The sequence below is a fragment of the Arachis ipaensis genome, chromosome B7 (assembly GCF_059453495.1).
Source record: "Arachis ipaensis isolate K30076 ecotype BB chromosome B7, ASM5945349v1, whole genome shotgun sequence".
Taxonomy (NCBI): domain Eukaryota; kingdom Viridiplantae; phylum Streptophyta; class Magnoliopsida; order Fabales; family Fabaceae; genus Arachis; species Arachis ipaensis.
In genome coordinates, this window is record NC_142442.1 from 25,797,479 (window position 1) to 25,869,567 (window position 72,089).

General features: G+C 33.0%; 1 protein-coding gene and 1 pseudogene across 1 annotated transcript; both read right to left on the reverse strand.

Moving 5' to 3' along the window:
- Positions 1-25,300: 25,300 nt before the first annotated feature.
- LOC107607015 (amino acid transporter AVT1I-like) lies at positions 25,301-28,826 on the reverse strand. The gene is made up of 3 exons (XM_016309007.3): positions 28,634-28,826; positions 26,637-27,247; positions 25,301-25,938 (listed from the first exon to the last, which is right to left on the reverse strand). Exons 1-3 carry the CDS (start codon positions 28,734-28,736, stop codon positions 25,417-25,419), a joined length of 1,236 nt encoding a protein of 411 aa, XP_016164493.2. The 5' UTR covers positions 28,737-28,826; the 3' UTR covers positions 25,301-25,416.
- Positions 28,827-59,222: 30,396 nt separating this feature from the next.
- LOC148550623 (uncharacterized) lies at positions 59,223-60,466 on the reverse strand (annotated as a pseudogene).
- Between the last annotated feature and the right edge of the window lie 11,623 nt (positions 60,467-72,089).

The following is a 72,089-nucleotide window of genomic DNA, read 5'->3' on the forward strand; positions in this document are numbered from 1 at the left end:
GGTCTTTCTCTCCTCTTCAATTCTCTCTTCTGTCTCTTCTTGTGGAACTTCTCTGTTGTGTTCTTCTTGATTGATGGCTTCCTTCTCCCTAGTCTTCTCACTTCCCACTATGATTGCTTTGCACTCCTCCCACTTTGTAGCTTTTTCTTTGTCCCTTGGGTGATCTTGAGTGGCAATAGGGGATGCATTTGATTGCTTCTCACCCCATCTCTGTAATTCGTTTAGCCATTTGTTCCATATGCCTCTCAAGATTTTTGATTGAAGCTTCTTGTTTTTTGTTGTCATCTCTTGGTGCTTCATCATTTTCTCCATTAAGAGCTCCAAATTGGTGATCCTTTGAGAGTCTTGTGAGATTGGTTGGTTGTGGGATGTTGAGGGTTGATGGTAAGTGTTTTGGTTGGTGGGTTGATTATTGGATGGATGATGGTTAGGGTTGGGGTACGTGTTTTGTGGTTTTCTATATGTATTTTGGTTATTATTCTGCTGGTTATTGTGGTTTGTGTTTTTCCAACTATTTTGGGTTGAATTCTTTTGCCATGGCTGTTGAGTCTGAGTGTGATTGTCTCCCCATTTGAGATTTGGATGGTTCTTCTAGGATGGATTGTAGGTGTTACCATAAACTTCATTTTGGCCTGAGCCTTGGTTGTGAACATATTGAGGTTGTTCTTGCTGCTGATCTTCTTGGTTTTCTTCATTTTGCCCCCATGTGGTTGATGGTTGGCTTGTATTTACCGCTACAACTTGTAAGCTATCAATCTTTTTAGCCATCTGCTCAAGTTGTTGTTGAATCTGCTGCTGCATTATCTTGTTTTGAGCTAGGATGGTGTCCACTCCTTCCAATTCTAGCACTCCTTTCCTTTGTGATGGTTGGCGTTGTCTTTGATGAGCAAAGAAGTATTGATTGTTTTCCACCATATCAATGAGGTTTTGAGCCTCCTCTGCTGTCTTCATCAATTGTAAGGAGCCTCATGCTGAATGATCTAGTGCTTCCTGAGCTTTCATAGTCAAACCTTCATAAAAGTTTTGAAGGATGTCCCATTCATTAAACATTTCAGGGAGATATTTTCTAATCAGGGCCTTATACCTATCCCATGTCTCATAGAGAGATTTAGCATCCATTTGTGTGAAGGTTTGCACCTCAGTCTTGAGCTTGATGATCCTTTGAAAGGGGTAGAACTTAGCCAAAAATTTATTCACTAGATCCTCCCAACTAGTGATGCTTCCTTGTGGAAAGGTTTCAAGCCATTGAGCAGCTTTCTCCCTCAATGAGAATGGGAACAACAGTAATTTATATGTTTCTGGATGCACACCATTGGACTTTACTGTATTACAAATTCTCAAGAAGGTGGAGAGATGCTGGTTTGGATCTTCTATTGGACTTCCTCCGTATGAGCAATTGTTTTGCACCAATATGATAAGTTGGGGCTTCAATTCAAAGTTATTTGCATCGACATTTGGGGTAAGGATGCTACTCCCACAATGCCTTGGATTAGCAAATGTATATGAAGCCAATACTCTCCTTTATGGCTGACCATTGTCATTGGCCATTCCCACTTGTGGATTTGTTGGATTTTCCTCCATTTCTTGGTTCTCTTCTCAACCTCCAAAGTGTTTCAAGATCAAAAGGTGTGGATTCATCGCTTCTTCCTCCTGACATAAACACAGAACCAGGAACCAAAATTAAGCACTCTATTGCTAGAGTGAAGTTAGTGTTAGCTTAAGCAAAAATTCAAACAGTTAGTATGCTTAGTAAAAAGAAAAAGAAAAAGTGCTTAATCTAGACCACCACCTCACTTAATCATTGTTAACCTAATCAATCCCCGGCAACGGCGCCAAAAACTTTATGTGTGGAAAACGTTCCAACACAAAATTCACCGGCAAGTGTACCGGGTCGCATCAAGTAATAATAACTCACGTGAGTGAGGTCGATCCCACAGGGATTGAAGGATTGAGCAATTTTAGTTTAATGGTTGATTTAGTCAAGCAAGCAAGAGTTGATTTGAGTGATTTGTATTTGACAGAAGCTAAATTGCATGAATTGTAAAAGGAGAGGGGTAATTGACTGTAAATTAAAGGACAAAGAAAGTAAAGGAACTGAATCTTAAAGTGCAAGTAACATAAATTGCGGAAACTTAGATTGCAAGAAATATAAATGACTGAAACTTAAAGTGCAAGAAATGTAAATTGCTTGAATTATAAAAGAAATTGGGAACGGGAATTGCAAGAATTAAACAAAGGAAAGTAACTTGCGATAAGCAGAAGAGTAAAAGATGGATTGAATTGAAGTAGATCTCAAACGGAAACTGTAAATTGGCTTGAAGAAGCCTTAGCAGATGAACAGAAAGGAAATTTCATATCTCAGGGGTCAAGAGACAAGAAAACTAAATCTAGATCTCACTACCTTCCTTGATCCAATTCAGAAATCAATTGCAAGTGAATTCAAAATCAAACAGTAGAAGAAATAAATTCAAATCTCAATTCCTCAAATGGTGCAGTGAAACGAAAACAGAGAAAGATCCCAAGGTGAGATTGAGACAGAATTTCCTCAATTCTCAACACCCAAGACTCGAGTAAAGTTTTGCAGAAAATGAAAATAAGAAAACCCAGAGGGGAAGAGAATTCAATTCTCCTCCCAGATCCAAAATCAAAGTTACCGAAAGAAAATTTCTAAAAGAGGTAAAAAGTTCAAAGTGAAAATCCAGCTCCCATTCTAAATCAAACTAATTTCTATTTATACACTTTCTTCTAATGGTCTTGAAGCCTTGAATTTGGGCCTTGGCCTTGATGGAATTGGATTGAAGATAGCCTCAGTTGGTTGCTCTTGGACTTGAGAAGAAATCCGTTTGCAATTTGGACTTTGGAGCCTTTAAGTTTGAGTCAAAGTTTGAGGCAAACTTTAACTCAAACGTTGGAGTGTTAAAAATTATGCAGAACAGTGCTCTTTCTGTCACTCACGTTTGAGTTCACGTTTGAGGTCAAACGTGAGCTCAAACGTGCTCCCTCCAAGGCCATGTTGCAGCCAACATTTGACCTCAAGTTTGAGGCAAACGTTGGCGCAAACTTTAAGTCCCCCTGGTATAGTAATTGTGCCAACGTTTGACCTCAAGTTTGAGGCAAATGTTGGCGCAAACGTTTAAGCCTCCCCTGGTGTATTTGTGAGCCAACGTTTAACCTCAAGTTTGAGGCAAACGTTGGCGCAAACATTGCTTCCCCAGGGTTAGTTTTTGAGCCAACGTTTGACCTTAAGTTTGAGGCAAACGTTGGCGCAAACTTTGGCTTCTTCAGGGCTTATTGTTGCACCAACGTTTGACCTCAAGTTTGAGGCAAACGTTGGCGCAAACTTTGGCTTCTCCAGGATATAATCTTGAACCAATGTTTGATCTCAAGTTTGAGGCAAACGTTGGTGCAAACGTTGGCTTCTCCAGGGCTTGTTCTTAAGCCAACGTTTGACCTCAAGTTTGAGGCAAACGTTGGCACAAACTTGAGCTCTTCCCAGGGTGGTTTTGCTGCCTTCATTTCCATTGCTGCCATCCCCTTTCTTCAACTTTCCTCCAAGCCTTTTGGTCATCTGTCATCAATCAACAAATGCATCAAAGCTATGCTAAAATCATGAGACTTCTTATCATCCTTGACATATAAGCAATTATAGCACAAAATCTCATGAAAATGCATCAATTTACTCATGGTTGATTGAATCCAAATGCACATGAATTTCCACCCAAATGGCTTACTTGTAACCCAAGAAAGTGTATAAAACCTATTAAAAACAAAGGAAAAAGACTAGTAAAACTAGACTAAGATGCCTTGGCATCACGTGCAACAGCGACGGCGGCAAAGAGCAGCGGCGACGGATTCCCTTCCCCTTCTCTTCCTCACCTTCCCTTCCCCATCTTCTTCCTTGGAAAAACCCCTTCCTCCCAGCGTTCCCCCCCCCCCCTTTTTTTTAACCCGTTTTCTTTTTTTTTATTCTATATTTTTTTAATTAAGGATAATTTCGTAATAAAAATTAAAATTTTGGTAAAAAAGACAATTTTAAAAATAAATTAAACCTTAGAGATGATTTTGTAAGCAAAAAAAATTGAGGACGAAAAAAATTTTCAATCTCTACTTTAAGGACCAAAATTGTATTTAACCCTTTTTTTTTCTGACAATTTGACTTCATTTAAAATTGTTTATAGTGGTTGAAACTAACTTAACAAGTCATGATAATTATTTTCTAAAGAAATAAATTTAAAGAAAAAAATATTGGTTCACCTCAAACTTTTAGTTCTTTTAAAATAATAATTTTATTAAAATATCATTCACTTCGATTTTTTATTTCCACAAATTATTTTTATTGAAAATTTTTTATTTAATTTTAATTTTTTGGACTTTTTTCTTTGAATTATAAAAGTATTCTTTCTTTAAATTTAAAGAGGTTAGCAAATTTTTTAATATATATAGAAGTGCACATTGCTGTTTTATAATTCAAAGAGAAAAATTCAAAAGACTAAAATTTTAAAATAGCTACTAAATTGTTTGGCTGTTTTTTTTTTCTTTCAAACATAATTGTTCTTATTCTAAGTAGTAGTAGTATTCAATTAGTCATATTTATACTAGTGTTGCTACTATTATTAGAAGGATTTTTTTCTATAATAAAATAATATAATTTTTTTAAACATGATTTTTGAACTTTAATTCTCTAAATACGATTTTTTTGGGCATTTAAGTAAGTTTGTTGGATCCGGGCGAACTCCATTCAAGTTTTTTAAAACACGCACTTTTAATCCATATCATCATCTAGAAAATAGTATATTAATTTACAAACAGTAGATAGGGGTATACAAAAATACACGGACAACGTATGGCTTCTTCCAAGATTTTTTAATTATAAATTAAAAAAATAAGTCATATTTAACAATAGCAACCATTGTTATCGTTTCTAAAATACATAGGTACACCGGAGAGACGATAACCATGATTGCCATTGTTAAATATGACTTGTTTTTTTTAATTTATAATTAAAAAAATTCTTGAAGAAGCCATGCCTTGTTGTCCGTGTATTTTTTTGTGTATTCTTATATACTATTTGAAAAATGGATCCTCTCCAATTTTTTTGATACTTAAGAGAATAAAGTCTGATCTCTCACCTTTAATTCTACAAGTGGGACCAAAATTAAAGAGGAGAGAGAGCAATGAAATGTGAGATTAAACACTGGATACCATCCAATTTTTTTCACTGGAGAGGATCCACTCCCTTAGATCTATATACTATTTTTTAGACAATGATATGGATTAAAAATGCGGGTTTCAAAAAATTTGAGTAGAGTTCGCCGGGGTAAGGCGAATTTGCTAATTTTTATAGAGTTTGTCGGAGTCCGACGAACTTGTCCAAATACAAAAAAAAAAAAAAAAAAAATCTTATGTGAAGAATTAAAATCCAAAAATCATATTTAAAAAAAATAATTTTTTATTTTATTATTAAAAAAACCCATTATTAAAATTATAATTATTACTATTATTATTTTTATGTTTATTACTATTATTCTCATTCACATTTTTCTGATAATTATGATCATTATCGTTTTTTTTATTACGATTCTAACAATAGTACTAGGTATTATCATCACCATTCATATTGTTAGTATCCTCGGGAAGTCAGGTAACAATTGTTATTATTACGTAAAAAATAATTAAATTAAGACAAATAAATATATATCTCACCTATGATTTTTTCGACAGTGAGCCAGGTCGGCCTAGCTAAACGAATGTGTATACTAAATAATTCAATTCGGCGAATTCTTCCGTGCCTTTTATTTGCTGTTGAAATTGCCGAAAAGTAATAAATAGGTCCCAGTAGTTAATTTATTGGGTTAATGGGATAGCGTAATTAACACTGTAGCAGGTTATTATTATTTTTGAATTTAAAAATGGTAACTCCACCAAAGACTAGAATAGATGACAAATATAATATTTTATCATAGTTTTTGGATTATGAAATTAAAAAAAAATGTTATTAACAAAATTAATAAATTGAATTTTAATAAAGTTAATAATAAAATGTAGAGAAAATTATACTTTCTTGTTATGAGAAAAAGTAAAATGATACTTTTTTTTATTTTTAAAATATACACTTCTTTCTTTTATAATTTTTAAAATTTTTTTAATTTATTTTAAATTTTTTGTGTTTAAATTATTTTTTACAAAAATATCCTTTAACAAAAAATTTATTTTTTATGATTAAATTTTGTTTACTAAAATACCGTTTAATAAATTATTTTTTACTAATTAAATTGTATTTTTATCAAAATATTCTTTTAAAAATTTTTAATAATTAAATTATTTTTTAAGATAACTTTCAATAATTTTTAATTATTAAATTTTTAATTTTGTCAAAATTTTTGTTAACAATTATTTTTGTATTTTACTATTAATTTTTGATATCAATGTATATTATGTTAACATTAAATTAAAAAGATCTTACCACTATTAATATGTATAACAATTAATATTAATAAATAATTTATTTCATAGAACTATTAAAAATTATTAACAACTTTATCAATACTTAAAAACAAGTCGAGATGGATAAATTCAAAATTTTAAAAAATTAACATCTCATTCCTTCACATCTTTACAAAATAAGTTCCTTAATAATTAAAAAATTATTGAAGCGTATCTTAGAAAAAAAATAATTCAATCATTAATTTTTTTTTAAAAATATGTTAATAAAATACAATTTAATCAATAGAAAGACAATTTGTTAAAGAGTATTTTGGTAGACAAAATTTTATTACAAAAAATAAAATTTTTGTTAAAGAATATTTTTATAAAAAAAATATTTTTCTTAAAAAATGGATAAAATTAATGGTAGTTAACACAAAAAATGTTAAATGGATTAACGAGGAAGTTTTTTAAGAATTATAAGAAAAGAAAATGTATATTTTACAAATAGAGGGGAGGAGAATATCATTTTAATATCTCTTAGAGAAGGAGAATAAAATTTTTTCTAAAATGTATTATTAACAAGAACGACAATAATAATAAAATTTATTATAGTATTTTTTTAATTATTTTATAATAAAACTTATTGAAAGTTTGTTAAGGATAAAAATAAATTTTAAATATTTTTAAATATGTATTTGACGATTAGAAATTAATTAGTATTGTGAAGAAGGTGTTGTAAAAAAGTGGGACTTTAAAATAGCGTTTGAAAAAGAGACTGAAATTTAGAGACAGAAATTTAATTAAGTGTATGTATTGTGTTTGGTATAGGATGTACATGACTGAATTATATCTCAGTATTTTATTTGGTTCAAAATAAAAATAGAGATTGAAAATACATAAAATGATTAAGTTACCATAACTGTTTTAAATGAAAAAAAATAAAAAACAAAGAACCCTAACTTAAGGGTGAGAAACAAGGAAAAATTCGTTGGGTCGGTTCGCATAACTCGCCAAAAAAGTAGGCTGAGTTAAAAATTTGAGACCGTTATACTAAAAAAGGCCACCTAACCTACACCGCTTAATCAATGCGTTTTGGCGGGTTTTGGCCGGACGGGGTATGTTGACCTGGTGGACTTTTAGCTTTAAGGTGATACTTGAATTTAGGGTGTTATTTTTGTGCTTATATTTGAAATGTTTGTTCGTTTTACTTTAAGTTATAATTTGGACTATGTTTGATTGGTTAGAGATTTGGACAATGCGGCACGCACCTAAGCGAGTTGCTGACTGCTTCTGTTTAACAGAGCTAGTAAGAAAGAGGCGACAAAAGCAATAACACAGGAATTACGAGGTTGTGGTGGTCTTGCAGGCGGCAACAAAGCCGAGGTTTTCATTAGGTTTTTTAATGGGTGTACATATTCTTGTGTCTATACTTTTTAAAAGTACTAACAGAAATGAAATTTTGTGTCTTAAAATTAAAAATTTAATTCTAACTTTTGGCTACTAAATATAATACTAAATTTTAATTTCCTAAAGTCAGGTAACAACTTATAAGTAATTGATTAGTGTTTCAAACTCTAATTCCATGTCTCAATTATTCTTATACTTCAGTTAGCATGAAATTCTCATTCTTTGTACATATTTATCCAAATTTTTATCTTTAAAATTTATTTAATGATTATGAATAAGAATTTAGTATGATTGACAATTAAAAAAAAATTAAAAAAAAAATAAATGACGAACAATTTTTTAGAATAATTTTAATGTGGTTTTTTGGAATAATCTTTTGATATTAATCATAATAAAAATTGCATAATAATTATATAAATTATGTTAAGTAATTTATTTTATTTTGGAAATAACGTTTTCTATTTATAAAGCAAAAAAAAATATTTTTGAAATCAATTAATTATATAACAATATTAATCATAATAATGAAAAGTTTTGTCATTAATAACTTTGACATTATAAGTGTTACCTTACCTAAAATATAAGAGTAGCTTTTTCCCTCCAAATATATCCATTAAAATATCTCTTCTCTCCAAATACATCATCTGTCTTCATTGTTAGAACTTAGAAACAAAACCCAAGCCCTAGCATATTCAGTTAGAGTCAAAATGCGAATCCCAACCCCACGACTTTGGAGTTTCCCCAAATTTATGCTACTGGGATGAGCTCTCTGTTTGCGTTCCTCTTCGTTGTCCTTCTTCCCTTTTATTTGTTTGCTTCTTCTCCGCTTGCGTTCTTCTACACGTCTCGTCTCTGCTAGGATTGTGAAATAGTAACCCCTATCCCTAGGTGCCACTCTGCCTGTCGTGCAGTCACCGAAGCAGGGAAGAAGAGGACGAAGGAGAAGGCCACGATACAGACAAAAGTTATCTCCGCTGCTTCTTGCACTTCCAGCACGCTATTCTATGCCTTGCGCTACTTGAAGAAGAGGAAGGTTTTTTTCCACTGTTTAATTTAATAAATTAGTTTTAACAAATGTTTTGAGGATATAGTAGTTATTTGACTAAAATAGAACGAAAAATAACGTTTGTGATTTTGGGAATTTGCTTATTTATTTGTGGGTTTGAGAATACTAGTAATCTGATATGAATGGCTTTTCATGTTTACATTGATAATATAAAGAAGAAATCAAATTGATTTAGCCTGATTCATTTAGTTCTTAAGCATAGTGTACTCTATAACTCCGGAACGAACAAATTTTTGTAGAACTTGCTAGGACCATGGAAGGATTTGCTGCAGACTTTGGACTTTATGGCAATTCGACATCTAGTTTTGCTTCATCCCGATGGGATTGGTCATTTCTCTCCAACGCACACGTCAAGAACAGTGCTCCTTTAACTCGATTAGATCCAAAGTAAGTAAATCCATCTTTATCTGATTGCTGCGAACATGTGTATCCTTTGAACTATGATCCATGCCATACAATCTTCATCATGCAAAACACAGAGATAAAAGTAAGACCGTGGGATTGGAAGCTGAGTCAAAAGCAGTAGCTCAAGATTATGGGAAAGGTTGCAATAATTGCATGCCCATGCAAATCAAGATAGAAGGACTAAAGGAAGAAATGAAGCGACACAGTCAAAAGATGGATGAGATGGCTGTACTACTAAGACAACTTGTGTTGAAGGCTAATGCAGACCCATCCGTTGATATCAAAACTGTTGCATCAACAACCAAGTCAAGAAGACGATCAACTTCAAAACAAAAGGGCATGCGTAAGGATACACCTATTGATGTACTAGATTACAGCTCGGACCATTTGGCTTTTCGTCACTCAACGCGTAAAAGGAAGACCTCATCAACTGGGATACCTAAACAAATTATATCTGGGAAAAATGATAAGTTGACGGTATTTTACTTATATCCTTTATGAAGTTGGAGACTTGGTTTCATTTTGTCAATGTACATCCTTTTGGAACCGTAATTTCTTCTTAAAATGGTTGTGTCCCAACAGAGGACTTTGTTCTCAGACAAAGATGAGGCCAAAGACCAAAAAGAAAGGACACCACAAACTAACAAAATTGATCCATCAAGACCTGCAACACATAGTGGTGAAAGACCTTATGTCGATCTAACTGTGCAAGGATTTGACCCAAACCAAGTAGAAGTAGGTGACAAAATTCCAGAGGTACGTATGTTCATGGAACGATGGTACAACTATAACTTGGAGGAATTTTTGTTGTTTCAGATTATAATTAATCGTAGAAATCTCAAGTAATTTCAAATTGAGCATTATTTTAAATGAAGTAGTGATTTATGCCACAGAATACCATATTCACATTTTATCCTTGAAAAGAAAGCAGGCACCGACCTTGCAGTGGCTGCGTACATTTTTGGAATGGGAAAAGACAAAAGGTAAGCGCATAACTCAGATAATTTTGGATTACTGCCTTATGTAATATATTTGAGGTAAAATAATATGCAATAAATAGTTAATGCTGTTGAACGGTTATATGCTTTGCACAGGAAAATCTTGGTCTCGGACCTACATTGCTACAGTGATAGGGAAGCATTCCAAACTCTGGTCCCTGGCCGAAGAGTTGTAGACGACGTAAGTGTCTAATAAGGGTGGCATTTAACTTGTATGCATGATTGTTTCAATCAATTAACCTCTTTGGTAAATGAACTTGTACATTTAAGTGTCGCTGTGATATTGTAAATATTCGTATAACTCTTAATGGATTTGTCACCCGTTTCATGGCTAAATTCATCCTTTTTAGATTATAATCCTTGTTGCAACGATGCTTACCTACAATTCTAGTCACCTAATATGGTATTTGCCTCCAACGTTTGTGGTAAGAATTAATGCGTATTTTAAATCCTACTTGCATGCCTCTTATCTCAAAAAAATTACTGAATTCGGATAAATTTTAGCAACTTGCTTGTGGCCGTGGACATTTCCATGGTGGAACAGCCAAATGGATTAGGGATAAATACATGGCCAAGATAGATGAGATGTTGAAGATATATGTGCCTATTTGGCATGATAACCATTGGTTTTTACTGGTCATTGACGGACAGAAAATTGCCGATTAAGAATTTATAATGAGAACAGCGTTGCAAGTACAGTTCTTAATCGATGAAAATTCCGCTTATCAATTTAAAAAGAGTTGTCACAATTTAAGAATAAAATACTGGGAGTAGAATTCCCATGTCGTCTCCCAACGAGTTGACAAAAGAGTGCAATTTATTGGTCAGGAATTTTTTGAAAAATTTTAGAGTTGGAGAACAGAAAAATAAAATGATTATTAATTAAAGCAGTAAAAATTAACAAGAGATTTTATATATTTGAAATAGAAAGCCTTGACTAGGAGAAGATTAATCGGAATTTCTATCCTTGTTGAAATTCCTCAAGTATAATATTAAGAGGTTGTTATTCTACTTAGTTATTCTTTACTTAATAAAGGAAAGTCAAGTAACTAACCAACTCTGTTTCACAAGTCCTAATCCTCTCATAGGGAAGGATTAGAGTAAGTGACTAGAGAGTCAGCCAACAACTTCCAATTACAAATTAACACTTGAGTATTCCAACTCAAGGGTCTCCTATTAATCAACTCCCAAGTCAAGTTGGGAGTCTACTCCATTGACATGAGTGCCATTTTCATAAACATGTAAAGGGGGTAGATGGAAGACATGGTAATTCAAATAAAGTAATAAAAGAAAATTAATTAAAGGTAAAAATAACTCTTTGCATTAATAAATTCCAAAATCGAAGATATCCATATGTAACTCTGAACAAACTGAATGGAAAGTAAAAGAGTAAGGAAATAAGAAAGCAAACTGTAATGGCAAAGACTTCAAACGGAGGTAGTAACTCTTCTCAATATCCAATCCAAAAGCATAAAACTAGAAATCTATGAATGCGAAGAACCCTAGAGGAAGTAGTGTTTTTTTCTCTTTCTGATTCAAAAACTAAAAAACTAAAACTGTGTAAAAGTGAATGTATATTGAGTCTCTGCTTGTCCCCTGGCTCTAGTATATGTTTCTGAGCCGAAAACTAGGTCCAAAACCAGCCCAAAATTGCCCCCAGCGTCTTCTGCGATTTCTGCACGTAGCGCACGTCACGCGTATGCGTAAGTCACGTGTACGCGTCGATGGTCTTCTGCGCGTGTCACCCGTGCACATCAGTCACGTGCACGCGTCGCTGTGCAATTTCGCTTGTCACGCATACGCGTCGATGTGAAAAGCTCCATGTCACGCGCACGCGTGAGCCATGCGTGCGCGTCGATCCTCGCTGGTCATCTCCTTTGTTTCTTGTGTTCCTTCCATTTTTGCAAGCTTCCTCTCTATCCTTTAAGCTATTCCTGCCCTATACAGCCTGAAAATAGTTAACGCACAGATCACGACATCGAATGGTATAAAGGGGAATTAAAAATACACAATTTAAAGGCTTAGGAAGCAAGTTTTCAATCATAGAATAAAATTGGGAAGGATTTGTAAAACCATGCAAATTGTATGAATAAGTGTGCAAAGAATTGATAAAAAACCACTTAATTTAGCACAATATAAACCAATAAATAGTGGTTTATCAATCATTGGCATGTTGGCAAAGCAGCTCCTGTACTTGGACTCTGCACGTTCGGCTCAGCAAAGAGATTCACATGTCTTGCAGATTAAGAAAGTGGTAAATTACTTATTGTACTAGTGCATGGATAGAGATTACCGGTCAGACTTTCAGTCTTTTCTAAACTTGTATTATTTACAGGCCTTGTTCTTGGAAGAGATAGTCTTAGATGAGTCTTGGTATGCTTGTAAAAGGCATGAAAGGCTAACTATCTCTGAATTTAAGCTAGTGGAATCCGAGGTCAATCAGCAAGAAGTTGGAATGTAAGCTTTTTTTTTATCTTCTTAGTACAAAATAACAATCTTGTATAATACTAGATAGTGTTTGTCTTACTCTTACGTGTTGGAATTACTATTTACATTGACTAAACAGAAATGATTGTGGAGTGTGGGTCTGTCAATGGATGATTTTATCTCGATTGTGGGGGTCTCACAATGTAGAGGTATCTACTCCTTTATGGTCCTTGAAAAATGTTTTGTTTACCTCAATTATACAATATTTATTTGTGGCTCACTTTGATAAAAAGGTACATTGTCTTGTATAACTATGCAGAAGGTTACTGAGTACAGTAGAATGAAGTTGGCGATTGACTTGGTGCTAAAATCGCATAATGAAATCCGTCAAGACATTATCAATAAGGCAATGGAAAATTGGAGGAGACTCTCCCAAGTTTAGGTGCATTTGCTGTCGGAAGAACTCCTACCTTAGAGCCTTTAAATTTTGCACAGATCCATGTTGAAATGATGATAGCAACACATATTTTGTTGGGTATTTTTGTTATGCATAACTAAAACCTCAAGACTAATATAATTAGAACTTAAATTTCATTATATTTCGAATAAGGTGAAATACAATCAGAACTTGAAATTGACAGTTCACTCAAAAAACTTCTAGTATAAACAAGTACATTATCATCAGATTATTTCAATAAAATACTTATACTAAGAAGGAAATATGAAAATTCAACCTGTCATATAGCTCCACATTTCCAGTGGAAAATGACAATAAAGATAATAATAGTTATATAATAATTAATACATGTAATTACATGATTCTCTCAGGATATAAGATAGTAATTGATCGATAATATAATGTTTACATTACTAGCGATCCAAAATAACAATTTGCTCAATTCTTAATAGTGCAGCATATTAACAAGTGTATTCCATAAATTTGCAAAAGGCATCACTTAAGCCCTCACGGATTGTTCCTTGCATGTGCCATCATATCCTAATATAGAATGCACACATTAGCAAATAGAATAAAAACAGAACACATATCAGTAAATAACGGTAAAAAAACATGCAATTAAATCTTCTCAATTAGTTAAACAACCTGAAAATGCCATTGATGGCTAGGAACAAAGGAAACCACATCTGTTCCAGCATTAGAATACATGGCATTGGCAAATGGCATTACTTTAGCAATCGGAGATGTAGATGAAGATGGCATTGCATTCATAGCATGAACTTGGTTAATGTGTTGCTCTTCTAAAAAAATCTGTTTTGGGACAGTAATATAATTTGGAATAGAATTTTTACAGATATTCTTCAAAGAGTCTGATGCAACTTCATCACAACCTGCGCTATACAAACCAAACTTGCTTGAAAGTGATCCTTGCTTGGCCTAAAAAGAAAATACACAAAGAAAAAAAATTATGCAACTTAACGACATTAACCAAATTATAAGTAAAACAATATCTACTTCAATTGATCTAATGCAAAAGCATGTACTAACCGCGACATCATCATCATGACTATTATGTCGTCCTGTCTCAAACCTATTGCCATGCCCTTCGCCTTCATAGCCATTGTCTCCAGTTGAACATTGCTTCTCAGATTCTACATTATGACATGTTCTTCGGGTGTGACCAGTTTGCCCACAACGGGAGCAGTTCCTTGTCTTCAATCCCTTTCTTGTTGAGTTTTGGCGCACCCCTTGTCTTCACAATCTCAGGGTCCTGAATATCTTTGACTGGCCTACTCACGTTTTTGACTAAGCATAACATCTTCTCCAAATCCTTTATAATGCCATTAACACATCCAATTGTATGGCGATAAGTTGGTGCAGTTTTTGCGGCAAGAAAGTTCATCCAAATTAACCCCGACCACAAGGAACCGTACCAGAGAGCAAACGCTCTCTTCGGATCTTTTCCATCGTCAACTTCTTCATTTAAGTATGCCTTTGCATCTTTTCACCATCTCTTTAAGACCAAACATTTAGGCAATTCACAAATATCCTCATGTCTCATAACACAAAATATATGGCTGCATGGTATGCCACTTTGTTCCCAACAGTGACACTCACATTCAATCCTTTCTGAAGTCACATCATGAAGAACATGATAAAGTCTACCTGGTCGTCTAAATTTTGCAACACAATGAACAACATTACTGTCCATACCACTTTTGCCAACATGCTTTAGTGCAGCAACTTTTGCTAGTTGAACCTTCACCTCTGCAAATACTTCTACAGTGTAAACCCTTGTTGTAGCCTACTCAATGGAGTCCAACCCAGTAGTCAGCACTGGCTTACTATACATAGACTTGAATTGAGCAACAAGTTCATTGTTACGGTACTCTTTAACCACGTGCTCTAGATTTTCCACAAGCTCAAGCAAGGTTTCCCGCGACTTAATAAACCTTTTTAGGAAAGAGTTTATACCTTCACATCGAGATGTTGTTCTAACACCTGCACTAAACTTTCCGCGTAAGTATGCAGTGGCCCACATTTTCTTATTGGCATATTTGGTTAAAAGCCAGTGGTCCTCACCAATATCAAATTTCTGAATCATTTCTTCCCAGTAAGCTTCAAATTGGGGTACCGTCATATTAGCATACATCGATACCTTAAAAGCATCCAAAAAAGACCGATCCTTGATATGACTATTTGCATTTTTCTCAATGTGCCATGCACAATGCCTATGTGTCACGCTAGGGAAGACCTCCTTTATTGCTTGTCGCATTTGATTGTCGCCGTCAGTCACTACAACACTTGGTTCCTTGTTCATCATGACATCCAAAAATTCCTTCAACAACCATGTGTAGGTATCTCGACTTTCACTGGCAAGCACAGCAAACCCAAATATGCACGTCAAGCGATGATTATTTGATCCAAAGAAAATCACTACAGGTTTATTATATCTATTCTTCTTATAAGTGGAGTCAAAAGCTAACACATCTTCAAAGTATTGGTAGTCATTGATCATAAGTACATCAGCCCAGAAAAGATTGCCCAATTTGTTACCGTTGACTAGTGTATAACAAGCAACAGACATTGGGTCCACATCTGCCTTACCCTGAAGATAACTTATTGCTGCCGCAGCATCTCCATTCTCTATCTTTGCACGTCTATCCCGATCAATGAAGTTATAAACATCATTTTTCATGAAATTAAAGTTACCATAGCCACCAGCAAGCTTAGCCAAAACCCAACAATTTGAGAAGTTTGAAACCCAAATTCCTTCATGCAAACAATCCGGGCTTTGTCAGCCTCAGTCAACTTCCGATGGTTAGAAATTAAATGAACAAATTGTTCTGGGATCATTGGATAGTTGTGCTCCTCTTCTAGTGTCTTAACTCTCCATTTCGTAGACAACTTATCCAAATAAACAGAACAATGTGCCTTGCAACCAGTTCTTGTCTCTGGCTTATGATTCCTCTTTCTATCAACTAGACGATAGTGTTTTAGATCCATTGTTCCTTGGCGATTGCAAACATAGTACCTTCTATTCAAATTTCCATCCTCATCTATTGACAAGTCTCTTTTACGAACAGCAAAACCCATATCTCTCGCATACTTTACATATGCTTTATAAGCATGAACCTCCTCGTCAAACTCAGAACTCCATAGCATAGTTGCGGTAACCTTGTCATCATCTTTTTCTATGCTAGATTCAACATTATCAGTGTTCTCAACATCTTGATGAGAATCTTCATCCTCATAGGAAAAGCTATCGTCACTGCTGCTACTGGTCCACTCAGGAGCTTGATCACCACTGCTAAATTCATCCATTTTCAAGCCTCCAACTTAAAAGGCAGCACCTAAGAAAGAAAGAACACCCAAAAAAATTTTACAAATCACCCAGAAGCACAATTAAGATTCTTTGTCTTTATATATAGAAACACATCAAACTAAAATTTTCATGCTATTAAAAATAAGAACAAGGAAACATTTTCCTCTCTCAATACATGCATGGAATAAATTTGGTGATAGGGTTCTTATTCATTATTTTTTTAATAAAGCTTTTGGGTTGTTCATGATTGAAAACGTACAAACAGCAGAGCAAGAAAAAAATTTTTGAGGAAAAAAAGGTTGGAGAAAAACCCCTCAAAATTTCGGAGAAACAATATTGAATATAACAATAGCAACACAATAACAAAACTCAATAAAAAAAACACTAAGAACCAAAAAAAGTAAAAAATACAAAAAAAAATTAGAAAAAATCCCAAATCTTACCTCAAAAATAAATAGAATGAGGCGTATGGAAGAGGTGTGAGAGGAAGGCCACAATGTCACTCTCCACAACAGCAATGGAGGCATAGTGAGGGCAATCGTAACACCAACAGTGATAGAAGAAGATGCCACACATCGGTTCGTGGGTCTTCAATTTACTTTCAATGGAGGAGTGGAGAAAAGGTAATGACTCGTGAATGGAAGAAATGCAGCAACACAGATTAAAGTATTGTCAACAAACAAAGGAAGGAGAAGCAAATAAAAGTTTTGGGTAAACAGTGGCTGGGTTAAAGAGAATGATGAAATCAAGTTAACACCGTTGGTTAACTCTGCAAAACTTACTATTACCCCTGGCAATTTCATATCCACATCTTTTCGACAACATTTCGACAAAAATATTTAGGCATCGAAGAACGCACCAATTTATAAATAGTCCAGCTACATATAAAAAACATGGCCTCTAACATCATGGTCAGGTCACCAAGGTCTAATAAGGTCCAACAACCCTCTCACCAATTTCATTTGCAACCAAACCGTTCTCATTTTTCTAATTCCCTTAATCCGGTTTGTAATTACATAAAATTTGGAGCCAAACATAATAGAATTATTTTTAATCGTATAGTATCATTTTTAGCCACATATTTTGAATATTCTAATTAGGTGCTTCAAGGACCAGAACCAACTTTTTTCACAGAAGACAAATCCTTGTTTTTAAACTTAAACGAGTAAATAATTATATTATTCTTTTTCACTTGATATAGACTTATAGTCTTAGAGAGGTATATACTTTTTTTTTACAGTGTAAAAGGGTAGCTTTCATTCATGAATAGAAAACATTAGATCTAAAAAAAGCAAGATTATAAATATTTGTCGGGACATTTTTCATTCATACTTGATTCGGATTAGTAAGAGTCAATTGAGCTAATTCATGAGCTATTGTATTACCACTATGCCTAACATGAGAGAAGAAAATTGTTCTTAAAAAAGATGTTAAATTAATAGAATCTACTATAAATATTCCAACATAATTACTGTGGCATCTATTTGTCTTCAAATTTTCTACTACTTCTACGCTATCACATTCTAATAAGATATTAAAAAAACAATAATCATGAGCTTTTTAGAGGCTCAAAAGGCACGTTTGTGCTTTAGCTTCATGTGATTACAATATGTGGTCCCCTTTCAAAGTGGCTACCATTAGAATGTTTCACAAAGAATCACGAGCCACTAATCCTATTCCAACTACTCCCCCTTCAATGCATGAAGCATGCACATTAATTTTTACTAGGTGGGTTAGTGGCTTCTTCCATATGGCTGAGCTCGTCGAGCCTGGAGCGGGGAAGATTTCAAAAATCAACAATAAGCATTACTTTGAGGAATTCATCATGCTTCCTATTTGCAATTTCAACCATTTTTTCCGGTGTCCTCAATTTTTTCTTCAAAAATCAATTTATTTCTGGCTGTCTAAATGGTAAACAAACTTGTACAGAAAAGACTTTGCATATGTGAGTCAAGTTCACTCATTAATTTCTCAATCCAATTCACCACTTGCAAATCTAGGTTTGCTGTTGACTGAAGGGAAAGTGGGATTTGGAACTAGAAGCTCCTTACAAATTTACATTCTATGAAGAGGTGGGTCTCCATTTTTTCTTTACTCCAGCATCTCGGACACAGAGATGAACAAATTATTCCTCTTTTTTGCAGATTTTTCTTTCTCAACAGTGATCTTTTCAAGATTCTCCATGCGCAATTGATGGCCCTAGGGTGCACCTTTATTTTCCAAAGTATTTTCAAATTTGATTCATCTAAATCTGTTGATGGAGAGCTTCTATTTTGAAAATTTTTTTCTATGTATATGTGGTAAGCTTCTCTAACCTTGAATTCTCTATTTCTAGAAAATTGTAAAAAAAATTGATCTATTTGTTAGGTTGTGGGGAGTGAAATTTCTAAAATCTATCTTTCTTCAAACCCTAGAAAGTTATCTTTGATTATGTTAAGTTCCCAATTTCTCCCTTCATCATCCATGAGTTCTTGTAGTGTGGCTTCTTTTTCCAGGGATGTTACTGGACTCCAAAGTCTGTAGTTGTTTTAGTTTAGAATCCACAGTGAACCCCATATTTTGACTGACCTGCCATCTCCAATCCTCTAAAGACCCGCTAATTCAAGGATTTCTTTGACCCTAAGGATACTCCTTCCAAGTGTAGTTAAGAGTATAGCTCATTGGTGCTTCTAGGAAGTTTGTTTTTGGGTAGTATTTTGCTTTGATGATCCTTGCTACCAATGATTCAGGTTTTTTCATGAGTTTCCGGCCTATTTTGCAAGGAGAGCTAGATTAAATACTTTAAAATCCCTGAATTTGAGCCTTCCTTCTTTCTTGCTTGAGCACATCTTATCCCATTTTACCTAGTGTATTTTTCTTTTCCCGTTCTTGCTGCCTTAGTAGAAGCTTCTGATCATAGAGTCCAAATATTAACATAGGCCACTTGGAATTTGAAAACAACCCATAATGTAGGTTGGTATTGCTTGAGCAACTTCTTTAATCAACATTTCTTTTCTAATCCTTGACAAGTATTTCTCCTTCCATCTTTTGAACTTCTTCCAAACTCTCTCCTGTATAAAATTGAAAACCTCTTTCTTGGATATTTTCACCAACATAGGTAGTCTCAAGTACTTAGAGTGTTGACTCACTGCCTTTATTCCCATCCAGTCTTGGATCATAATTTGTCTGGAAGTTGGTACATTTTGGCTGAATGAGATCTCCGATTTTTCTAGATCGATTCTCTGTCCCGAAGTAGAGAATGAGAACTTTTTTTATCCCTTGTATGTCTTGATCTATCATTCTAGTAAAAAGAATGTTGTCATCCGCAAAGAAAAGGTGGTTTACTTACGGAGCTTGTGTAGCCATCTTGATTCGTTTGATGAGCTTACTGTTTTGTGCTTTGATTAGTAATCTTGATAGAACTTTTGCACATAGCACAAAAAGATAGAGCGAGAGGGGGTCTATTTGTCGGAGCCCCCTTGAAGGTTTGAAAATTCTTCTAGAAACTCCATTGAGAAGGATCGAAAATATTGTAAAGGATACATATTTTCAAATCAGATACCACCCACTCCATTCTATTCTGTCATACGCCTTAGTCATGTCCAGTTTCATCGCCACATACCCTTTTTGATCCATTGTTTTCTTTTTCATGAAGTAAAAAATTTCAAAAAGTATTAACCCATTATCAGTGATCAACCTATCATGAACAAAGGCACTCTGAAATTCTCCTACAATTTTTGGTAAAATCTGTTTAAGTCTATTTGCCAAAGTTTTTGTGATAAGTTTGAAAATGACATTACACAATGATATTGGCCTGAAATCTCTAGTGCGTCATGAAATTCTCACTTTAGGTATCATACAAATATAAGTATAATTCAATGGGAAAGGATCAGCATTATTATTTAAAATTTCTAAAATAATATGAGAAACTTCTTTACCTACCAATTTTCACATTTTTTGATAGAAAAGTGCCGGCATACCATTTGGGCCCGGAGCCTTTATTGGGTGCATTTGTTTTAGTGTTTGTAAGACTTCTTTTTCTATGAAAGTCTGATTGAGTATGTCTCTTTTTTTCTGATTCTGTCCTACACTGTTTTCGAGGCAAGATGGACATTTTCCACTTCATTCGTTGTGAAGAGGTTTTCAAAGTAGCCTACCATCACCTCCTCAAACTTTCCTTTATCTTCAAATACAATTCCAGCATTATTCTTGATGGATTTGACCATGTTTCTCTCTTTTCTTTGGGAAGCCTTTTGATGAAAAAATTTAGAGTTTTTATCTCCGTGCTTTAGCCAGTTAATCTGTGACCTCTGGCCTATCATATTTCTTCCTATCTAAATGCTTCATCTAATTCTAATTCTGTCTGTTTGATCTTTAAAATCGTGCCTCCTTTAATTTCAATGTGTTAAGGTGTTGTAACTGATTCTTCATTGCTCTAATTCTCTTAAGGATATGTCCGAATTTCTTTTTCCTTCATCTGTCCAATTCAAATTCGCAATGAGTTATGCGCTTCTGAATTTGATCTTCGCTGCCCTTCCAAGCCTCTTCAACAATTCTCTCACACTCATCGCTTGATAACCAAACCTCTTCAAATCAAAAACGGTACGTAGCCTTCTTTTTCTTTCTCTGTTCACCGGTTAGGTCAACTAAGATTGGGAAGTCGTCTGATTTGTATCTACAAAGATGTTGAATAATCATTTTTGAAAAAATTTCTTTCCATTCCATTATTGATATAGCTCGGTCGAGTCTTTCTTAAATGTTATTTTCTCCCGCTTGTCCGTTTGTCCAAATGAAATAGTGTCCCACAAACCCCAGGTCAAGAAGCTCGTTTGTTTGGATTGCATCTCTGAAGCCTTGAACTTGTGCATATGTAACTGGATTGCCCCCTTATTTTTCTGTTTGTCTCATGATCTGATTAAAGTCTCCAAACACCATCCACAGGCTATTTGAGTTTCTTCCCAGATTATTCAAAAGGTTCTAGCTTGATTGCTTGTTCTCTTGCTCTGGACAGCCATAAAACCCAGTCGCTCTCCACACTTGTCTTGATTCTTTCATCTCTACTTCCATATCAATATGATTGATGGATATAGATTTGATTGACACATCAATCATTTCATCCCACATCACAGCTAACCCCGTGATCTTTGCCTCCCTTCTCCTTCACAGTCCACTCCAGTGATGTTTGCTAACCCCCTTTTTATATCTTAATTGCACCATTTTTACTTCTTTTCTTCTTGTTTCCATAAGGAAGACAAGGTTGGGTCCTTGTTGTTTGATGAGCTTTGTCAAAGCTCGAACAACCCATGGGTTCCCAAGCCCATGACAATTCCAACTAATTATCTTCATGGGACTCGACAAGGCTGTATTGCAGCCTCTGCCATTGTGAAATCTGTTTCTGGGATTGTTCTCTTCACTTTGTATTCTGGTTCATCAATCTCTATTGTATCTTGCTCGTGTGCCCTTTCTTTTGTGGGTGCATACATCCTAATTCTCCTTTTGCTTTCTATTTGCACTTGCTTTCTCCTTTGCCATTTTTTTTCCATGTTTTTGTTACAACTTTTAGTGAGTTCTCCTTTATGTCTGTGGACTCAGTCAACATCTTGATCTCTTGTGTTTTCTCTTTTTTTTTTTCTCTATATTCCTCTTTATTTACTTCTAGATTTCATTATTCTTATTGGATTATGTTTCATACATTTTCTCTTCTCCCATCGTAGGGGCCTTTTTTCTTTGCTTCCTTCGAAGTAGTGCTTCTCCTTTATTCTCCGCTTTCTTTCCTCCCCTCTCCTTTTTCTTTCTTACTTTCCAATGATTCTATTTTTTGGATTTCTATTATGCTACCCTCCTGCATTTCATTCCTATCATCCCCCACATATTATTTTTCTTTGTTTTCTATTACTGTAAGGTTTAATAATTGCTCCATCATTTTCTGGGTTAGTCTTTGAGGGCTTAGTTTCTTCTTCTCCTCAGTTTCTTAATTGTTTTTCTGCTTTTCTATTTGTGTGACTGTTATTTTCACTCCAATACTGTCCATTTTAAACCATACTCCCAATTTTTTGGATTTTTTTACTCCCATTTTCTCATCCTTTGTATCTTTCTCACAGTTTCCTTCATCATGACCAGTGATACCACAATAGTAGCAGATCTTTCGTATCTAAATTCTACCTAACTCAATCCATCTTTATTGCTTCCAATATTTGCACCCTTCAGAAAAGGTTTGCTGGTGTCTAGGATTCCTGTTAGTTTTATGAATCTCGTGTGCTCCTTGTTATGTATCCTCGAATCACACATTGTTATGTTAGCAACACACCTTTCACGTGTTGTCAACTTGCCTTACACATACTGTGTTAGCACGTTCTCTACGTATTGATCCTATATATTTGATATGTCCATTAACATATAAATATACTAAAAATGTCCATTTCCATTCCAAACACCATATACTCTCCATAAAAAAAAAAAAAAAAAAAAAAAAAAACAGCCGTCAAATTTATCCACCCCTAGATTTACAACATGAAATCCTACTCTCAGAATTATGTACTTTAAGTCTTTAAGTATGTTTACTTACTGTACTGTCAAAAAGATACCAAAATAAATCACAACAAAAACATTTACAATGCAAAAAATAATCAGCATCAACACGAATATTATTTTCTGTCATATGAAATTCATATTAACACTATGCCTATATTTTTAATCTAAAATAGATTTAGTTTTATATAAATATAAATAAAACCGGTGAATGATAATATAAAAATAAAAATTTTAGTGTTTCTTAAATTCTAAATCATAAATATTAAATAATAAATTCTAAATTCTAAATGTTAAACTCTAAATTCGAGCCATTGATATAAAATAATAAATAAAAAACTAAAATTTATTAAATTAAAAAGGATTACAACACCCTTTACTTAATTTGGGGCCAACTTATTTTGTCAAATCCACCTAAAAAAGGTTAGGTCTAAACCATCAATAATGAATAAGTAATCAAATTCATCCTTAAAAAATTATTCGTTTTTGGAATTGGTTATCAAAAAATTTTTTTAATCAAATTCGTTTTTCAAATATTTCAAGTTAATCATGTTGATTATTCGTTACTTCTTTTATTTTTTATTTTTTACCAAAGATAGGAGACTCGAACCCGCAACCTATGCCATTTGAGCTATAACTCATTGGCTCGTTACTTCTTTTATTGATGATGTTAAAATTGACTGATATTACATAATAAATGATACTATATCAATATTACACGACTATTTATTCATCAATAACTATAGGTCCAATCCCCCAATATAAAAAATATCCTATTACTGTCCATATTCAAGATTATTTCGTAACCCAAAAATCTAATTTACGGAAAGACATTTTCTTTTTTTTTTTTTTTTGGTTTTATACATTACACAACATACATTCACTCATACAAACACTCCTGCTACTAACATGGGTTTTATATTTTTTATTGAGGAGTGAGACAGATGATACTGCCATTAGGTTTCGGCTGTCTAAAAAGATTTTTTTTTGTTTTTTACACCACATACCCATATACACTCATATACACTGCTACTATTATCTTTCTATAGCCTCTTGAGCTTAATGAAGGTTCGAATCTTTGTGCAGCTCCTTGTGACATAGCAAATTCTGCCATTAACTCCAATAAAAATCCAAAAATTGGCTTAGAAAAAAGAAAAAAGAAACGGTCCAACGAAAAGTGGGCCTTTAAAGCCCATACTTACAAAATGGACAATAAAAAATATTTAAAAATGTTGCTAATAATCATCTCTTCTCTTTTTCTTTTTTTAAGCAATTTTGTAAGAGTCTAAAAGACGAAGTTCACCTCAGTCTTTATTTTATAGTATTCAATTCCAGCGACTCAAAACTCAATATTTGACCGATTACTTAGATTAAATCTTAAGGGAGATTTCCGAAAAAGTAACCCAAAATTCCTTATAGAAAGAATTAAAGATAGATGGCTCTCTTCCGAGCAAACAGGATACCAAAAAAAAAAAAAAAACTGTCAGAATTAACACATGACTTTAGACGTGATGAAATCGGAAGTATAAAGCAATCCGAACCCGACTCTTCTGAATCATTATTTGACTATTCTGCAAAATAGAGGAAACGTGTCATGCCCAAAGGTATGACAGCAAATTTCATCACATGTAGAAAAAAAAAAATCATCACTGTAGCGTTGGCCCATCTATTTGGTTGAATCATAGTACTAGAACGGATGGGAATAGAATAGAAGATGAGCTGGCCTGTTTGGAAGATGCCTCTACCAACATTTGTAACTTTGAAATAATCTTGGATTAATTTAGTAATTAATTTATTAATTTATTTAAACAAGTATTAAGAGTTTAAATTTTGTGCATATAATAATTAATTAATTTACAATAAATTTTTAAATAAATTTTAAATTTATAATTAATCAGTTTTTAGTTTGTCGAATTATGCCATACTATAAAAAACAAAACAAAAAATATTTATAACTTAGGTAACTTGAATGATTAACTGAACTTACTCTTCAACTTAAATAAGCCTTAGAAGTTCTACTCCCGCTTTATAAAAATAGTAATTGAAGTCTAACGACAAACCCCTTAAAAAGAATTTTGATCCCCTATAGGGTAATCATTAATTTATCGGCATCAACAACAGAGGGAAAAAAACATATGTAGCTTAGTCTTTTTGACAGTTTGAATACCTCTAATTGATTGAAATTCTCTTCCCGGAAAAAAAAATAAAAAAGAAAAAGAAAACAATAACTACCTATGCTACTCTTCGATTTATTTATTTTACATTAATCTCGAGTGCATTCAATAGGAGACCACATGGTTTAACCAAACTTCCAAATGGATTACTTACGATACATGATATATGTAAGTAATCTCAGTATTTTTTATTTTAAAAAAAAAGTACAAATGGGGAATTACAACTATAAATGCCTAATTATTTCTAAGAGGGAAGTGTAAGTTCCAAATGCTGCAATTGCAACTCCTACTAACACTATGGAATAATTGACGATCATTTCACATCCCAATTTCCCATAAGTTCCAGAAATCTTCAAGTAGCAAACACATGGCACTAGGAATGAAGCAGAGACACTTAACAATGCACCAACAAGGGACATTAGGTACCCAAAAAATGGAACAGTGAGTGCAACAACAACAGTGGTGAAGAGCAATATGCTACTAATTAGTATATGTGTGAGCTTTGGCCTTTTGTTGTAGTGTGATGGAAGCACGTTTTTTGTGGCATCCACAATTGGCCTTAGCATCAGAGCATATTTGGTTATGGGGTTAACCAAAGTTGTGTATATCGCCACTTTTGAACTCAGTTTTTCTTTTGGAAGGTTCAGAGTTATTTCTGATTCAACCTCTGATCCAAACATTAAGTATCCCAAAACTGCTGTTGCTGCATATACTAGAGTGCACAATGTGAAGCACACCAGCAACACCTGTAACAAATTAAAGTAAATGATACATGTAATAACATATAGTTAGGTGGGTTTGGAATTTTAAAACGTGCAAGATGGGCAGAGTACTTGGAAAATTTTGTCTCCTGGAATAAATGAATAATGTTAGCTTCTACTAAGTCTTGAACGAAAAAATATACCAATTTAGTGACTCTATCTTGACCAAATCGATTTTAATAATTATAATGTCAATTCACTTACATGGAGATATTCACTAAACAATGAGTTAAGTAAGAACTATTAGTTAAGTAATGAACTATCAGTAAAATCACCTTTTTTTTTTACTTTATTTTTTTGGGTTAAATTTTTGTGTTAATCCCAATAATTTTTTTAATTTTATCATTAAATCTCTATACTTTAAAAGATTTTAATTGGGATCCTACACCAATTTTAAATTTATAATTAGATCATTTTTTTAATAAACGTTAAAAAAATTTAAAAACGTTTTCATCCATTTCACACCACTAGCAATATGCCTTAACATATTTCATTAAATTAAATGTTTTTAAAACGGAAAGAATGTAATTACAAATTTAAAATGATATAAAGACTCAATAAAAAATTTTTAAAATAGAATAATTTAATTACAAATTTAAAAAAATTATAGAAACTAATATAATAAGTCAACATTTTTTTAATTAAAAAAATTAGGATTTTTTTTCTAAATTATATGCACTTACATTAGAGAACTGATGCTTGTTCTTCATGGAAGTGTAGAGACTTGGAAACACAGGATGAGAACTGTAGCAAAATGCATACAAGCTAACTGCAGCAGGAACTCCCTTCCAATTAAAGAGTACTCCTTTGCTATGAAGTTTTGTTCCATCAATTGTACCATTCCACAACAATGAACATAGAAATATAATTGATGCTAAGGCCCCAGTTGCTGACACATATGATAGAAGCTTGCTTAGATCTTCCAACCATACCGTTGGGAGAATAATCAGTGCTGAAATTAGAACAAAACAATGTGTTCCAGTAATTTTCAATCCTCCAATATCCACATGAAAATGAGATATTAATTTGTTCAAGTTATCTCCTTCAAGAATCAAGTACCCTGTTATGACCAAATAAAGTTCACAATTCATTGCAATGTTTACAAGTAACCTTCCTTTGTCTCCAAATGCTCTTTGACCAATGTCAGGAAGAGATTCAATAGTGGAATCTTTGTCCATGCATCTTTTGATTAGTAAGCCTGTGTAGCATGCTGCTATGGATATCATGAACAAAAAAATTATGCTTAACCAACCTCCTGAGGCTAATGCAAATGGTATAGACACTATACCAATTCCTGAAATCCAACAAGTATTAGTTAAAGAAGGTTATGTTATATTGAAATTGTAGAAATGAAAATATTTTATTAAAAATAAGAAAAATGTTAAAAAATATCAGAATTTATTATTTTTAGCTATTTAATTAGCCATTAATGTTTAAGAGTATGGAATAAAATATATTGTTAAATAAGACTAGCTTTTTTAACTTGAATAAGACTCTTCTTTATTTTTAAAATAAAAAATTAAAATAGTTTATATTATACAAAGTGTTAGGTAGCAAATACAAGGATTTTTTTAACTAATGCATTTTTTTTAATTTAAAATAATTCAATCCCTCTTTTTTTAGCTGCGTCCCTGTTCATATCTCGCTTTCATCTCCCATTTTTTTCCGCTTTTTTTTTTTCTCTTGGATATGGTGAGTTACAAAACACACCCAAAGGAGAGGTACATGCATCACGTCTAGATTATATTAGATCGATGTCACTCCAAAGTATATATTTTTATATACATTTATATTTACTAAAAATAATTATTTAATATTTGGGCTTATTCCATCACAGAAGCAAGAATATTGGTGTTTGTCATCATGTAATAGTACTTGTATATTTTATAATGAATTTTAACTATAAAGTAATGGAAAATGACACGTGAAGTTTTATGTTATTTTTGAATTAGACAAAATTATTTCAAATATTAATCAACGGTTATGTTAGTGTATATAAAAAATTGGTTATTAAATTATTTATTTGTATAGATATATATTAAAATATAAAATATATATTAAAAATAAATTAAAAAATATATGTATTTATATACAAATACATAGTAGTTGATTTAGTAGTTATTTTTTAATGTATATATAATATTTTTTATTAAAAAAATGTCAGTTTTTTATTAATCAAATTATAATTTTCTTATCAGAAAAAACAAGCAATATTATTCTACTTCAGGTAATAAGAATCCATGATTAGAATTTTGTTATTTTAATTTGTTCATATATAGTGCATGATGCAAGTATTTTCCAAACTTTAAGATTCCAACGGTATGTTCTCTTGAAAAATCAGTCAAAGCATTTAACAACTCTTAACTATATAATTAAATTGGAACAACGTTTCTAACAACTTGCAAACAGAATCCTTGAGTGAGTCGAGTGAGAATGTTCTTAATTTCTATAACATTAACTAGATAGGTTGTTATGGAGGAAAAGTCCTCAAATAATATAACCCCTTATAACATACTTATTATTTCAATACTAAATAAATTGGAAAAGTATTTTCGGAACATCTAAAATTCTGAATTATCATCCGTTGTTGTGTGAACATTCACTCACTCATTCTGAATTTATTACCATGTAATAATGTAGTATTAATATAAGGAACAAAAAGAAAGTTGAAAAAACTAACCCGAAATTCCATTAACCCCGTGAAAACAGGTCTTGGCAAATGATGTGGTTCCTCCACCATTATTGTTGCTAGAAGGGGACGTTGTGGTTGAGAGACTCTCCATATTTTGGGGAAGTAGTGGCCAACAAGGTTCAAGTTAATAATGATAACACAAAAGGACTGTGTCCTTAATTAATATTTATAGACCTTAGCTTGCTACATAACCACTGAAGAAAAAAAGATATTGCCTTACTACATATAATAATATATTGCCATGCATGCTATATATATATATATATATATATATATATATTACTATTAAAATATTAATATAAAAAAATATTAAAACTATCAGAATTTATTTTTTTTTTGTCATCATTTAACTATTGATTTAATTTTTTTAATTTAATAATATATTTTATTTTATATTTTTAAATATTAATAATTAATTAATAGTGATAAACAATTGAAATTAGGATTTACTTTATAAATTGAAAAAATAATGTTGGGAGTCATTGCTCATTTTACGAGAGAGTCTTTGTGAAAAGGGACTGAAAAGTAAAAATAACAAATAAATTTATAACAAATGTCATGATTATACTTTAAAAAATATTTAAATAAATTAAAAATAATAATAGATATTTTTAATAATAATAAATTTTATTATTTTTTTATAAATATTATTTATATTTATTTTAATTTTTACAAACTTTTTTATTGTTGTTAATTATAAAGCCATTAAATTTTTTTCTTGTTTATTACTAATGTTTAGTTTAAAAAATTTAATAATATTATTACAGAAATTAAGTAATTGGTAATTTCATAAGGTACCTAGTAACCACATATTCATTTAAGTTAATTAATGTTACTAGTTAATTTAAATTCGAATTATATATTATATATTATATATTATTATTATTTATAAAATTTTTTGAAATATTAATTTTAATTACTTTAATTAATTAATTAAATAAAATTATATTAAAAACTGAAATTAATTTTTTTAATAAAAAATATTTTAAATTTTTATTTATTATTTATAAATATAAAAATTAATATAAAATTATTTTTTATGACAAATGGGAGATAAATACTTTCATGAGTAGAGATGGTGATTTAATATTCCTCGTTAATTAATTTTCTCTTTCCAAGAAGCTCTCTTGCTTGGTCAGCTAGCTTATATTATAGGTATTTTTCCTCCCTAAGCACGTGCACGGATGCACCTACTTATTATACATTATTTATTTTTATGGACAAATCATGATACATGGCGATTAAAATATTAGTAGCAGTGGCCATGTATAGAAATATATATTTATTATTTTATAGGAATTTTTATTATATTATTATAAATAAATTAATTATTTATCTATTATGAATATGGCTATTATATTATGATAAATTTTATTATTTTAATAATTAATTATTTAATTTAAAAATATGAATCAATATGTATAAATTTATGAAGTATAGCTACTTTTTTGAGTTACTGTGTTTGTATATCGGACACATTTTAAATACGACACTTGTTTGACATGTATGTCTTTTGTGTCTAATCATATTTTAATAAAAAATAAAATTTTTTTTCTAGATACATTTAAACACATCTAAATATTATCACATGTTAGCATATCTAGTCTTATTCTAAAATTTAAGATATATATTCTTGAAATGAATTTTAAAATAATATATATTATTAATTAGTAAAATAAAAAAAATTAAATATTTTTTATAGTTAAAAAATATTTAAAATAATTAAAAAATTAATTTATAATGTGTCCACATTTTTTATGTCGCGCCTCCTGTTTATGCATCACAAGTATAAATATACACAAGAATATAATAATTGATTTACTAACTTATTTTTAGTGTAATAAAATATTTCTATATTTTTGTTTTTACGCCTAGTTATTCTACCTTATGCTTATACTTCTTAAAAAGAATGTAAAAAGATTCCAAAAGAATTGACAACTAACTATGTGTATATAGGAAATTTTTTTAAATAAATTATTTAATTATTTTAATTACTGAAATATATAATTTATAGTATATTATTAATTTACATTATATTAATTTATCTTATTTATACAGTAAATGAAATAATTATGAACATATGCCGTTTATACTATAAACGAGATATATGAAATTTTTATAAATAAAATATATATTTGTAAATATAAAAATATAATTTTTAAAAATAATAAAAAATATTAATAATTTAAATTAGACTAAAATTTTTAAAATAAAATATTTTAAATAATAAAAAATAGATAATTTAAAATAATAAAAAATAGAACATGGACAGTTCAAAAAAATAAAAAACATAAAAAAATAACTACACCACCAAAAGTAACCATGAAACATTGATTCGCTGACAAAAATAATCATATGAAAGATCAAAACTCTTCGGATACCCACAATTAATTTGCTCCGTTTGTCAAATGTAACTAAACGTTAATAAAATGTTGTTAAATTATACAATGTGTTCACATCCATTACAATGTGGTAAAAAAATGCCTTACGTGGATTTTTTATTAAAATTAAAATTGCATTTATTTAGTTTATTAAAAAAAAAGTGTTACTCCTTCAAGCATTGAAAATAGAAGAACAGCAAGAAGTGTTACTCCTCCCTTTTGAGCGCGAAATCAATCATGCCCTAACATAACAGTTTTTCACCTTCTTCTTCTCTAGCGTAATCCCATTGTGCTTTGATTCCATTCCTGCGACAACATTGGAGAAGCAGGCCCCGTGTTTAGAGGTGATCTCTGTCATACTTGAAGGCTCTATGAAGAGTTTTAATCTTTTATGATTACTTTTGTCAACGAATCAATCTTTCATGGTTACTTTTAGTGGTTTAATCTAAAAAAATTTACAAGAGAAATGCCATTTGGTGAGAGGGAAAGTGAAGGTTTATTCGGGCAACTCGTCTTCTCCGACGGTGGAGTTTTGTGCCGGCGACCTTGTCACCATTCCCAGTAGACTCAGTTGCACTTGGGATGTAATGGCTTCGGTGGACATGCGTTACAAATTTGAGTTAATTTAAATGGGTTGGTTTTTAAAAAAATAATATGCTAATTTTAAATAAATAATTTTAAATTACATTATGCGTTCAGTAATTAATCAGTTAAAAACTTAAAATTGTTTATTTTTTTTGTTATTTTGAAATTGTTTATTTTTTTTATTATTTAAAATTATTTATCTTTTTTATTATTTGAAACGTTCAATTTTTTAAAATTTAGTTCAATTTAAATTATTAATATTTTTTATTTTTAAAAATTATATTTTTATGTTTATAAATATATATATTTCGTTTATGGTATAAACAAGATAAATTAATATGATATAAATTGATAAATATACTATAAATTATATATTTCGATAATTAATATAATTAAATTATTTATTTAAAAAAATTTTCTGTGTACACAAATACACAAGAAAATACAATAATAGCAGTTGCATAAGAAGAAAATAAAAAAGAGAGAGAATGATATGAATAGAAGAAAAAGTTAGAAGGAAAAAGATACCGAACAAAAAAAGTTTTAGAAAAAGTAGGAAAAAAAAAGGTGGATATAAAATGTAGATAGTAGATAGTAGGCTGTAGATTTGCACAAAATTGAAATAGCATTTTTCTTAAGATTTAATAACATAGAATATATGTTAAGATAATAAGGTTATTATTATTGAATGTTTTAAATGTTGTTTTAAAAAATATATTAAATATATTAAAATTTAAAATTTTAATATCTTTTTTTCAATTTATAACCTTAAATGGTACAAGTTAGTTGGCGAAAATTAATTTCATTATGATGCTCAGTATAATATATATATTGGAAATTAATGGTGATATATGTCGTTATCATCAAACATAATACATTATGGTCGTATTGTTATTTTAATAAAAAGGTTTTGGCAATAATATATACACATTTTGTCTTTGACGAATTGATTCAAGAAAAATAAATAAAAAATATATATATTCATCTCTCCTGTTTATTGTTATTGCAATTTGTCACACCCATTTGTATTTCTGTATGTTTCAGCCGTCACATCTTAGAAAAATTACAAATTACATCAGTATTAATGAGTTTAAAAATATTATTTACACATTAAAATTAATTATTATATATTTGTATAAAAATATACATATATTTAATTTATTTTTAATATATATTATATAATAATAATAGATTTAAATAACTAATTCTAGTATACATTATAGAACTATTCACCACAATGAAACCTTTATTTAAATTTTTTTAACCGTTAGTTAAATTTTTTTCTTATTATTTTAGTATTAATTTTGTTGAGAGAATCTTAATTTTCGTTGAATTTAAGAATGGGATATAAATAAAAAAAATTTCAATTATATTAATATATCGATATTATATTTTAATAAATCTTAATTATTAATTTTAATTATATATATTTTTATAATTAAAATTAAGCAGTTAAAAATTACTACAACAGTGATATACTGACATACTTAAAAATTTTCTATATAGATATAGTAGTAGTCATTATTATGGGGTTTGAGCACAACAAGAAAACTTTTCAGCTTTTCAGAAGTAGTATAACGTTGATGTAGCATAACAATGGCACACCTCTAATACGACGAACTGATGCAAACAAATTATTTTCCTTTGCTATAAAAATATCTTTTGTGTGAGAAAAAAGTGTGATTGAGTCTGTTCTAAAATTCAACCAAGTACAGCAGAATAGAAAATAATATAAATATATTATCCTTTTATCAGAGGGAAACAGCCAAACAGGAATCAAATTTATGTTTCCGAGGGTCGGAGACGGAAAGTGAAAAGTGAGGAATCCTGTTTGGTGCACTGCACTTGTTTCTTCTCTATTGGATGGAACCGTGTCCAACACTTCTTTCTCTTTCTATTAAAATATTATTGTTTTTATTTGAGTTTAAACATTTCTAATAATATATTATATAAATGTTTTGTTTCATTTTTGTTGTTCCTACACCTAAATAATTAATGTTTATTGTAATAAATCCTCCAGAAACAAATGTTTATATGTATTTTATATACTTTTTATAGAATAATTGACACCAAAATAATTATTTTACTGTATGTAATGTAATTAAAAATTAACCACCACTTTGTTTTTGTACTTTTGTTGCAATTTTTATTATAAATTCAAATTTAATTTGATTATATTATTTATAAAACTTAATTAAATATAATTATGTGATTTGTGTATATTTCTATAACAGTCTAATTTATGATATTTATTTTCAAATTATTTTTATTGTAATTTTTGAGTAAAGATTCAATTTGACTTTTGCCGACTTTTATAAAAGATAAAGTATTTTTTGTTAAAAAAAAAATCAATCCTTAATTTTTTTTATTTTGGGACAACACAATTTTTTTAAAACATTTGTTAAATAGTAACAATAATTATTTTTGTGAAAAATTTTATTTGTAATTATTTGTGAAGATTTAAATTCTATAGAGTTCTTTTTAATAATAGAACTAATTATCACTGTCACTACTATCGTTTTTTTCATTCTCACCATTATTATTTTTACCTTTACTATTTTTAGTGTAACCATTCTTTATTATTATCATTATCTCTTTTGACATCATCATCATCAACACTAATACCATCAACAATAATATGCTCTTCTTTTATTTTTTGTTGGATGCTATTTTTCCTTTTTAAAGGATCTCTGTACTGTGATTTTTTTCTTGCGACATCATTTTAATAATGGTCTTTTTCTACTCAACCACTACCACTGAAAGAATTTTTTAAAAATAAATTTATTAATAATTTGTGAAAATTTTAAACCCCACAAATTACAAATAAAAAAATCTCCTGTAAAACTAATAATTTTTATTATTATTTAACAAATTTTTTAACAAAAAATTATATTGTCTAAAAATATAAAAAACTTAATGTCTAAGTATTTTTTTGGACAAAAACCACCTTATCTTTTATAAAAAAAAAAGACAAAAAAAAATAGTTTGGGTTAAAATATTTTTAAGAACTTTTACAATTCTTTAGGAATAAAATATTTTTAAGAACTTTTATATATCAATATAAAAGAAAACTTTATAGAGATCAAAACAAAAATTTTTAAATAGTTTGGGTTAAAAAAAATTATAATGGAAAAAAATAAAAATTCATAACTCTTATATGTTAAAAAACTTATTTAATAATTTTTTTATTTATATTTAAATTGTTCAAATATATGTTTAATTCAGGATCTCCGTTTTGGAATTAGGGAGATATTATATTGTGGCAGAGTCATATTATAATGTAGCAAAGCTAGATTTTCTATTTTGGATATTCGAGATCATTCGTTGATACTGTTCTTCATTCTGTTCTGATCTGAGTTATATTTTATTTACTTTATAATTTAATAATTGTGCCAACAATATTTCTTGAAACTTCAGTTTAAGAATATATTTGGTAAATATTTTATCATATGACTGACGATGAGCAGGTGGTGCAATTGTTGCCACAAACGTGTTCATTGTGTCTTATATATTAAAGAAAGAATAAATGAATAATAATGAACAAACCCTCTAATAATCTCACATTTATAAAACAATTTTTTTTAATTTATTAAAATATATAATGTATATTTAGATTAGAAAATTTCTCTACATATATTTATTATTTTAATAACCTTAATATTATTTTTTAAATAAAAAAAGAAAGTAGCATAATAATTTCACAAATCAATTTGGTGTTGTTTTCTTTCTCCTGCTCCTTGATTATTTTATCCACTAGCTAGCATGGTGCCATCTGGATTCATATACATTTTTGAATATATTCCTGAGTGGCCATAATTGAGTTAGAGTCAAGAGTGTCATGCTCATACATTCATCCTCTCTGTGGAAACATCCAAGTTTCAAGGATTATTATTGGAACCATTGGTTGTCACTTGTGAATGCAAGAATGAGAGTAAAAATTCAAGGCTTTGGATTAGTAAGTACTTAGTAGGAGTTAAATTTCTTATACTCGGTGTTTTAACTTTTTTATTTTTTTATTTTTAAGGTGTGTTTTTTTTTTTAAAAGAAAATATCCGAGTTTTATACAATCATTTGTGTTATATTTTCTAAAAAATTGCAAATGTTCGAAAATGATTTATTTTGTTAAAGGAATACTATGGAAATTACTGTAAAATAGAAAGAGTAACGTAATTTTTGCATTGAATGAATTAGAAAGAGTAACGTAACAAACAAAATGCACATGCACCTTAAAGTATAAACCAAGATTTTTTTTTATTATTTTAATTAGCATTGAAAATTCAAATCTCACTCTATAGTTTTAAATTTTATTATTAATGTTTTTTACTTATCTATATTGAAGACACCTATTGTCCTATTCAGTTCATTGATATGAATAAGTGTTATATATATTGCCACTTGTATCAACAACGACAAAATTACACATAAAATTTTTATTCTTCAACGTAAATTTTTCACAATTTACGTGGTCTATAGAGTTTTATGTGTATATTTTAACAACCTTATAATCCATAGCGGTTACATAATAACGCAAAAGATCGAATTATAAACAGTTTACAAATATTGCATATATATGTATAATTTTAAAGTTTAATTGTTTTAAACATGTAATTTGTCCATAAATAAATTTATTTTCTTAAACAAATAAATAAATAAATAGAAAAAGACAAAAATAAGAAAACCATGGCCTTGGAAGCTAAGAATGTATTTTTTTTTTAAACAATCATGTTAGACGAATATTAAAAATTAGTCACCTATAAAAATACATATTTGTATTAATGAAAAAAAAATTGATTATGATGTTGTAAGAAATTTGATTATTCAGTTGTGAAAATTCTGATTATTCTAGTAAAAAAATTATTTAAAGTGACATCTATAAACACTAAATATAACTAATTTAGTTATTAATTTGTAGTATATTATTTCGGTTCTGTTAGAAAATCAACTAAGAATATAGCTAATTAATTTTAAAATAGAAAATTTATTATAAAGAAAACAATTCTCTACTATTTTTAATTTTTTAAATTTTAAAACTAAAAATACAAAAAATTGACTTGAGTTAGCTCATAATATAGTTGGTTTTCTAAATTTTTTCGTATTATTTTAAAAAAAAAATTGAAATACATTGTTATCCAAATGTACAACACTCAAGTCAAACGTATATTGTATGTTTCACTGAGTTTTTAGATTGGAATACTTGGATTGAAGTCTTTGGAGATGAGAAAGGCTTGTGTTACAGAATTTGCAACAAAAAAAAGATAAGAGAATATAATTGCTCAACTACTCTTCAAAGCATGTGTGACATATATTTTCTTTTAATTTTAATTTGTTGTCGTCAATTTAACTATGATGTGCAAAATAGGTTATTAATAAATTTTTTATAGAATACAATAAAGAATACGTAATTTGTTTTTACTCTCATATAGTCAAATCTTATATCAGTGAAATTTTATAGAATAATATTTTTTATTTTTGTCTGTACACAAAAAAAAAATGTTGGGATAGAGAAGATAAAAATAATATACTTGAGGATGAAATGTTATATGAATTGTTGTATTATGTTTTGCTAATCTAACATCTTATTTATAAATATTGAATTTATGCATCAGCGTACTTATGAAGAAAAACATTTTTTTATAAGATACAACTATTCCTATGTTATTCTTTCTTCGTACTCTGGTTTGATTCCATTTTTTTCTATGTTGATTGGTATACAAACAAGGTAGATAATGGTAGAATAGCAAATAACGAGTACCAAGAATGTGGGACATGTAAACTCCAAACTACACAAAAAGGAGACGTTATGCCAACCATAGGAAGAGTTGAAATCCATTTTAGCTCGTGAAATTTTGATCCGACCTCAATTTCGATTCTCAAATTTTGTTATTTAATTAATATCTTAAATATTAAATCGTATCTTACGTTTGTTTCTATAGTTATTTCTGTTAATGGAGAGTTGATGTGACACGTTAAATTAATACGTAAAAAATTTTAAAACGACGCTGGTTTATGTTCTCTTCTAATTTGTACTCAATATGACATTGTATAAAAACTTCGTTGGATTAAAAAAGTTGGATCAATCTATAGATGAAGACACAGACTTAACTTGATCCTTCTTCTTCCTTCTCTTTTTCTTCTATTCTTTTTTCCTACATTAATATTTTTGTTCTTCTCGCCTACTTGACTGTGAGAAAGGAGAATTAGAGTAACATTATTTGTCATGTATTGAACTGTTGGATGAGGTTGTTGAACAAGTAGCATTACCACGAAAGGAAATAACAAAGATCAGGTTAGAAAGTGAAGTTTTCTTTTACAAATTTGTTAATACTCTGTTCTTGGCTTTCGTTTCGGTTTTTGTATTGCATTGTTTTTATTGAAGCAAGTTGTTATTTATATTTAGGGCATTGAAAGTTGTTGCATGTAAATGATGCTAGGGTTTGTTTTTTGTTTTCGTTGTTGAAGAAGAGAATGTCATCTGTATCTTTTGTTATTTTTGGATAAAAAAAGAGAATATCATTTGTAAATGTATTGCTTGTATTTAAAAAATTTGTTGTTTAAAAAACAATGATGCTCTATTTTGTTGTTTGGAGTTTGAAACGAGTTAAGCCAATATGCTTTGTTTTTTAAAATCATTATTGAGATTTTTGTTATTTTGCATTGTTCATAGACGATGAGAACAATTGTCAACTTAACATGCCACATCAACTCTTCGTTAACGGAGATAACTATAGAGATAAACGTGAGGCACGATCCAATATTTGGAGGTGTTAATTGGATAACTAAAAATTTGGGGGTCAAAATTGAGATCGGATCAAAATTTCAAGGACCAAAATGGATTTTAACTCACATTGGGAAGTTGCATTGCTTAAAGACATATAAGTAACCACACAAGAGCTTTTTTTAAGATAAGAGTTTAACATATAGATACAAATTATTATTAATTATTAATATATTCTTAATCTCAAGTTATTATTATTAATATATTATTATTAATTTTAGTATATTATTACTAATATATTATTAATATATTTATTTTATTATTATTAACTATTACGGTTATGTCTCTCTTGTCCACATACAGTACACCAGCAAAAAACACAGATATACTGTGAATCCATCTCATTCAAGTAGTGGGTTAACTTTGGTCGTCCTTTAGTCGCGTGCCTCAATGTTTAATTGGTGATCATCTTCGCTTTATCATCTCTAGACCATATAGATGGGTTATCCATCGGAATAAACTCGCCTCCGCAGACCTTATAAATTTCGGACATCTTGTACACGTCATATATACACATACTTGCCAATCAAGACGCTGTTTAGCGCAACATGCAAGAACGTGGCGTTAAGGAAGTCGCTCGACCTAGAAATGGCCACAATCGCAATGTCGTTGTGCAAGTTAACAGTATATATAGAACCATCTCGCATTTCAAGAACCTCAAATATCTCATTGCATCTGTCGAAACGGTTGACAACAATTTTCTGACCGTTGAAAACTTTCTTCAATTCCTTTAGTGTAAAATTCTGAATACGTGAATCCATTGCGAACGTGCTCATGAGCCTCGACGCTCTTTTGAGTAAATAATTTGTTTAGCCGATAGAAAGTAAACCTAACGATGGCAGTCACAAGAAGGTTGCACGTGCTCTTTAAGCCTTTAGTACTTTTTGTTGTACTCCTGCTCCGTCCTAAAATAGCCTGTAAAACAAACCATGTAATCATAAGCAGACACCACAAATTACTAAGAATAGGACCATAACGGCAAATTCAAATACCTGTGTTAACTACGAGTTTATGCAAGTATGGAGTCTTAAACCTCCTTAAGAAGTTGGACCCGATGTGCCTGATGCAAAACATGTGCCACGCTCTTGGTGATGACTATGCACCGTTACTGCGAGCTATTGCTACATCAATAAAGTTATGGCGATCAGAAATAATGCCCACGCCATCTCGAGTAACAATATATCTTTGGAAATTAATAAGGAAAAACTCTCGCGCGTCTGCTCTCACCCTCCACAATGGCAAAAGCAACCAGGATAATGTTTTAGTTCCTGTCTTGTGCCACCGCGACTAAAAGTGTACCTTTATATTTTTCGTAAAGGTATGTGCCATCAACCAACACCAATGACTTGCAGTGTCTAAATTCTGTAATACACAGATAGAACTCCAAAATACCTGATGGAGAACTCTTACACTATTCACCTCCTCACTCTCATGATAAACAGGGAGAATTTTTATTTGAATACAAGACATTGGCATCTTCGCAACCATTACTTTTAACCACATTGGCAAAGTCTGGTAAGAAACTTTTCAATCATCGAAAACTTTTGCGACAGATTTCTGTTTTGCCAACCAAGCCTTACGGTAACTTACAGTGTAGTTGAACCTGGATTGAACTTCTGCAATAATAGACTTCATCTTTATTGATGGATCTACTTCAACCAACAGCTTAATAGCATATGCAATTGTGTCTTAGTCCAACTTGGCATGATCTTGTGAAATCATCCCTATAATGCACGTGTATTTGCCATTGTATCTCCTAATCTCCCGACAACCTTTCTTTCAAATCAACCTAGCTCAAATAAGCCAATCTCTTCCTGTACCACATCCCTTGCATTTTGCATAGAATGTTTGTGGTTCAGACTCGTACACAGTCTAATCAACTCCTCTAGAGATAGTTAGCTTTTGATTGCAGAGATCATCGACTTCCTAGAACCAAATTCCATTCCGACATTAAATTCACAATCTTCTGCCGCAACATTGCCTTCATCTACAAAATGCGAATCACCGTTAGTCAGTCAAGGCTAAATAAAGAAATGGTAGTGGTAACTTTAATTAATAAACATAACATACCAATATTCGCATAGTCAGAAAATTTTAGGACATGCATGGCTGTGTGTTAATGTTGCAAGTGTGAGGAGTGTATGAAGTTAGTTCTACATCAAAGAAAGCAAGGAAGAGTGAGAAGTTTATAAGACGAGAGACCCATTAACTTACAACTTTAAGGTTTTGAGTTGGATATGGTGTCTTCTCATCTTATGTTATCTCACTTGATTCCTCCCCGAAATCTTTTCGGTGGTCGAGAGCTCCCCATGGTGGCCCAACAAGTGATATCAGAGCCGATGGTTAATTAATTTGGTGGTTTTAAAGGGTATTCAAGGTGAAGCATCAAAAGTCTTCCCGGAAAATATGGTCCGGACAGCGTGTCCCGCAGTGTGGTGTGGCAGTGTGATGGACGAATACTCGTAGTGGAAGAGATAGAAAGAGGGGGAGTTGGTGCTTGATGTGGAGGCTCACACTTGAGGGAGAGATTGTTAATGTTACAAGTGTGAGGAGTGTATGAAGTTAGTCCCACATCAAAGAAAGCAAGGAAGAGTGAGAAGTTTATAAGATGAGAGACCCATTAACTTACTATCATAATGTTTTGAGTTGGATGTGGTGTCTTATCATCTTATGTTATCTCACTTGATTCCTCCCTGAAATCTCTCCGGTGGTCGAGAACTCCCCACGGTGGCCCAACAAGTGGTATCAGAGCCGATGGTTAATTAATTTGGTGGTTTTAAGGGGTATTCAAGGTGAAGCATCAAAAGTCTTCCTGGCAAAGGTTGTCCGGGCAGCGTGTCCCGCGGTATGGTGTAGCAGTGTGATGGACGAATACTCGTGGTGGAGGAGCTAGAAAGAGAGGGAGTTGGTGCTTGATGTGGAGGCTCACACTTGAGGGAGAGATTGTGAATGTTGCAAGTGTGAGGGGTGTATGAAGTTAGTCCCACATCAAAGAAAGCAATGAAGAGTGAGAAGTTTATAAGATGAGAGACCTATTAACTTACTACCTTAAGGTTTTGAGTTGGATGTGGTGTATTCTCATCTTATGTTATCTCACTTGATTCCTCCCCGAAATATCTCCGGTGGTCGAGAGCTTGACAAGCGGACAAATAACGGTCAAAAATTACCAAAAGTATTTTTTTCCAAATCAACGTTGCAAGTACAGTCTTGACCGACGAGATTTCCGCTTATCGAATTTAAAATGTGTCACAAGTGAATTAAATAACCGGCAGTAAAATTTTAGGTCGTTTCCCTAGGAGTTGACACAAAATGCAAATTATTGGTTGTGATTTTCCTGGAGATTTTCAAAGTTTGAGAACAAGGAAAATGAATAACTAAATAATTAGTAAGAGTTGTAAAATAATCAATATAAAAAGTCTTGGTTAGGAGGCGAGAATTGGAAATTCTATCCTTATTGTCTTTCTCAAGAGTGATGGTAAAAGCTCATTGATCTCACTTAGTTATCCTCTAACAAGTGAAGGAAAGTCAAGTGAAACAGTTAATCTTAGCTCACAAGTCCTAGTTACTTCGTAGAGAAGAACTAGAGTTGGTGAGTTTGAGGCTGATTAGCAATTTCCAATTACTGATTAATACTCGGGTATAACAATTCAAGTGACTCCAATTATCAACCCCAACCAAGTAAGAAAATCTACTCCATTATATTGGATGACATTTTCTCAAACACTTGGTGGGCAAAATTAAAAGACATGATAAATATGACAAAATAATTTGATCCAAATCAGTCTCAGCTCCATCCCGGTCTCTAGTATGTATTTTCGGTCTTGAAACTGGGTCCAAATCAGCCCAGAAAATGGCCCCCAGCGAGTTCTGTTAATTGCAGCACGTGACACTCGTCATGCATACGCGTCAGCCATGCGTACGCGTCGGTGGGCTTTGCACAAGGTCATGCGTATGCATCAGTCACGCGTACGCGTCAGTGAAAAATGGCTTGATCACGCGTAGGTGTCAGCCATGCATGTGTGTTGCCTCCAGCCTCTCAAATCTTCAAATTCTTGTGTTCCTTCCACTTTAGCATGCTTCCTCTTCATCCTCTATGCCATTCCTACTCTATAATTCCTGTAATCACTTAACGCACATATCACGGCATTGAATGGTAATGACAGAGGATTAAAATTAGCAATTTAAAGGCCTGGGAAGCATGTTTTCAATCATAGCACAAAATTGGGAAGGAAACTTAAAAACATGCCATTTACATGAATAAGTGTGAGAGTAATTGACAAAACCCACTCAATTCAGTCCAAAATATATCATAAAATAGTGGTGTGTCAAATCTCCCCACACTTAAACATTAGCATGTCCTCATGTTAAGTTTATGTGAGCCAAAAGAGTAAAGGAAAAATGGTGAGACTTATGCAATGCAATTTATCTATAAGGATGCAACTACATGCTAAATGCTTCTACCTACTTGGTTAAAAGTAAACAAATTCTCCAAGAACAAACATAAACTAGATTCCACTAATTTAAATCTCAAAAATGAAGTACAAGTAGACTTGCAAGAAGAAAGCTCATGAAAGCCGGGAACAAAAAATCGAGCATTGAACCCTCAGTGGGAGTGTATGCACTCTAATGACTATAGTATTTGAGGGTCGACTCTCTCGGTTCTCTACTAATCTTGCTTTCTAAGGCTTGCTCTTCTTCTACTAATCAACAAAAGTTTAATGCACAAATACACATATCAAGAGGTCTTTTCAAGGGTTGTAATGGGGTTAGGATCAAGGTAGGAATGTATTTGGTTAAGTGGACTAAAATCCAAATCCATGATTAACCTAAACTTCCCACCTAACCTAAGACATTCCATGTCATTACAATGCAAATTCTAAATACCCGTTGATTATTTTTCCACTAATTCATGCATCTTGATATCTTTTGAGTACAAATCATATGCATTAATTCAATTATTTACCTTGGGACATTTTGTCCCATTTTTATTGCTTTTTTTTTCTTTTCTTTTTCTCTTTTTTTTATGAAAATATGGATTAATGCATATGATTAATGTGCTAGATGCATGAACAAGTGCCCAAACTATTTTCACCTTTTCATATAAGACTATAAAATACCCATTTCCCAAATCAAGTATTCCCCAAACTCAAATTTTCCACACTTAATTCATGTGTACTCTTATTAGTCTAAACTAACCAAGGATTCAAATTAGGAACATTTATGGTTTTTCGCTTAGAGTTAATGATGTGCTAAAATAAAGAATAAATGGGGTAAAATAGGCTCAACATTGGGTAGCAAAGGGTAATGAAAGGGTAAGGCCATATGGGTATGTGAGTTATAGTGAAACAAATGCCTTAATCATATAAGTGCATGCATACATCAAATAGTGAAAATATAGAATCAAGCAAAACAAAGATCACAATTTTAGAGAGAACAACACACACCAAAAAAACATTGGTTGATAGATGCAACCAATCAAATAGGTTCAAAAAAAAACTCACAAGGCTCGTGTGTTCGAACTCTGAAACCATGTTCCAAATTAAATTACTTCAGGCAAGTTCAACAAAATTTTAATTTAAACTAGTGAGATACCCTAAAACAGTTTCTTGGACAATAATTTATCACTTCAACCAAGTAGTACCTAAATGCAAGCAACAAACTACACATGCAAGTTATCCTAACTAACAAAAGAAAATTAAAATATTAGTATTGAGAGAGAGTTGTTACCTTCGGGAGTCAGTTACCGACCTCCCCACACTTAAAGCTTGGCACGGTCCTCCATGCCGTCAGTGATCCGCAGGGTGTGTCTGGGATCGCCACTTCCAATGGCCAAATGATGGGGGGGGGGAGGGAGGGGGGACAAGGGCGCCTCCGTGTCCATAGCTTGATCGCTTGCATCGCCATCAATGGAAGTAGAGTCCGAAGTGTTGGGTTCCTCCGATGGTGGGTGAGTACAACCAATGAACTCCTTCAAGTAGTTATAGTGATGCTTTTTGTGACGCTCAATCTGCTCAATCTACCGGCCTTGCCGGTCTACCTTCTCAAGGATCTCAAGTAGCAACTCGTGGTTGGATGGTGGTGGTGCATGGGGTGTTGATGATGGTGGGGCGGAAGATGATGGAGCCTCCAAAGATGGGTCGTCATTCAGGCTCTTGGGTGGCACTTGTGGCATGATCCACTTTCCATGGGGAACCAGTTCATCTGCTAAGAGGATTTTACTCTTTACATCATCTGCTTCGTGCGAAATGCCAGCTGTAGATGCTAGTTCCGTGACCAAGGCTGGGAAGGAAATGTTACAAACCGTGTGAACGCGGCCCATGGCCCGGCGGAGGAGTCTAGTGATGTTAAGCGGCCTCTCAGTCAAAATGCACCATACAAGCATGGCCATGTCCCCGATGATAGAGGACTCATGAGTGCTCGGCCAAACATAGTGGGACATAATCTGTTGCCATACACGAGCCTCATCTGTCAAATTATTAGCTGAAAGCCCCTTTGGGTTAACCTTGCTTTGCCCATAAACCCAAGTGCTTCCGGGCTTAGCAATTGCCTTAAGGACGGGGTCCTAATCAAAAGTATAACCTTTGCGGGTAATTTCTGCTTCGTGGAAGGCATCCAACCCTTCCAGATTTGGTGGGATGCCAAGCAGTTGGTGAAGGGCAGCTTCTGAAATTGGGACTTGCTTCCGACGCATATAGATTGAGTCAAGGCTCAGAGAGTGGTAATTAGCATAAAATTCATCGACCTAAGACAAGTTAATTTCAATTGAATCTCGGTTCAAGAAACCCCAACGTCTCCTCTTCATTCGATCCTCCACATATTGTCTTAAATGGTCTGGTACAAAGAGGAGGCGTTCACGGTGGAGATTCCGCTCTATAATATTGGAATGCATCCTTTCACAATAACAGTTGGCGAATCGCGCTGTATCCTTAGCGGAAATTTTCTTGTCTGACTCATCAATGCGGATATCCACTTTTGATTTCTTAGAAGGCTGCCGATTGGTGGGTGACTTTGGTGCTTGCCTTTTAGAAACTATTTTCTTAGAAGATTTTTTGTTACCTTTCGCGGTTGTCATACTGAAAATGAGGGAAGAGGAGAATTGTAAAGAAACAAGTAAGGATAGTGAAGAATGCATTAATAAGATAAGTGTAGTGAAAAAGTAGTAAAGAATGCAAGAATAAAAGCAAAATTAAAGTAAGGGTTCATTGAAACTTTTTCACAAACACGTGGTGTCCATTGTATTATTCAACAAGCAAATTGACAAAACAAACATATAACACTATGAAAAGAAAAAATATCCAATAGAGCAAGTAGGACCAATCAATCCAATGAATTTATAAAAGTAATGGAAAATAGTGATCCAACACCAGTTGCAAACATACAATAAATTGAAAAGAAAAGAACTAAGACTAAGCAAGAAATAAGAACATAAAGTAAAACAAAAAGAAAACAAAGTGATGAGATGTAACTAAATTAAAGGAAAATAGAGAAGATAATGAGGGAGGAGTGAAACCTTGAATGCAAGAAGAATTAGTGGTAAGTGGAAGTAAGAGAGAAAGAATAAGGGGGAAGAAAGAAGAAGGGTAATAGAGAGAAGAGCAAAAAAAAAAAAAACACCGGAGAACGGTGGTCGCCGGTGGAGGTTCGCTGGAAAAGGGGGGAAGAATAGTGACAAGGGAAGAAGAAAGAACAAAGAAGGAAGGGGGGAGAAAAGGAAGGAAACAAAAGAATGGAAGGGGGAACGGTGCAGAACTAGGTCTGCGTGTTTGGAGTTTAAAAACGAATAGTGACGCGTAAGCGTGGGCCATGCGTACGCGTGGATTGTGAAAAATGAAGGTGATGCACATGTGTCATTCACACGTACGCGTGAGGGTGAGTTGCGCGGTACCCGCATGGTCTCGGCACAACATTCTGTTCGAGCCATGCAGGCGCACAGTGTTAGCATCGCGAAAGCACAAATTTTGGGAACGGGATGATGCGTACGCGTCGGCCACGCGTACGCGTGGGCAGCGCCGTGCGCCTAGCACCCTTCCAATATGAGCCTGGTACAACATTCTGTCTAGGCCGTGCTGTGGCATGGTCCCAGCACGAATTCAGCACAAAAGGAAAAATGGGCGTCGACGCGTACGCGTGGGCCACGCGTACGCGTGACTAGTCCCCGTGCCCTTTGCCCCTTTCCTGCACGGCCCCAGCACAATATTCTGTTTGGCCGTGCGGGCGCGTCGTTCTAGCACCGTTTTTGCATGGTGCATATTCGGGGTCTCACGCGTGCGCTTCAGCCATGCGCACGCGTGACAGGGCACTTTTTTATGAAATTATAAAAATAATTCAAAATAAAGGTAAACATGCAGATTTGAAAATTAATACAGACACCCAACGAAACAAAGATAAGAAAATAAATAAAATAGAACTAATAAAAAGGAATATCATACCATGGTGGGTTGCCTCCCACCTAGCACTTTTCTTTAACGTCCTTAATTTGGACGGTCTATAAACCTAGTCCTCTTTCTTGGCTGGGTCCTTCAAGAGGAAGATCTCCAGCTCCTTGTTGTTCTTCACTTTTTCACCATGATAAAGCTTTAAACGGTGGCCATTGACTTTGAAGAAGGTAGGGCTTGAAGGGTGACTTAGGTGGACAACTCCATACGGTTCAACCTTCTCCACCACGTAGGGTCCATCCCACCTTGACCTCAGTTTGTCCGGCATTAGTCTCAACCTTGAGTTATAGAGAAGGACTTGATCCCCAGCTCTAAACTCCCTTCTCTTGATGTTCTGATCATGTACCGCCTTCACCTTTTCTTTGTAGAGCCTTGAGTTCTCATAAGCCTCTAGCCGAATGCACTCCAATTCTTCCAGCTGTAATTTTCTTTCAATTCCGGCTCCTCCCAATCCTGAGTTGCATTACTTCACATTCCAGTAAGCATTGTGTTCCACCTCTATCGGAAGGTGACAAGCCTTTCCGTAGACTAGACGGAACGGACTCATTCCGATTGGTGTCTTGTAAGCTGTCCGGTAAGCCCATAGCGCATCTCCAAGTCTAGTACTCCAATCCCTCCGATGAGGTTTCACAATCTTCTCTAGTATGCGCTTGATCTCTCTATTAGACACCTCGGCCTATCCATTTGTTTGGGGATGGTATGCCATCGCCACCTTGTGAATGATGCCATGTTTCTTCATCAAACCTGTTATTCTTTTGTTACAAAAGTGAGAGCCTTGATCACTCACGATTGCTCGTAGTGATCCAAAGCGGCAAATAATATTATTCCTAACAAAAGAAACAACCACATTAGCATCATCAGTATGGGTAGGAATTACTTCCACCCACTTATAAATATAATCAACAGCTAATAGAATATATAAAAAACCATTCGGGTTTGAAAATGGACCTATGAAGTCAATACCCCAAACATAAAAAATTTCACAAAAAAACATGAGTTGTTGGGGCATCTCATCCCTCTTAGATATATTTTCAAACCTTTGGCATTGGTGGCAAGAGTCACAGAAAATATTAGCATCCTTAAAAAGTGTGGGCCACCAAAATCCGTAGTCTAAAATTTTTCTTGCAGTTCTTTGAGGACCAAAGTGTCCACCACTCTCAGAAGAGTGGCATGCCTCTAAAATAGACTGAACTTCGGATTGTGAAACACACCGTCTAATTATTTGGTCAGCACCACATCTCAACAAATATGGGTCATCCCATATGTAGTCCTTGGACTCGCTCTTGAGCTTGTCCTTTTGATGTTTAGAAAAATTTGGAGAAAATGTGCGACTAACCAAATAATTAGCTATGGGTGCATACCAAGGAACCACCTCAGATATTGATTGCAAGCTATCAAGTGGAAATGCATCATTGATAGGAGTGGAGTCACTTTTAATATGTTCTAGGCGACTCAAGTGGTCCGTCATTAAATTTTGGGAACCACTCTTATCTTTGATTTCTAAATCAAACTCTTACAACAGCAATATCTAATGGATTAACCTCGGTTTCTTAGCTAGCAAGTATTTCAAAGCCGCATGGTCTGAATATACTACCACTTTTGTTCCAAGTAAATAAGCCCGTAATTTATCCAAGGCAAAAACAATTGCTAAAAGTTCTTTTTCAGTGGCAGTATAGTTAGACAGGGCATCATCTAAAGTTTTAGAAGCATAAGCTATAATATAGGGATCCTTACCTTCGCGCTGAGCTAGCACTGCTCCTACCGCATAGCTAGATGTGTCGCACATAATCTCAAATGGCCTACTCTAGTCAGGCCCTCTCATAATCGGAGCTTGGGTTAAGGCAATCTTCAGCTTGTCAAATGCTTCCATGCAGTCTTCACTCAAGTCAAACTCTACGTCTTTTTGCAACAGACGGGAAAGGGGTAGTGCTACCTTACTGAAGTCCTTGATAAAACACCGGTAGAAACCTGCATGACCAAGAAAAGAACGAACTTCCCTCACAGAAGAGGGGTAAGGTAAACCAGAAATAACATCAACCTTTGTAGGATCAACAGATATTCCAGTATTAGAAATAACATGACCTAGAATAATACATTGCTTTACCATAAAATGACATTTTTTAAAATTAAGTACAAGGTTTGAACTAGCACATCTTTCTAATACTCTAGCAAGAGTATCCAAGCAAAGGTCAAAAGAATAACCATAAACACTAAAATCATCCATAAAGACTTCCATGCAATGCTCAAGAAGATCCGAGAAGATACTCATCATGAACCTTTGAAACGTAGCTGGTGCATTACATAAACCAAAAGGCATTCTTTTATACGCATACGTTCCAAAGGGGCATGTGAAAGTTGTTTTCTCCTGATCTTCTTGAGCAATATGGATCTGAAAATAACTAGTATAACTATCTAAAAAGCAATAGTGTGATTTACCTGACAGGCGATCAAGCATTTGATCGATGAAAGGTAGTGAATAGTGATCCTTGCGAGTGGCCAAGTTCAAGCGCTTGTAGTTGATGCACACTCTCTAGGAATTCTGCACCCTTGTAGCCATGAGTTCCCTATTCTCATTCTTCACTATTGTGATGCCGGACTTCTTTCGAACCACTTGTACTGGGCTAACCCATTCACTATCCGAGATCGGATAGATAATATCAGTTTCAAGTAGTCGGGTCACTTCTTTCTTCACAACTTCTAGAATTGTGGGGTTCAACCGCCTTTGAGGTTGGCGGATAGGCTTGGATCCCTCCTCTAGGAAAATGCGGTGCTCACAAACTTAAGGGCTTATACCTACTATGTCCGCCAAACTCCACCCAATAGTTTTCTTGTTTCTTCTCAGTACATTAAGTGGTCACTCCTATTGTTGGGAAGTAAGCCCCTTTGTAATGATGACTGAGAGCTTTTAAATGTCTTCAAGATAAGCATACTTGAGGTGAGGTGGGAGGGGCTTCAACTCCATATTTAGCTCATGGCTTGGCACTTGATTATCCGGTAGCACCGAAGGTGGTAAGATGTCTTCATCACATTCAGGGGGTTTCCCCACACTTGCACCTTGAACCATGTTCTTCTCATCAACTGTCTCCCGGTGGACTTTGGCCACAATTTCATCAATCATATCACACTGGAAAATAGAGTGGTCCTCCGGTGGATGCTTCATAGCTTCATCAAGGTTGAAGCTCACTGCTCTTCCATCAATCTCAAAGGAGTAGATACCCAAGAAGGCATCCAATTTAAACCGAGAGGTCTTCAAGAACGGCCTCCCAAGCAAGATAGATGATGGTCTTCCGGAGTCATTAGGGGGCATCTCCAGAATGTAGAAGTCAATGAAAAAAGTCAACCCCGTAATGCTCACTAAGACGTCCTCCGCTATGCCAACCACTCAGATTATGCTTTTATCTGCCAACACAAAACGGGCTACCAACCTTTTTAACAGTGGAAGCTTCAAAGCATCATAAGCAGATAATGGCATAATGCTTACACAGGAACCTAAGTTACACATGCAATCAACAAACTGTACACCACCTATAGTGCAAGTAACCATACAAGGACTGGGATCACCACATTTTTCCGGTATAGCACCCATCAGAGTAGAAATCGAGCTACCCAAAGGAATAGTTTCTAAATCATGAATCTTTTCCTTATTCATGCATAAATCTTTTAGAAACTTAGTATACTTAGGTACTTGGCGAATAGCATCAAAAGGGGAATAGTTACCTCAACCTTTTTGAATATATCTACCATCTTGGAATCTAGCCCCACTTGCTTTTTAGTCCTTCTAGCTAGGTGTGAAAAAGGAATGGGAATGGCCTCTTTCAAAACATTGTCTTCCTTAGAAACTCCATCCCTTGGTCGAGCAACTTCTTCTGCAACCGGCTCTTGTACCTCATCCTCTTCTTCAACATCTTCTACCTTCACAGCATCTTCATCATGAATGGCTTCTTTTGAGCTTGGCTCCTCGGGACTCCTCTCTTGAAATGTAGTGCCGGACCTCAATGTGATGGCATTGATTCCACCCTTGAGATTGGATAAAGGTTGAGAGGAAAGTGCACTAGAGCTTGGAGGTTGAGTATTGGAGGTAGGGGTGGGTCCATATGGGATAGAAGAGTTTGGATGGTAGAGGTGAGACCGGTGATGCTAGAGGCAACTGTGTCTTCAAGTTCTTTCTGTCCTTAAATCAGAGAGCGAACCGTCTCATCCTGGTTGGAGGAAGAAGGAGGGTAGGTAATTTTGGGGGCTTGTGGTTGGGTGAGTTGAGGTGATTGAGCTTGCCTTTGGTGAGGTGGTCGGTAACTTTGTCCTTGGTTTTGTTGTTGGTAGGGAGGGTTTTGTTGATATTGGTTTTGTTGGTAGTTATTATTCCACCTTTGGTTTTCACCATTGTCTCTTCCTCCTTGGTTGTAGTTGTCTCTCTATCCTTGGTTGGGATTGTCTCTCCATCCTTGGTTGGAATTGTCTTGCCAACCTTGATTGTAGTTACCACCTTGATTATAGTTACTGCCTTGTTTGATAGAACCCTTGATTCGGACGGTTGTAATAAGCATTGGTAGCAGCCAAGGTGTTGTCCTCTTGGAGTTGTGGACATTCATCAGTATAGTGAGAATAGCAAGCGCAAATCCCACATACTCTTTGAGGGACTAACTGTTGACATTGTTGTTGTGGAGGAGGTGGAGGTTGTTGTTGATTGAGTTGGATTTGCTTGAGGATATTGGTCATCTCTCCCAAAGTCTTGATGAGAGCAAACTCAGTACTAAAGGAGACTTCCACAATAGCCTTGGGATGATTATTCTTGTGCCTCGCATGTTGGGTAGACTCAGCTAAATCAGTGATAAGTTGCCATGCTTCTGCCGCCGTCTTGTACTTTGTCATAGAACCATTACTCGAATCATCCAAAAGGACCTTATCTTGAGACTTCATGCCTTGGCAAAAGTAACTAATAAGCACCGACTCGTCAATCCTGTGATGGGGGCACGAATCCAGGAGCTTCCTAAACCGTTCCCAATACTCATAAAGAGTCTCTGATTCACCTTGAATAACACAAGAGATTTCCTTCCTCAATCTATCCGTGACCTCCGGGGGGAAGAACTTGTCCAAAAATTCCCTTCTAAGCAAATCCCAGTTAGTGACAACAGCTTCGGGTTGAGTATAGAACCACTCATTTGCCCTTTCCTCAAGAGAAAACGGAAAGGTGATGAGCGGATAATTTATACACTTTTTAGCATTGTTTTTAGGTAATTTTTAGTATGATTTAGTTAGTTTTTAGTATATAATTATTAGTTTTTGAATAAAAATTATATTTCTGGACTTTACTATGAATTTGTGTATTTTTCTGTGATTTTAAGTATTTTCTGGCTGAAATTGAGGGACCTGAGCAAAAATCTTATTCAGAGGCTGAAAAAGGACTACAGATGCTGTTGGATTCTGACCTCTCTGAACTCGAAGTAGATTTTCTGGAGTTACAGAAGCCCAATCGGTGCGCTCTTAATTGCGTTAGAAAGTAGACATCCTGGGCTTTCTAGAAATATATAATAGTCCATACTTTGCCCAAGATTTGATGGCCCAAACTGGCGTTCAAAGTCAGCCTATAATTTCTGGCGTAAAACGCCCAAACTGGCACTAAAATTGGAGTTAAACGCCCAAACTGGCACCAAAGCTGGCGTTTAACTCCAGGAACAGCCTAAGCACATGAAAGCTTCAATGCTCAGCCCAAGCACACACCAAGTGGGTCCCGGAAGTGGATTTCTGCATCATTTACTTATTTCTGTAAACCCTAGGCCATTAGTTCATTATAAATAGGACCTTTTGCTATTGTATTTTCATCTTGAAAACACACTTTTTATCATCTCTGGACGTTTAGTCCTTAAACCTTTGGTATGGAGGCTGGCCATTCGGCCATGCCTAAGCCTCTTTTACTTATGTATTTTCAACGGTGGAGTTTCTACACCCCATAGATTAAGGTGTGGAGCTCTGCTGTTCTTCATGAATTAATGCAATTATTACTGTTTTTCTATTCAATTCATGCCTACTTCTTCTCTAAGATATTCACTCACACTTCAACCTTATGAATGTGATGATCTGTGACACTCATCATCATTCTCACTTATGAACGCGTGCCTGACAAACACTTCCGTTCTATCTGCAATAGCTTGAGTGCGTATCTCTTGGGTTTCTAATCTAAGATCAGAACCTTCGTGGTAAAGGCTAGAATTATTGGCAGCCATTCTTGAGATCCGGAAAGTCTAAACCTTGTCTGTGGTATTCCGAGTAGGATCTGAGAAGGGATGACTGTGACGAGCTTCAAACCTGCGAATGTAGGGCACAAGTGACAGTGTGCAAAAAGACAATAGTCTTATTCCGACGATAGCGGGAACCGACAGATGATTAGCCCTGCAGTGACAGCGCAGATGGAATTGTTTTCATCCGAGAGGATCATACAGCTTGCCATGGAAGGAGGTAACGCATGGTTGGAAGAAGGCAGTAGGAAAGCAGAGGTTCAGAAGCAACAAAGCATCTCCATATGCTTATCTGAAATCCCACTAATGAATTACATAAGTATCTCTATCTTATTTTCTGTTTTAATTATAGTTTAATTCTCAAAACCTCAAAACCATTTAAATTTGCCTGACTGAGATTTACAAGGATGACCATAGCTTGCTTCAAGTCGACAATCTCCGTGGGATCTACCCTTACTCACGTAAGGTATTACTTGGACGACCTAGTGCACTTGCTGGTTAGTTGTGCGAAATTGCAAAAGTGTGATTGTGATTTCGTGTACCAAAAGGCATACAACCAAATAGCAACTTCATCTGCACCATACCGCCTAGCAGTTGAACAAGCAGTTTAAAAGTCTCTAAGGTGCTTGATGGGATCTTGAGCGGGTTGACCGTGGAACTTAGGCAATAGATTAATCAATGAGGTCTTGAACTCAAAATCTGCATTCAAGTTCGGATGACGCGCTTGAAATGGTTAAAGAGTAAAGTCCGGAGCTCCCGCCTCCTTGAGAGTAATTCTTCTAGGAGATGCCATAGTATTGGTACCTAAATCAATGGAAGAGGTGTCAATAGATTTAGTAGGAAAGGAACTAGTTTCCTCCTTAAATGACGCTTCAGATTCAACCTCGGGTAAGATTAGTAAATTGGGTGAAACCCCTTCACCACCCTCAGAGGCTAACCGATGCCGAGCTCGCCTAACAAGTGAAACGGTTCTTTCAATTTCAGGATCAAATGGGGCTAAGCTCGGATCCGGTAATGAACGCGTCATTCAATAAAAGAAACATAGAGCTCATGGCAACAAAATATATTAAGTAAAATACTAATAAATACTACTAATAATAATAAAAAAACACACCAATAAAAGATGCAATTATGCAAATATGAAAATATTTACACCAACCAATAACTTAGCACACACACGCAACTCTCCGGCAACGACGCCAAAAATTGACAAGCGGATAAATGTCAGTCAAGAATTACCAAAAGTATTTTTCCAAATCAACGTTGCAAGTACAGTCTTGACCGACGAGATTTCTGCTTATCGAATTTAAAATGTGTCACAAGTGAATTAAATAACCGGGAGTAAAATTCCGGGTCATTTTCCTAGGAGTTGACACAAAATGCAAATTATTGGTTGTGATTTTCCTGGAGATTTTCAAAGTTTGAGAACAAGGAAAATAAATAACTAGAAATTAAAGCAGTGAATAATTAGCAAGAGTTGTAAAATAATCAATATGAAAAGTCTTGGTTATGGGTGAAAATTGGAAATTCTATCCTTATTGTCTTTCTCAAGAGTGCTCTCACTTAGTTATCCTCTAACAAGTGAAGGAAAGTCAAGTGAAACAGTTAACCTTAGCTCACAAGTCCTAGTTACTTCGTAGAGAAGAACTAGAGTTGGTGAGTTTGAGGCTGATTAGCAATTTCCAATTACAGATTAATACTCAGGTATAATAATTCAAGTGGCTCCAATTATCAACCCCAACCAAGTAAGGAAATCTACTCCATTATATTGGGTGAAATTTCCTCAAACACTTGGTGGGCGAAATTAAAAGACATGATAAATATGACAAAATAATTCGATGCAAATTACCACTAACAATAATCAATCATAACAAAACAAGCAATAATAATAGATATGGAAATAACTCAATGCATTACTAAAATCCAAAGGTAACAAGATCCAAACATGAATTTAAAATAATCAAATGGAAAAGAGTAATAAAGGGATTAGAGAAGAAAACTCTAAGGAAAATAACTCCAATTGAAGGTGAACACAGCTTCTCTCCGAATCCAATTGCAAGTAAACTAAGAAAAACCAAAAACTCTAGAGAGAAGTGGGAGTTTCTCTCACTAGAATTTAAAAATAAAAAACTAAGCTAAAGTGAATAGTTTGTTTAGTCTCAGCTTCATCCTAGCCTCTACTCTACATTTTTGGGCTTAAAACTGGGTCCAAATCAGCCCAGAAATCGCCCTCAGCGAGTTTTGTTAATTGTAGCACGTGACACTCGTCACGCGTATGCGTCAGCCACGCGTACGCGTCGGTGGGCTCTGCACAAGGTCACGCGTACACATCTGTCACGCGTACGCGGCAGTGGTTGACGTTCCTGGTGATGCGTACGCGTCAGCCATGTGCGCGCGTCGCCTCCAGCTTCTCAAAACTTCAAATTCTTGTGTTCCTTCCACTTTAGCATGCTTCCTCTTCATCCTCTATGCCATTCCTGCTCTATAATTCATGTAATCACTTAACGCACATATCACAGAATCGTATGATAATAACAGAGGATTAAAATTACCGATTTAAAGGCTTGGGAAGCATGTTTTCAATCATAGCACAAAATTGAGAAGGAAGCTTAAAAATATGCCATTTACATGAATAAGTGTGAGAGTAGTTAACAAAACCCACTCAATTCAGTCCAAAATATATCATAAAATAGTGGTGTGTCAGAGCTCCCCACGGTGGCCCAACACTATGAGATCCAGAGTTCGCATAAAAGACGGAACACCAAAGGGTGCTGGTTGACAAGTGCATCTGCTTCATTTTGCGCCGCCGGATTGCCTGCCTCGTCTCCATCGTCGTTTTCATCATCAACTTTGTAGTTTGCTTCGAACTCCTCTTCACTGTCGTTGTTATCTTCTTTCCAATATATATCCTTGAGCTCATCCAAATTCACCTCCTCGCCTACAATGTTCAGCCCCATATGCTGTTCAAACTCAACGTACAACTCTATCATCAGCACATGAAATCTAATTTGTTGATAAATATAGAACATCTATTATATACATGCGTCGTCAGTAATGGACATTATTTGAAATTGTATCAACCCACCATATACGTGTACAGAATTCTTGTATAAAATGTTGCTCACTCTCTTTAAAATATGGTTTTATATGTTCTTACAAAGACCATTTTGCAACTCTACAAAACTCATGGTGCATGGAATAACAAAGAAAAACAGAAATTCACAAACAAAAGTTACTCTTTCGTGTGTGTTTGGTATAATTTCACCTTTAAAATATACCCACAAATTTACAATATCTTCCATAACCTCAATTTTACCTTACCCACCTTTTTTGAAACTACTAATTGTCAAAAAAACTCACAAGTATAAAAGACAGAGGAATGCGGTTGAGGTATGAAAGACAGAAGAATTGACAATAGTATTAATAGGCAAGATTCTCGATTAAAATATTTTTAAAATCAAAAGCAAGCTGTGTTTTGCATCTTTCAAAAAAAATTTAAAGAAAAGGTTTAATTACTCTGGTAGTCCCTATAGTTTCGTGAAATTTTCAATTAAGTCCCTATACTTTTTTTCCTTTTAATTGGGTCCTTGCACTAATTTTTTTTTCAATTAAGTCCCTCTTAGTAGTAATTGGCTTAATTTTATAGGGACCTAACTAAAAAAAAAAGAATTGGTATAGGGACCTAAATAAAAGGAAAAAAAAGTGTAGGGACCCAATTTAAAAAAAATTGGTGCAAGGACTCAATTAAAAGGAAAAAAAGTATAGGAACCTAATTGAAAATTTCGCGAAATTATAAGGACCAATAGAGTAATTAAACCTAAAAAAAATATAAAATGCAACCTGCATTTTGTAGTTTCAAAAAAAACATACATGGGTAAAACGCAACTTGCGTTTTGCAAGTTGCATGTTTATAAAACTATTGAAACACTAAACGTATTCTGCGTTTTGCAGGATTTAAATTTTAAATTAAAAAAATTAAAGAAAGCAAATCGCTACCTGAGTTTTGCACTGACATCATATTAATGTACTTACTTTATACTTATCCATTATAACATCAAATTCCACATTTCTTTCCATATAAAAACAAATCAACCCAAAAATTTTTGCACATAGCACATAAAATTTTGTTGCAAAAATATTTTGTTAGTTAAGTGAGTTAATTGTAGTTCCTCAAGAATTTATGTATTGCGTACCAAAATTTTTATGTTAGATATATTTTGTTGGTCGAGTGTTAAATTATTTCCTTCTTTTTGATGAAATTATTCCCTTTTTCTTTTTTTAAATCTAAATGCTTTGTTGTTGTTCTGATGGATTTTGGATTTAAAAAATTTGATGTTGTTGGATTTGTAGCTATTATAATTTTTAAAAAAACTGAATGATTCAAGATTTAAAGAATTTAATGTTGTTAAATTTAAAAAAAATCTGTGGTGGTGTTAATAGTGGTAATCATAAAAAAGGCAGTGGTGGTAGATGCTATGTAATTAAAATGGTGCGAAATGGCGGGTGCAATAGTAAGAATAGAGGTGGTGGATGCAGACATGCAGTATAAGTGGGATCGTAGTTAAAGTTAGAAAAAAGATAATCACAGAGGCAATCCCGTCTGAAAAACTAATTTGAACACAAAAGAATCATTTAAAAAATAATTTTAATACTGAGAACAATTTAAAAAAAAAGATTATGAATAATTTTAATTCCGACTCTAAATTTTAAGTACCAAAAGAGTATTTATCTCTAAAAATTATAAATTTAAAAAATCTTGATATATAAATTTAATAGTGATATATTTCTCACTATTTTATCATTTTACTAATCTTCTTATTTAATATACAAAAGAATTAGTCATTCTATGTAATCATAGATATATGAAGAATTTTTGTTAGGGTAAAGTACTAAATTGGTCCCCTACGTTTGGGGTGAATTCTATTTTGGTCCCCAACGTTTAAAGTGTTCTATTTATGTCCAAAATAGTTTTAATTTGCATCAATCAAGTCCTGCCGTTAAGTGGGAATGAAATATTTAACGTCGTGTCCGATGTGGCAAACTGGGTACAGTGGCTGGAGTTAACCGTTGGAAGCACAATAAAAAAAAAGAAAAAGAAAATATGGTCCAATAAGTAAACCCTAATCCCCAAAAATTGATATTCTTTGTATTTTGAGAATGCCTCCTCAGGCATTCTCTCAAGGTTCGCGTAGCAGCAGCATGAGTCGTGGGAGAAGGAGGACATGCTTTTGTGGGGAAGGACCAGTGTTGCGGACATCATGTTTAGAGGAGAACCCAGGAAGAAGATTATGGGGATGCGTCAACTATCAGGTGAGTCTCCTCTTTGCTGTCTCTTATTTCCAAATAGCATTGGGTATTAGTATTTGGAGGATTTGAACTGTTTGGTGTCTTCCTTTTGGTTTGTTTGAGAACAGATCGGAGAAGAATGTCATTATTTTGCTTCGGCAGAGCTTAAAGGAAAAGACCCTCAAATTCAAAGACTGAAGAATAAAGCAAGTGTATTAAAGGAAAACCTGCAGAAAGCCGAAAGAAAATTTGCATTGGCACTTGCTGTTAGAATTCTTGGATGGATAACGGCTGGGCTGCTGTTATATGATCGATTTAATTGAGGTTTAGGGGGTTAACAATTATTTTTATTTATTTTGCTCTTGTCCCTAATTTGGAGTGAATGTCAAATGTTTAGTGGAATGAAAAAATTGACATACAATTAGGGTGATAACAGTGATGTGTTAGGGGATAACAAATTGGAAGTTGTATGTGTCAAGGTATGTGCTATAAATATTATCAAGTTTTGAGTGAAATGAAAAACTATGAGTTTCTGTATTTTCATATACATTATTTGGCATTGTAACAGTTTAATTCAGTTTGATCAACCAATAAATAGAAGGCTTAAGTTGCCAATTCACATAATTATACTCTTGAAAATTTATTTTAACCATTGATAATGGAGAAGTCTTAAAGTAGCTTCTCTTAACTATTACAATATCCAAACAAGTCTTAAAGATAACCATCAAAAGATAACAACACAAAAGATATCAACATGAAACTAGAAGTCTTAAAGTATGTTGTCTAAAGCATTACAGGGACATCAGCCTTTGGTCATTGCCACTTTCATTACAAAATAGAAGGTAAACACTAAAATCCACTATAAATTCATCCCAATGCTTTTCAGGCCCTAGGTAGTGTTTTTGCCATGTACTTCAGGGTCTTTCTTGATGGGCTAGTAACTGTTGCTGTGTATGGCTGGGGTTGACTGGTACTGCTGCTGCATTTAGCTCTCGTGGAGGAGGATTGTGACTGTTGAGTCCCTCCAACTTGTGTATTCTTTCTCTTTGGTTGAAATTTTGTTGCTGCTTTTGTTGTTGTCTTTACTGCATTCTTGCTGGGGTTTGGAGTCCTAGTTGTGCCAGCATTCTTCTTGGCCTGTGGAGCTGCATTATGCTACAACCAGTAACAACAAACAATGACATCAATAAATTGGATTCAACAAATTGGTAATAAACAATCTCATATATGGAATTATATTCAATCCATACAAGGGTAGTCTAAATTGACAACAACAAATTTACCTTTTTTGCCGAGGCCTCCACCTTTCGTTTTCTAGGGCAGGTTTTTTGTTGTGACCAAGTGCATAATAATAGGAACATTTTTGTTGTTGTCCAGTCCTGGATAATTTAGACAGTGGTCCATTTTTGCATGACTCATCACCAGTCTTGTTCCTGCTTAATTTTGGGCGTCCTATTGATTTTCTAAACACTGGTGGCAGCACATCATCATTCTGAGTCTTGTCCCAGAGATTTGGTCCATTCACAGGATAGATCACATGTTGAAAGCAGTCCACATAGGTCTCTTTTTTTCTAGTACTTGTTCACATAGTTCTTAATATTTAAACACATTTTTCTAATGCAACTCATGGCATGCTCACAAGGGTAACCTGTTAGTTGAAACTTTTTACAGGAGCACTCATGGTTCTTTAAGTCCACAACAAATTTGTCTCTATTACCCTAGCTGCTGGATATTTCATACTTGTCCCTACCTGCATATATGGCCAATCACTCCCTATCCTTATCAAACTCTCTTTCAATTTTCTTGTTTATTTTTGGCAAAATTTCTCCAGCATATGTAATTTTACTTTGTCTATTGTCAGCCCACCTATTCATTAGATAAACCCTAATATCTTCTAACATAGACACTATGGATTTCTCTCTAACATCTACGATAAGAGAGTTAAAACACTCACACATGTTGTTTACAAGTGCATCACATCTAGGTAAATAATTAAATCTGGACTTGCTCCAGTACTTAGCAGGGATCTCCATGAGATGATTATAAGCTCCTTGATCAACTATCTGAATCTCCTTCATCCTTCTCTCCTACTCCTAGACATATATTGCCTTTGCAGCCTTCCACATCATTATTTTCAGCTGAACACCTGAGAACCTTTTTTCTGAAATTTCTATATAAGTGCCTGACACAGAACCTGTGATCTATGCCAGGTAGCAACTCATCAAAGGTAGGAATCAATCCCTTGGAAACAGAATTTAAAAGCAACATAAGTCAATAATAGCACAACATGATTTAAACACAGAATCAATTACACAATTATATGATTTAAATAGCTTAATTTGAGGGTTACCTTTTGTTAGTCGCTCATGAATATACACCTTCTGATCTTGTCAATACCCAAATCGTCACACAGATTTAACAAAAACTAGGTCCACGAGTCTTTTGTCTCTGCTTCAACAATAGCATAGACAATTGTCAAAATCTGATCGTTGGGGTCCCATCCAATGGCTGTTATAAGTTGACCCCCATATGGAGTCTTGATGAAGCATCCTCAAGGCCGATCATTGGTCTGCACACCATGAAGCTCCTTTTGCAAGTATCCAAGCAGATATAGATCCTCTCAAATCGTGGTCTCAAGTCCTTACTAGGGATTGGTGTCTCTAGTTGAAACTTAGGAGGTCTCTGCACTTGTATTCGAACGTGGTATCCGGATTTGACCTCAGTAATTCAGCAGCATAGTTATGTATCCTCCTATATTGCTCTCCATAAGTACCATTAGTCTCATTCAATGCTTGCTGCTTCACTCTGGCAGCCTTGGTCTTTGTGAGGTCAACATTCCGCTTGCTATGAGCCTTCCTTATCAAGGTTCTCAACTTGATTTTTGGGTTCTCACAAATCTTCTTCATAAAAGCCTTATTCAGCCACTGAGAACTCATGATACCAATCTTGGTTGCCTTACTGCATGTGTGCTTTTTATAACAGTTGGTCAATTGTCATGTATCCTCTCTCTTCATCTTATGGCAGAAAGCAAACCAGTTGCAACCTTCTTGGCAAACAGCTTTACACCTATGGCTATCACATGTTGTGAACCATATTCCTCTGTCATTATGTACAACATAGCTAGTTACACATTTCTTAAAAGCATTCCTATCTACATACATTGTCCCAACTTCCCATTTATACTCCTTTATATTCTTCAAACTCTTGTGCAATGGGTACTTCCTCAACGAGGAATCCCTTTCATCATCACTTACAGGGACATCCCATAACTCCTCACTCTCATACCCATCATCTTCATCTCTTAGTCCAATAGCCACCACTTTCTCATTTCCCTTGTTAACATTGGCACTAAATTCTTCTTGCACTCTCTCAGTTGGAACACTCTGTTTAATCTTTTGGGAATCCTTCAAGGTTGTGATATCAACATCATACAAATCTCCATCACCATTTTAATCAACATCGCTGTCATCAAAAGCTACTTCTATTGCACTATCTCTAGCACTGTTTTCACTCCACTGTTCATCGTTGTCTCCGTCAACAGTGGCATCATCATTCTCTGGCTGGTAGTCATCATCACCTGAAAAGTCTGACCTCTCTGCAGACATGAAATCATCCTCCGACATATCAGATTGGGCTTCTGTCACCACCTTGGGCTTCTTACCCACCTTTGCCTAAGCAGATGATTGGGCTTTATGCAGCACAATTAGACCAGGCCTAACAGTCCCTGCAGTGGGTGCAGTAGGCTCATCACCATCTATCTCTTGAACTTTCTCAATTGTACAACCTTTCCTAGCAGTAGCACTCTTTTTGTGAACAATAAAAAACTCCACCATGTTGTCCCTCATTCCAATTCTGGTCATATCCATTGCATCCTTGTCTGTGTGAAGCATCCTCAGTCCTACCTCTGTTTCATCTTTTGGAGACTTATACCACATTGCAGCGATGTTCTCTACCACATATCCCTGTTCGACCACTATCTCGATTGCCTCGAACCTACTCTACGTATCTTCATCACAGTAGTCTATTATCGAAGTCTCACCCCCCATATAGTGTAAAGGTTCACCATCAAACCCAAACTTTCTCCCATGGTGTATCTTGACACTAAAATAACTCATTCTCCAAACAATATGTCAGACAAACATAACAGACTTCATAAAATTCTCACATTGATCAACAACAATAGAAACGCATAAATGCAATCACCAGGGCAAAATAAAAACTTCTAAAACAAAACAATAACCGAATAAAGAACTATAATACAAAACAATCACACACAGCATCATTACATATCAAAATGCATTAAAATTACAACCAAATGGGCTGAGGACATTTGATAAAGGAATACCTGACACGATCTTCTTCCAGAAAAGAAGGGTTTCAAACTAACTGCTTTTGTCGAACTTGAATGTTGCTAAAGGACAATGTTGCCTCTCTAGCTGCGATTAGCAACCCTTGAGTGATGATCAGTAGGGTTCGTGTGTTTTTAATCGTTCCGTGCTTCACAAGAATAAAAAGAAGAGTCAGTGATAGAGTAAGTATGCGTTCTGTCCCAACGCGGGAACCATTACACGTCTATTAACCTTTGCCCTCTTCAGTTTGTCACGTTGGACACAACATTAAAAATTTTATTCCTATTTAACAGTAGGACTTGATTGATGCAAATCAAAACTATTTTAGACGTAAATAAGATACTTTAAATATTGGAGACTAAAATAAAATTCACTCCAAACATAGATGATCAATTTAGTATTTTATCCTTATACTTATTATTTAACGCACCTATCATCTACTACGAGGATTTAATTGTATATTTAGATATGTACATGAAAGAGACTTATGATTGAAAACGATACAATCAATTATATTATATAATTTTGATGTTTGTGTGTGTCAATATATCGAAACTTTAGGCACTTTACTTAGCTTTTATTATTGAAACAAATCTATCTATGATTTGTAGAAAAAGGAACTTTCATTTTACTATCAATTCTTGCAACTTGGCTAATGACCACCCTTTTTTTTGTACTAATAACTTTTTATTAGAAAAGAGAAACAAAATGATTATACCCATGGCTTTGTTTCGGCGTACCTTCCATGCGTGCACACCTCTCGTGAATAATTCTCCTACTTTATATTATTTATGATTTAAGATTTTAATTTTTAAGTTTACAAAAGACTCAAAATACATTAAAAAAGGTAAATTTAGGGAAAAAATTTCTGCTAACACATCTAAATTAGGGGTGCACATGGGTCGGATGAAGCCGGGTTTGATGTGACTCAGATCTGACCCGAAATATACACCGGGTCTATTTATTAGACCCGAATCCGACTCTAGACCCGATGAAACCAATACACTTTCGGATCACAATTATACTGGGTGAAAACCGGGTAAAAACCGAGCGAAAATCGGGTCATTAACATTACATTACGTTGATACCTTCTTGTAAGCTAGCATGTAAAAATATCCAAATTTTTAAGACTCCAACCATTAGTTAACATAGTAAAATTCACTTAAAAAAATATAACAAGAACCAACCCTTCTTCAAAATTAAAGCATCACCACAATCAATATTAAAGCATAACCACAATCAATACTAATATTGTCTAATAATACCAAATATTTAAATCAATACAAATAACACAATCTTATGTATTAGTCTAAAGTCTTATGCATTCTAAACATAAAACATTAACTTATAGTCTTATAATGACTAATAACACAAAATATTAAGGTTTACAATACTTAAATTCCACAAAAGAATAGTCATGATCCATCACTAATAACACAAAATATTAATTATGTATGATGACCGGACCACCGGGCCGACTTTGGGTGACCCGAGTTATGGCCCGGACCCGACCCGAAATAATGACCGGGTCTATTTTTGAGACCCGTACCCGACCCTAAACCCGATGAAATCACACCAATTTAGTCTCTAAAATGTTTGGGACCGGGCCGGGCCTTCGGGCCGGGTCGGGTCTATGCACCCCTAATCTAAATTTGAGTAATTTATGTTAATAAAATAAATGAAGATTAAATTTACGCAAATACTTTAAATAAAAATTGATTATACATTTGTCTTAAACATATTTATATAAATGGAATCAGTATAACTCGATTTTACCATTTACATGTAAATTAAATACATCAATTCAATTTAGTAAGTGACCTAATAAATCAAAATAGGATAATTCAATTTATTAGAAGAGAAACGAAAAAATACTTGGTCCTTAGTAAATCGAATTGGGTGAGTTCGATTTATAAGCGGATATAAATCTCAAGCTAAATCGAATCACTCTGATTCGAATTAGCTGTAGATATAACATACAGTATACTTTTATAAACCCTTATTTGTGAATACACTCTGATTTAAAAATATTTTTATAAAAATTTAAAATTTTAAAAAATTAAATTTTTTATTTTTAAATTTAAAAATTAATTTTTTTTATTTAAGATAGAAAAATAAAATAAAGTCCAAAAATATTTAGTAAATAAAAAGTTGAAAATTTATTATTTTTAAACTAAAAAATAATTTTTTTCTTGAAATTAGAAAAATAAAAATTTCAAAAATATCCAATAAACAAAAAAAACTTTAAAAGTTTAAATTTTTATGATTAATTTATTCAACACTTGGAAAAAAGTCCAGCAATTATAGCATTATCCAGTGAATAAAAAAACAAAAATAATATTTTTAAAAAAAATTAAAATTTTAAAAAAATTAAATTTGTCATTTTTGAATTCTTAAATGTTAAAATTAAATTTTTTAATTAATGTAAAAAAATAAAATAAAGTCCAGTTTTATTTAATAAACAAAAAATTTGAAAATTTATTATTTTTAATTTTTAAACTAAATTTTTTTTACTAAAGGTAAAAAATAAAATATTCTAAAAATATTCAATAAAAAATTTTTAACATTTTTAAAATTAATTTATTTTTAATTTATGAAAAAGTTCTGCAGCTGTATCACTATTCGGTGAATACAAAACAAAAAAATATTTTTATAAAAATTTTAAATTTTAAAAAACTAAATTTTTTTTATTTTTGAATATTTAAATTTAAAAATAAAATTTTTTATTTAAGATAAAAAATAAAATAAAGTCCAACAATATTTAGTAAACAAAAAATTTAAAAATTTATTATTTTAAAATTTTTAGATTAAAATAATAATTTATTTAAAAAATTAAAAAAAATTTCAAAAATATCCAATAAATAAACAATTTAAATTTTTAAAATTAATTTATTTTATATTTGTGAAAAAGTCTAGTAGGTGTAGAATTATCTTGTGAATAAAAACACAAAAAAATATCCTTGAAAAAATTTAGCATTTTAAAAAACTAAATTTTTTATTTTTAAATTTTTAAATTTAAAAATTAAATTTTTTATTTAAAGTGAAAAAAATAAAGTACAATAATATCTAATAAACAAAAAATTTGAAAATTTATTTTTTATTTAACTTTTCAAACTGAAATTTTTATTAAAAATAGGAAAAAATGCCAAAAATATTCAACAAACAAAAAAATTTTAAATTTTAAATTTTAAATTTTTAAAATTAATTTATTCTAAATTTATGAAAAAGTTCAACAGGTGTATCACTATCCGATGAATAAAAAAATAAAAAAATAATTTTATAAAAATTTAAAATTTTAAAATATCAAAATTTTTATTTTTGAATTTTTAAATTTAAATATTAATTTTTTTATTTAAGATTAAAAAATAAAATAAAGTCTTGCATTATTTAGTAAATAAAAAATTTAAATATTTATTATTTTTAAATTTTTAGACTAAAAAAATAATTTTTTAGTAAAAGTAGAAAAATAAAAAATTCTAAAAATATCTAATAAACAAAAAAATTTTAAATTTTAAATTTTTAAGATTAATTTACTCTACATTTGTGAAAAAGTCCAACAGATGTAGCATTATCTGGTAAATAAAAAAAGAAAAATAATATTTTTAAAAAAATTTAGGTTTTTTAAAAAATAAATTTGTCATTTTTGAATTTTTAAATATAAAAATTAAATTTTTTATTTAATATAAAAAAATAAAACAATGTCCAATTTTATCTAATAAACAAAAAATTTGAACTTTTTTTATTTTAAATTTTTAAAATAATTTTTTTTACTAAAAGTAAAAAAATAAAGAATTTCAAAAATATTCAATAAACAAAAAATTTTAAATTTTTTAAATTATTTTATTCTTAATTTATGAAAAAGTTCTGCAGGTGTATCATTATTCGGTGAATAAAAAACAAAAAAAATATTTTATAAAAATTTAAAATTTTAAAAAAATAAATTTTTTTATTTTTAAACTTTTAAATTTAAAAATTAAATTTTTTTACTTTAGATAAAAAAAATAAAATAAAGTCCAGCAATATTTAGTAAACAAAAAATTTAAAAATTTTTTATTTATAAATTTTTAGAATAAAAAATAATTTATTTAATAAAAATAGAGAAATAAAAAATTTTAAAAATATCCAATAAATAAAAAATTTAAAAAGTTTAAATTTTTAAAATTAATTTATTCTATATTTGTAAAAAAATCTAACAAGTGTAGCATTATCCTGTGAATAAAAATACAAAAAAAATCCTTAAAAATTGAGATTTTAAAAAACTAAATTTTTTATTTTTGAATTTTTAGATTTAAAAATTAATTTTTTTATTTAATGTAAAAAAAATAAAATAAAGTCCAGCAATATTTAGTAAACAAAAAATGTGAAAATTTATTATTTTTAAATTTTTAGACTAAAAAATAATTTTTTTACTAAAAATAGAAAAATAAAAAATTCTAAAAATATCTAATAAATAAAAAAAATTTAAAAGTCTAAATTTTTAAGATTAATTTATTCTACATTTGTGAAAAGGTCCAGCAGGTATAACGTTATCCGATAAATAAAAAAATAAAAACAGTATCCTTAAAAAATTTTAGGATTTTAGAAAACTAAATTTGTCATTTTTAATTTTTAAATGTAAAAATTAAATTTTTTATTTAACGTATAAAAATAAAATAAAGTCAAGTTTTATCTAGTAAGCAAAAAATTTAAAAATTTATTCAACAAAATACACACGTGCATGTCCCCACTTCCACCATATCCAACACTACCACCATCTACACCCTCACCTTCTCCACCATTTCCTCTATCTCTTCCACTATCTCCTCCACCCCCACCATGTTTTCCATCACTAGGACCACCACCCTCTCCGCGACCACCTCCACTTCTACCCCTAACTCGTCTAATACGTCGACCAGGGCGAGCCTGTCCTTTCAAGCTAGCAATCTCCTCCTCGACCCACCTTCATTCATAATCATTTACCTATGTTCGATACGAAGCCTATCTAGGACATCAGGCACCTGCACCACAGGAGGTGCTTGTCCTCTTCTTCTAGGGGCTGCTTCTGTCAAAATTCTATTTGTTCTTGAGTCACCGAAGAATAACTCCGGTGATAAGAATTTTTGTCCATGCTCATAACACTACTCCAAGTATAACTTTGATAGGCTTGGATTGGGAGAGATATCAAGTTGGAGTACATGCTAAACTCTGTTAGCCCAATAGAGGTGCCAAGACTGATGCATACTAGAAAACCAACGATCCCCACTTCTACCAACTTTCAACATCAAAAAATCTATGTCTAGTGTTTGACTAGGTTGATGCTTTACTACCTCAAGTTGTGGTTGTACCATATCCACTTGATGCCACTCTACCACAATAAAGTATATTAATGTCGTGACATCCCTCCACAATATCGTATGCTGTGAATCTAGTATATCAAGATGATATCTTTACACAGCCTCAGTTGTGCTATAAGGCATCCATGTGAACTATAAAAGAAAAATAATGTTAAAGTTCATTAGTTAACAATAAATGCATCAAAAGAATACACGCTATGAATAGAACATGCACTTAATGACTCTAGAGTAATACTTACATTTTTGTGCTATAATAAGTCTAGCATCAACCGTCATTGCATCACTCTGGGCTCTTTTTCGCTCGAAGATGGTTGATATCCCAATCACCTACGATCTGATACATTAGGTTAATAATGACAAAGCATAGAATGACTAGTAAATGATATAAGATATTTAAAAAATATATATACATTGACGCCAGCAGCCAATGAAATGCGTCAAACCTAACAAGCCTGAAAGTAAGGAAATACTAAAAGATCTATGACTGTAGTAGCTGTAATTGACCAATCAACTTAACGACGTTCTTATTGGTAACACAAAACATGCATCAATACAACCGTACACGAGCGGCGGACACCCAACTGTATTTGCCCAAGTTGTCTAGCCCAGTTACGTAAGGCAACTACTAGATGTGAGAAAGTGTCACAAATTTGTCACCAAACAAATGAGTCAATAGCAACATTATAATATACGCTCTTGCATATCTCCTCACAGTCTCCTTGTTTGCATTTGGAGGAAACTCATTGAATGTCTCCTGAAACAACGTGCACTTCACAATGAACTTGTCAATATAGTTTGTAGGAGGCAACACACCCAGAGATTCCTCGAACCAAGTTGAAGCAGGTTAACCGCCCAAAATACACTTCTCGAAGTCTATCAGACATCCACTCATGTAGTCATCATTAATCGGAAGGCCTGGCTTGTACACTACATCTTGTAATGTAATGGTACACTCTCGGAATGGCATATGAAACTTATGCATCTCGGAGCACGATCTCTCAACAAAAGCTCTAACTGATGGCTCATCTAGCTTAAATTAGGTGTCATTGAGCCTCACAAGATGGTATAATTTAGCAGTCTGTAAGTATGGTATAGCCCAGTCGTTCAAGGACATACCATACTGTCTCCTCAGACTACTAATACATCAAGTCCGCTGCATAATAGTATAAAACATTTATTAAGAATTCATAACAAACTTTACATAATCAACAAATAATTATATTAAAAAAATTTAATCTTATTCATGACTCGTTGAAAAAAAAATTAAATAATAGTCAAATTCATAATCTTATAATTTATTAAGTACTCTTATCAAAAGTGGTGATAATCCTTTTCAAAAAAGTTAAAGTCCAATCATATCATATATCCAAAATCTAATCTTAGAATTTCCATCATATATACTACTCTAGCTTTATCTATAAAAATTAAATCTCCACAAAATCTACATTCACTGACATTTACAACAATTCTAAATCACTATTCTTTCTAATTTAAAAATTTTAATAGAAAAAATTTTAAACTCACTACTCTAACTAACTGTTAGTCAAAATAATTACTTTCGAAAGTTAAGTCGATTCGAAACGTTGATAAAGTTCGAAATGGAAGCAGAGACCAAAAGAGATACACATGCAAGCATTAAGTGAAAATTGTTTAGCACGGGTTCAATGGAAACGATAAATTGAGCAGTTGCTCGAGTGAAGAATCGAGCAGTTACTCGAATGAAGAAGATCGAAGACCTTCTTTGAATTAAAAATTTGTTAGTAACACTTTTGGGCAAAAAAGCGAAAACGGTTACCCAAAGTTTATGAAAATGAGTTATAAATATTAGAAAGTTTTAGGAAATCAAGGTTGAAACTTTTCTTCAGAAATACACTCAAGCACACTCATATCCCAGCGAATTCCTGAGTCTGCATTCGAGTTCGATTTCTGTAAGGTTCCTTCCATGTCTTTATGTTTTCAATTTACAATTTCAGCAAAGTTTACTTTCTTGTCAAATTTACCTTTCAAGTAATGTTTAATTTCTTTGCTCAATTTATATTCCAGTATCTTTAATTTTTATGTCAAAAGTCCTTTGATTCAATCGAAGGAATTTTTATCGCTTTATTTAAATTCATTGCAAACCTTTTTATTTTTCGATTTCATTCAGTTTATCTTTCAAAAATCTTATTTTACACCTTTTGAACCGTTTACTTTTCTAAATGCTCGTCTAATTCAAGGACCTTTGATTCACTTATAGAAAAATCGGTACCTACAAAAGAGGAGTAGGTTTCGCTCCCAGACCATTAGAATCGAACCACCATCGATTTGCTAAAAATCGACAAAACACTAACATTTATAATCTAATAATTCTAAATTACTAATGATTGTTAATATTTTTAATTTAACACGAAGAAAAAAAATTATTTACTCACATTCTCATTAATGTTATCAGCAATATAGACAATTCTATCTAATCGGTATATATGATTTGGGTCATTCTCTATGACCGCAATTTTGAACTTTGTTGCTTTATGTCTCAAAATTATCTCTGACATGGGTTTTCGGGGGGAGAGAGATTGTGAATGTAAATCATAAAAAGAAACATTTGAAGTAAATCGAACCAGGATGATTCGATTTATTCTTAGAACTGTATCCTCTTATATATCAAAAGTGGCTTGTTTGATTTATTAAAGACCCAATTTTATCTCACTTTTCTTTTAGTAAATCGAATTACCTATTTCGATTTACTAGGTCATATCAAATTGGTATGATTTGACTTTTATGTAAATAACTAAATCAAGTTACAGTAATTCAATTTATAATTTATATAGATATGTTTAGGATAGACGTATAACTAATTTTCATTTAAGACTTATGCATAAATTTGATCTTCATTCATTTTATTAATGTAAATTATTTTTTAAATTTTATTAATAAAAAAATAAAATGTATGTATATTAAAAAATAGTACTAAATCAATATATATATATATATATATATATATATATATATATATATATGTATATTAAAAAATAGTACTAAATCAATATATATATATATATACGGGCCTGCTACACATACAAGTATACAAGCATCCAAGTTGGCCCAGCCCAAATCGAAGACACGCGCATAAAGAAGCATCACATGGTGCGTCAAAATCACGCGCTCAACACAAACGGTTACGTATGGCAGACTCTTCCACTTCCTCCACTTCTTCCACTTCTCAAAACGCTTCGAAAACAAGGAAACGCTCCCATTTTCGAGCAAAAATCAAAGTTCAAAATATACAAATTGTTGTTCGAAACCTCCATCAAAACAACATCAAACTCTCCGTGAAGAATCTGAAGAGAAAACAAAGCAACAACACTCAACGTAAGTTCATTAAGATTACTGTATATTCTACTTTTCTTCTACGTCGTTCTTCTAGGGTTTACTGGGCTACTATTCTTGCTTCTTTGTTACACTGTTCTAAGTTCTACGTCGTTCTTCTAAGTTCTACGTCGTTCTACGTTCTTGTTCTAAGTTCTCCTGCTACTGTTGTTGATTTTTGGGGGTTTATTCCGTAGATTGGGGGGTGTATACTGCTTGAACTTGTAATGTGGCTTGATATTGAAGCATGTTTGACTGATATCTGACTGATATATATGAATGTATCTGAATAATATCTATCTCGCTGTTATCAATGGGTGTATCTGATTCTTACATATGGGTGTATCTCACTGTAATCAATGGGTGTATCTGACTCATATATGCGTGTATCTTACTGATATCTCAATTAATTTGATATTGAAGCATGTTTGAGTGATACCTGACTGATATATATGGATTTATCTGAATCATATCTATGGGTGTATCTCACTGTTATCAATGAGTGTATCTGAATCATATCTGTGGGTGTATCTTACTGTTATTAATGGGTGTATCTGACTCTTATATATGGGTGTATCTTACTGATATCTTTGGGTGTATTTTTCGTTTCAGATAAAATGGCAGCAAGAAACCAAACGAAAGACCTGAAGTGTGCCACACATCTCCTGAGTGATAAGTTCAGAAACATGACTGAGGAGAAGAAGGCAATTGTCAGGGAT

Coding starts and splice junctions, on each gene's coding strand:
- LOC107607015 (XM_016309007.3), bottom strand. CDS start 28,736: ATGGAGAGTCTCTCAACCACAACGTCCCCTTCTAGCAACAATAATGGT. Junction 27,248..28,633: donor CGGGGTTAATGGAATTTCGG/GTTAGTTTTTTC, acceptor GTTGGATTTCAG/GAATTGGTATAGTGTCTATA. Junction 25,939..26,636: donor ACAAGCATCAGTTCTCTAAT/GTAAGTGCATAT, acceptor AATTTGTTACAG/GTGTTGCTGGTGTGCTTCAC.